The following is a 72,089-nucleotide window of genomic DNA, read 5'->3' as shown; positions in this document are numbered from 1 at the left end:
GTAAGTTAGCAAAAATTAGTAAAATTAGTGAGGAGTTAGTGTGAAATTAGAGCATGTAAACACACAATGGGCAAGATATGGTCACACATTAGGGAATTATGAACACAATGCTTCATGCACACACATTCAAAATCCACAAAAACATAAACACAAGTGAAATTAGTGAGGGAACGCGTTCTTTTATTCCACAATTACACTAGCATAGGCCACCATCCCCGGCATCCACGCCAAATGTTGGGGGTCCCATCGATGCAATAGCTCCAATGACCAACAAAATTGTCAATACGGAGGAATGAGCTACCCGGCTAGGGCATGGAAACACTCACACGGTTAGTGAGCTAATCGTGGCAACACAAATGGTTAACTCTACGAGGTGAGCTTCTTGGCCTATGGAGGAGATAAGCCGCAATGGAGGGAAATCTTCATATCCACTTCTTTTCACCTCTAATCAACCCAATCACACACACTACGATTGCAAGACGTACACAACACTAATCCTATCATGCAACACACTAATCGCAAGCACACACACATGGATCTATCGAGCACCACACTCCAATCAAACCTACATGCACACACAAGCAAAAGAGGGCAACCACACAAGATTAGAAAGGGATTAACCACTAATTAGTTAAGATCTAGTTAATCTAAGCATCATAGGCAATCATAAGAAGTAAGAGAGAGGCATAGTGAAAGAGAGTGAATCATTGATTAGTGTTAATTAAGTCTCGTGAGCAAGGACAAGCTCAAGGACTCCATAGCCACACACCTCAAGAGATCTCACCAAAGAGTGCTCTCAACAAATGACTTGAGAACCCTAATTTCTTTTACACACTTCCTTATATACCTAGGTTAAAAGTATGCAATGTCCGGCGGCCCAAGGTCTTTAGGGCTCACCACTTACTGAATGTGCAACCTAGGCACAGTAAGTGACCTATTCTTTACAAGTTGGAACTCCCATTGAGCCCGTAACACATTAAAATATTACAATGGCTTGAAATAATTCGGGAATTTACAATACGTGACCATTTTGGGAAAACGTGGAAAATGTGTAACTCCAATCTTTACTGCTTCTTCACTTTGATCTTCGATGTGCATTCGTATGTCTTCGGTCTTTAGCAGCTTCTGTTAACTGACGTTGACTCAGTTAACAGGTGTTGAAGACATGAATGAGGCCATTCAAGAGAAAGCTAGCGATGCTTCGACCTGCTGTTTAGTGCATTTAGTTGAAATTTGGGCTGCAATTATTTTTCAATTGTGTGTAACAGGGGTGTTGAGTACATGAATGAGTCCATTCAAGAGAAAGCTAGTGATGATTTGACCTTTGAACGGCTTAAGCAGCTCTTTGAGTAAGCCAAGGTAATCAGCTTCCTTAATGATCAACATGTCATGGGAGTAGTGATATTAGTAATTGATGTTGACTCCAATCAGAGACATTGTGTGCGTTGGGTTTATTGACAAATGCCCTAGTTTTTTTAGTGACACTTATGGACATGGTTCTATGACCCTGTTTGGGTAAGTTTGTTGTTATCTTCTTAGATGAAATTTTCATATATAGTGACTCAAAAGAGGAACACTTATAGCATATCAAGAAAGTTTTTGATGTTCTTAGGCAAATAAAAAATGCATCATATCTCAAGAAAGTTTTTGATTTGCATACGATGCATTTTTCTTCGGCAAAATGCATCATATGTCAAAAAAGTAAGTGAGTTCCTTTTATGCCAATGGTAGTACACTTTCTCAGACATTTTATTTCTGTAGAGAGTCTTCAGTTGGATTAAAGTGAAATATAAGCTATTTTGAAGTTGCCAGTTCCCAAAAAGTTGGAGGAGCTTCCTACAAAGTTTGTTTGAGCTCTGATATTAGGCTTTTCTCTCTATCTTAGATAATTTCACTTTTTTCCCTCCTGTTTTAGTTTCTATTTGGTTTATCACTTTTGGTTCCACTATTGGGTCAAATAACACCCCATTTTCTTATCTTTGATGCAATCTTATGCTTCAACTAACATGATATATTGTTCTTTGCTCGCCTAAATTGGCATGTATCTTTTACGTGCTAGTCTCATTTCCTTTCTTCTCTTATGCCTCAGTTGTTGTTTTCTTTGTTGGTCACGGAAGTAGAAATATGTGCGCTCACCATTCCTAAACAATCTTGCATGTGATCTCTCCTTGTTCAAATAAAAATCATTTGTGGTCAGTTGATCACCTCGTAGGGTGAAGGTGCCTCCTCTTTGAGCTCTTAGTGGTCAATCACTTTTTTGATTTCTCTCTATAAGATATTGGCTTACTTGATTGGTGCTATTTTGATTCCTTAACTTCTGGATTTCATTCACTCTTCTCAAATAGGCTTTGTTCAAGATCGAAGTATTTTGGAAAATGTACTTACGTTTTATGAGGAAATAGAATTGGTGCGACAGTCTAATTAGCCTACAACGGTCATGCTTCTTGATTTTGAAAAATAGCATATGATCGAGTGGATTTGGAATTTTCTAGAGGGCACATTGCTTCATATGAGTTTCCCTATGTAGTGGATTCAGGGGATCTCTGCTCTATATAGATCAACTACAAAATATGTCGCGATAGGTGGACATGTTGGTAGATGGTTCACTCTCTCTCTATTTTAGTGTGAAAGGGTTGCCCTCTAATGCCATATCTATTTCTATTTTTTGAAAAAACCATGTCTTTGTTTCTCCAAGGTAGGACTCCATAGATTCAATGCTTACACATACCTCTTGAGGGATTGCAAGATTTTTTGAATTATGAGTATGTAGATGAGACTTTGTTATTTTTTCATTGTGCACCTGATACTTTAGACAACTTGTTGGATGCTCTTTCTACTTTTTGTTGTACTAGTGGAGCTCTTATCAAGTGGCACAAATCATTTGGCTTTTGTGGTTGGAGAAGAGGATCCCTATCAATGGGGAGAGTAGCTTGGTTTTACTTGGTTGGCTCAAGGCCAGACTTGTAGATATCTGGGCTTTTATGTTGATTTGGATGTCTCTTCTCAGTAGTACTTTGATCCGGTTTTGATATCGATTTGTAGGAAGCTTTGTCATTGGTCAACCATGCATTCATCATTAGCATGCAAAGCTTTAGTAGTGAATCAAGTTTTACTTGCTATAGCTTGGTTTACTACTTCTTGTTGGACCTTGTATCCTCAAGCCTTGTCTCACATTTGGCACTTGGTGTGCAATTTTTTGTAGGGAGTTTTAGAAAGTATGAGTGATACGAGGCCGCGTGTCGATTGGAGGACTATTTTTTTACCTCATCAAGAGGGTGGGCTACGTATCATTGATCATGAGCTCCAGATGCCGCTTTGCTTTCCAAGCTTGTAGTAGGGCTACAATGTCACTGGCGCACGACATGTTGTTAGTTATAGTTGGGTTGGAATTCACACTGGACGGACTCTCTTCTAGTTAGTGACACATGGCAGGATATGGGTGATGGTCTACTCGACACCATGACTAGATCACCACCACCATAGTTTGGAGATAGACTTGTTACCCGTTGTTGCCTCTTTATGATTGTAGATATTAGTAGTTGGTTCTAGTCATTATCCTAGCGTTCTAATTCTTGCGTCTTGAGTCCAACACCACACCTCTACACCCTCCCTGCACATTGGAGCCTTGACCCCCCCATTGTAGCCTAGAGTCTTGGACTTGGAGCCGAATGTGCTACCAGCCAGAGTCTGTGTGGTCCTATGAGTTTGTCAAGCTCCAATGGGTTTTGAGTTGTTGTTCCATTTTTGTGTGAATTTTTTTTTAAAATGTTGGAGTGAGTTTCCTTGCTTACTGCACTAAGGAGCACCCGCTATAGAGAGCACAATACACTTTCCTTGCTATAGGTGCTCTGTTTTTGGCATGCTTGGTGGGACCTCAACTAAAGTCTCACTCCACTCCATTGAGCCTACAGATTGAGGAGCTAGCTCGTTCAACTCCTCGCCTGGTCTAATCTACTTGTGTGGTCCTAGACCAGCTTTGCTCTTCTCCATCTTGGTCGAGTCCATCTTCTCCTCGTTTAGATGGTCTAGTCTCTCTCACCCCTATCTAGTAGGAGTGGTCTAGTTGAGTCTTGCCTGGTATAGTCGAGTCTGATCTAGTTGGTCTAGACTATCCAACAAGTTTGAGGATCTCGACACCCAGAGCTTGCATGGGTTTTTGCTACTGCATGACACATACAAGGCAGTATAAAGATTGGCAAAGCCCATTACTGAGCCCTCTAAAGTACTGCCATAGAAAGCGTCAACCTCTCATGCCAAGTAGAAGTCCACAAGCCTCGACACCCCTTCCTTCCCATGCAGCTACCTCCATTCCCTCAACTAGTTCTTCACCTCCCAGGTTACCTTCCCAATAAAATTCTCACCCACTATGTTATAGTTTGCTCTTGAGCAAAACACTCCTAAGCAAGCCTCCATGCAGGAGCTCACAAGCATCCTGACAAAGGTGAACATAAAGTTTTTGACTTTCAGAGGACTCTCCACAGAGGATGCAGATGACCATGCTAGCTCAACAGAGAAGATGCCTACCCAGTGCTCTTCCTGCCAACCTTGGATGGCTTAGAAGATAAATGGTACATCCAGCTTACTAAAACCACTTCACTACTTGGACAACACTAAGGTAGCAGTTTTGTGAAGCTTTCAGACCAGGTGACTTCAAAGAGAAGGTTAGGGATGAGTTGGAAAACCGAATGCTCCAGCCAAATGAGACTTTGTAGAACTCATGAACATAAAAAAGTCCCTTATCACCAAGCTTCCCCAACAACCATGAGAATTCAGTCAAGAAGTGGGCGGAAAGGCTCTTGCCAAGACTTCACAACAAAATCTTTGAGTTTGTCACTGTTGCTACCAAGATAGAAGAAGAGAGAATGCTATTCAGCAACTCTCCTCAAGTAGAGATTGCCTCAGTACTCTTGCAAAGTCTATCTGACACCTTGACTTCTTTACGCAGTGAACTAGAAGCCCTGAAGTTACAACGAGCTCTTCAAGAGGAGAGATCCTTCTCTCTTCAATAGGAGAAGCCTCCACATCAAGAGGTTTCTCTCTATTCTTTGTGTGTGCATGTAGATTTTATTGAAGCGTGGTTGCTTGCTAGATATATGTGTGTGCGCTTGTAATTAGTATGTAGCATGATAGGATTAGCAATGTTGTGCATCATTGGCATCGTTACTGTGTTTGAGTGAGTTGATTCAGGTGAGGAGAAGTGGAATTGGACATTTCCAATCTTGTGGCTTAGCTCCTCAATAGGTCAAGGTCACCTTATAGAGTTAACCATTTGTGTTGCATTAATTAGCTCACTAATCTTGTGTGAGTGTTTCCATGCCACCCTAACTGGGTAGCTCATCACTCTATATGTTGGTCATTGGAGCTATACTACAATGGACCCCCCAACATTGAGTGTATTGCTTATGTGCATATGTCGGATGAGGTAAGAAGTAAGCTTGATCCAAAAGCTAAGAAATGTGTGTTTATTGGCTATTTCCTTGAATAGAAAGGGTATAAGTGTTACAATCCTATCACAATAAAGTGAGGTTGAGCAAAGACGTTGTTGTTTATGAAATGGCAAGCTGGTATGATGATGTAAAGGATGCTTTAGGGGCTGATGTAAGAGAGAATGTGGCTACAAAAAATATATGTTTGCAGTCATAGGTTTTTCAGTGGACCACAACGGTCACCTAGTTCAGGTCATGGTGCGAAGGCATGGAGTGGCACATTGCATGAAGGAGTGATTCCTCCTAACTCTTCAAATGTATTGAGAAAAGAAAAGAAAAAAGTTGATCATGCCCCTGAGTTGCCAAATTTGAGTGTTGGTCATGATGATGGTGATAACAGTGGTTAGTTTAGATGAGGAGTTTGGTATACCCTCTACAAAAACTCCGGGTGCAAGAAGAATGAAGGCAAGAAATAAGGCACTTGGAAGTGACCTTAGACCATGCGAGTTTGAGAGAGTAAGAAATCATATGCAGAGATTGACTTATGATTTATGTGTCTCGTCATTGTGGATATATGGCAAAAATTACACAGGAAGTAGAACCCACTTGCTTTGAAGATGTTGCAAAAGATGAGAAATGGCAACAAGCTATGGATGAGGAGATGGTTGTCCTTGATGCAAATGAAACATGGGAATTGGTGCCATTACTAGAGCGAAATAAGGCAATTGTATGTAAGCCGGTTAACAAGATAAAGCACAATTTTGATGGTAGTGTGAGCAAGTACAAGGCAAGGTTTGTGGCCAAGGGTTATGCACAATCTTATGGGATTGATAATGAGGAAACATTCATCCCTGTAGCCAAGATGGCTACCATTCCTGTGTTTATTGCAATGACTATAGCTTTAGATTGGGTGTTGAAACAAATGGATGTAAAGAATGATTTCTTGAATAATGACTTGGATGAGATTTCCTTTATGGAGCAGCCACATGGTTATGTGATTAGGAGGCTACATGATCTTGTAATGTTGGTTATAGAAAGCATGATATGGGTTGAAGCATGATATAGAATGCCATTGGGCTTGCCTGATTCCTATTGGCCAGGAGGCAAAGGGGTCCAATGAGAGTTTAGTTGAATTAATTAATTACCTAAAGCTCTCACAAAAGGGGAAAGGGGGACACATGTCAGAAGGCTATCACTTATGCTGCTTAATTGCCATTGGCTAAGCCTCGGGAGGTCCAATAGGATGCTAGCAAGAGCAAATAGAAAGAGGGGTCAACCAAGAGAGAGAGGGGGCTGATTTTTCAAAGGCATTATCACCTACACACTCACACTAGCTCATGTGTGGAGTAAGAAGACTCTCTCTCTCTTCTCAAGCTTTAATGGAAAGCTTATCACCTACTCGAAGCTTGTGAGAAGAGAGGCCTACACCAACAAATCTTGACTTTGTGATGAAAATCCAACCAAGAGCCAAGCTTAAATGCATGCTCATCTCCTCTACCATGCTAATTACTAAGCTAAGCTATGCTAATATGAGTGATTATGTGAGGAGATGTACATCTTTATCGTAAGAATACTCCTTCTTACTCTCAATCTACTCTCATATCCCGCTAGGTCTCACCATTTTCGAAGGTGTGTGAGGTCTTGCATTAGGGAAAATTTGGACTCACAAAGGGGCTTTATAAGGAGTTTGACTTCCTCTCTCATGTCCAAAACGGGCGTGCGGTAAAATTTTTGCAAATCAACTGTAAACTTGGCGAAGATTTGGCAGTTAGAATCTACTCTTCAAGCTTTTTCTATTGATATATAGCATGCCACAAGATTCCTCATATTTTGAGAGATTCTATTTTTTATTCTCTAGATTCTAGACGGAGTTCACATCACAAGAGAATCAAAAATAGAATCTTTCAAAATATGAGGAATCTCATGGCGTGCTATATATCAATAGAAAGAGCTTGAAGAGTAGATTCTAACTGTCAAATCTCCGCCAAGTTTAGAGTTGATTTGTAAAAAAATATACCGCACGCCCGTTTTGGACATGAGAGAGGAACTCAAACTCCTTATAGGCCCCTTTGTGAGTCCAAATTTTGCCTAATGGGTCTGATACCGTGAGGGAATTGATGTGGTGTTTGATAAGTGTTTTGCTTAGTGCAGGAGGTTCCATCTTCATTGCACTAGCTAGTATTGAAGGAACACAAAGAATTGTATTGTAAAATGTCTCTCTTGATGGGAGAAACCATAATACAAAGCCTTCTAGAGCGGGGACCAGCTCCATGTAAATCCAGTCCTCAACTGTTGTCAATAGCTTAATTTCTCTCTCTTTTGAAGTATTGTTCATGCGATCTAACTAGGTGTTATGCTTTTTGTTGCTCTCTCCACCCAAGAACTCTTGTTATCCTCATTAAGAATCTATTATAATGAAATGCTCACTATGTTCATGCTAATTTCTGCTACACACAAGTAACTAGGCCATTAAATGTTACATTGGTATCAGAGCACAAGGTTTCTCTTTTCTTGCTCAAGAAGGGAGGTCCTCAAGCTAGCTATAAATGGTTGGTATTACTAATTGTATGTGAGTAAGTAGAATAGGGATTTTTTAGCCTTGTAGTGTGCCTGCCTTTGTGCAGTTAACGGGGCATCACCGTCGAGAGCTATGGTCTCAATAGTGGAGTCCTACGGGGCTTGCCTACGGCTTAACCACTATTGAGCTATTAGAATCTTGACAGGAGCCGATGTTGTTTTGGTGTTGAACGACCCTCTCTTCTATTCCTTGCAATTAATGGTATTCGAGCCACGGGTATAGTAGCTTGAGTTCTTTTTCTAAAGGGGTAAAGAGGAGTAGCAACTAGGGCTTGAAGTGCCAAAGTAGACCTAAAAATTTTACACCTAAAAGTTGTTAGAATGGCTGACAATAGTAAAGAGAGTAAAATTAATGTTGATAAATCTGATTTTGCTAATGAGAAAGCTACTAAATGATGCCCATCTTGTTTCTAGGCTTCAACAATCCATGGGCAATCCATCCATCCAAAGTGAAGTGAAACGATAGCTTCATGCACATGGGATTCTCTAAGCTCCCCACTATGACGAGCAAACACCTAGGAAGCCTCCTTGCGAGACTTCCAAAAGAGGTCTCTCTCTGATTCGGGAAGAAGAAGAGAATCCCTATGAAGGGATCAGAAATTTTCTCCTTGATGATGCATCTCCTTCTCAAAGGAGAACTCAAGAGCCTCTACCGAAGGAACGAGAAAGAAGTGAGTCTCCCGCCACCTCGGGGGAGATGGCTCAGCAAAGACGGCGGGCTAAACACTCTCCATTGCCTCCAAAACGGAGAATACCATCGCATACTTCTCCACACCATACTGCAAAGAGGGATGACAAAAAGCAAGAGAAGAAAAAGGCAAGAAAGAGGACACCCTCTTCTCCATCTTCTACATCCTCTTCCTCTTATGAAAGTGATAGTGAAGACAGCAAAGATCAAGCCAAGAAAAAGGCGAGAAAGAGGTCACCCTCTTCTCCATCTTCCTCAAATTCTTCATCTTCTGAAGAAAGTGATGGTGTAACCTTTGAACCTTAAAAAATAAGAGGCCATAGTAAATCCTATGCCGCATGGAAGAGGTCACCCAAGCTCAAGAAGTTCAAAGAGGGAGGGAAGAGCATCCCTTTCCTTACCTACAATGGCACCTTTGGTGCTACGGACAAAGTCTTCGCCTTTATCCAACAATTTGATGCGGCATTCGGAGATGAGGGCTTCACAGAGTCCTCTAAGCTATGCTATGTAGCTATGAACTTTCCACCAGACAATGGTGGTCTAGCCTACAAGCCAACAATGAAGCTCCACGAACATGGAAAGCTTTAACAGCTTCCATTATGAAGCAGTTTTTGGCAACCGATGCCAAAGACAAAGTACTCACCGAATGGCGAAGCTTGAATCTCTCTCCCTATGAATCCATCCACAAATATGTAGACAAGTTTTGGGACCTACAACTCAAAGCCACTGTCTTCAAAAAGTTGGATTTTGGAGAGCAAAAGCAGCAATTTTGTGCAGGCTTAACCAAAGAAATGGCGGAGTATGTCAACTCCCTAAGGCCACACACCATATCGGCGGTAATACACCATACTATGGTGGCCTCTCGAATCAATTTCCAAACAGGGGCTAAGAGGAATTCTAAGCCCTCGGAAAACAAGGGTTACAATGAGCCTAAGGGGAAGGACAATGTCCAAAAGTCTCCTAAGGGCAATTCCAACAAAGCTAAGGAGAAGGGAGTTTACAAAGGCAAAAACAAACTTTCTCTCGTGAAGAGCTTGAGCATTATCGCAAGGATAACCGGTGTTTCAAGTGCGGAGAACAAGGGCATGCGTACCGCGCTTGTTCCCAAAAGAACACCCACCATGATCCTCCTAGAGCTACCTTGGTCAAAATCCAAGAGGAGGAAACTCACCACAAAGGATCTCCTCTATGCCATGCTTGGGGAAAGGTAAGAGAACATGATGCTTTTATTCTCTTTGACCCTAGTTCTACTCATAATTTCATATCTACAAAGTTGGCCACCAAGTTAGGCATACAAGCCTATGAGATGGGAGATGTCCTACCCGTAGACGGTGCTTTCAAGGGGCAAGAAGCTTCAGCCACTCCCTTAATTGGGAAATTGAGGCTCCATGGTTTGATCGCCTGGCTGTCAATGTTCAATTCCCTGAAAGAAGAATCTAGTATAGGTTCAGGGAAAAAGATATGTATATAGATGCTAAGGAAATGGGTAACACCATACTCATTGTACATAAGCAAGCTTTCAATAAGTCAATAAAGAGATCTATTTCTGTGTACATGATTTTTGTTAAAGATTCTCAAAATGAATCTAATGCTTTAGCAAAAGAAAATACAAGCAACCACAAAGAATTAGAGTTACCCAATTTTCTCAAGGGGTTTCAAGATGTCTTTATTGACGACATCCCTTGTGAACTACCTCCTAAATGAGGCAATGATGACCATGCAATTGAACTTCTTCCAAGAAGTTCACCGCCTAACAAACCTCCTTATAGAGTTTCTCAAGATCAACAAGAGGAGATTATACAGCAAGTGCATGAGTTAGTTGAGAAGGACATGGTTAGGCCTAGCTCATCTCCATTTTGTTCTCCTATGCTACTAGTGCAAAAGAAAGACGGCACATATCGTATGTGTGTCGACTATAGAGCACTAAATAGGATCACTATCAAAAATAGGTTTTTCATTCCACAGGTAGAAGACCTATTTGATAAGCTACAAGGGTCCACCTACTTCAGTAGGATTGACCTAAAAAGTGGCTATCATCAAATAAGGATAGTTGATCAAGACATTGTAAAGACCACATTTCGCACTACGTTTGGTCTTTACAAACACATTGCCATGCCGTTTGGCTTGACCAATGCACCAGCCACATCAACCGCTTAATGGAGAATCTATTCAGGCCTCACCGAACCTTCACTGAAGTGTTCCTTGATGATATCATCATCTACTCTGATTCATTAGACAAACACAAGCAACACCTCCAGGTAATATTTCAAGTTTTAAGAGAGAATAAACTTTATGTTAATCGAAAGAAAAGTGAATTTTTCTTACAAGAGATTCAGTATTTAGGTCACATTATCTCTCAAGATGGCATCCAAATGGATCCATCAAATCTAGAGGTAATAAAAGGATGGCCTGAACCAAGGATTCTTCATGAGTTAAGAATCTTTATAGGTATGTGCGCATACTATAGACGCTTCATAGAAAAGTTATCACTAATAGCGGGACCATTACATGACCTAACAAAGAAAAACGTTAGGTACACATGGTCTGCCAAGGAGAACAATGCTTTCAAAAAGCTTAAAGAAAAGCTTATCTCTCAACCTGTGCTTACACTACCGGATCTCTCAAAGCCATTTGAGGTCCAATGTGATGCTTGTGGTGATTGCCTTGGAGCCGTTTTGCTTCAAGAAAGGCATGCTATAGGCTATGAAAGTCGAAGGCTCGACCCTGTTGAGCAAGCTCTAGGCATATATGAAAAGGAACTCCTTGCAGTTCTACATGCCTTAGACTCATGGAAGAACTATTTATTGGGGACTCCTTTCATTCTGCGAATGGATCACTCTATGTCGACTTCTTCCAAACCCCGCCATCCGCACGCATGATGACCATGTGGTGGATTTTCAACTCTCCATTGCAAACAAAAGCTACCAAACAACCATGGCAAGTTTTATTGTTAGTGAACGGATTCCTGGGGAGGATCACAAACAATTTTCTCATCGTGGTCACCCTTCGAGGGATCTTGCAATGTCATATGATTTGGATGAGGAGCTTCATCAAATCCCCGAGCTTAGTCACATGGTCGAGAGGTACTTTGTGGTTTGGGATGGTAATCACAAATTGGAGGCATGGATGTGGTGGATGAACGAGAATGACATCCCAATTGAGAAGGCACCAAAGGTGGAGTGCGTTCTAGTTGATTTTCAATCCCATGAGATAGTGGAGTTTCTATTGGTTTTGGGAATGATCACGTGATCACACAGTCACACAGTCACAAACAAATATTTTGTAGCAAATACTTTTTATTAAATATTTTGTATTTTTTAACATTAATTTTTCAAAATAATAAAATAATATTAATTTTAAATTTATAAGGGCTATATTATTAGACGTGAGTACATAAACAATTTGATAGTTTATACAATGTGATCTTGTGCTTAATTATTTGTTTAGCATATTATTATGGCTTGCTCTTTATTTTTCCTGGGTAAAGAGTTTTCTTATCCTTTTTACAATGGTAAATTTATAATATCTGAATCATTTCTTTTATACTTAATTTCTCCAATGCAATTTACAAATTTAGATGCAGTCATCGAAGCTGGTGATATTGAAATGAATTAGCCTCTTGAGAGGACGCTCTTAACAATTTGGGTGAATTCATCTATGTACTGGATGAACAGCTTTCACGTAAATACAAAGTCAATGTATCCCATCAAACACAATATGCAGGCTCACCTAGCATGACTCCCATTGCCATTGTGGATAGTCCGTCAAAGGCGCAATTCAGTCAAAAGGAGTTAATAGATCTATGTACCCCCCCCTCAAGTTTTGCTCTCAAATAGCTTCAAAAGGAGTACAAGACAAAAACTCTTACAGGCCGAAAAGAAGGGCACATTGACAAAGCTTTTAATGCAAATACAACAAGTGGAACAAGTTACAGAGATTCCAAGGTCTTACAATGGTGATGATCTAAGGTACATGGCGCACCTTAACAGCTTTGTGGCTTGCCTTTGACTCTCTCTAAAACAATTTGTTTGTAGCATGCAGGACCTTTTGACTATTGCAACTTGTGAAATGAAACAGGAAGACATGGAAACGCAATGTTTGTTTTGGGAGTGCCTCAATGATGTAATTATATCATGTGGGTGTGACAAAGCTAATTTCTTTGGCTTCATGCCGGATGAAGCTCAAGCAAATTGGAACGCAGTTCGAATTGTTTTCAATGGTGGTGACAAGACCAATACAATGAGCGACCGAGAGAATTCTTATCTTTTCCATTGGAAGCAACGCTTGAATCAAAGTATGTGGTGCAAGCTTCTCAACACACACACAAAGAAATGTGTGATAAGTGGAGGCAAGCACCAACAAAAGAGGCTGCAGAGGCTCGTCTGATACGCCAATGGTGGCGTAACAGTCATTGCATAGACCGTAACATTCCATACATGGATTCATGGCTTAGTTGGTGGGAAATTTGTATTGCACATTGGGGTGGCATTATGGCATGCATAGAAAGTAGTTCTGATGGACCAAACACTCCACGCACTAACCTTGCGGAGAGCAAGCATGGCAGCTGGCTAGCAGGGGAGGGTTTCCGTAAACACATTTCATTATATGATGCATGTACAACCGACCTTGCAAATTCCATCTTACAGAGCACAAAGGCCATTTCATACAGCCATGGAAAACACATTGGAAGGTCCATCAACACAAAAGCTTGCGGAACACCATGAAAAACGTCTGATTCAAGTGATAAGAGTAGTGAATGCGGCTACTGAGGGCACTCCAATGTATAAACAACCAACTCCATTGACAGGAGATAAGGAGACATCAAGGAAAAAGGCAAGCCAAATGAGGTTATCAACGTGGAAGATGATGCATCGCATAGGCCTGAGTACAACTCGGTCACCAAAGATCGCAAGAAGTGTGGAAGACCACGTAAGATCAACTTTGCAAAAGAAGGGATATCACAAACCCCAAAACGAAGTATAGGTTCTGGTGGGCAATATGTAGTTGAGCGCAAGGTCAATGAGGCAATGTGGGCCATACGCCGAACTCCACAAGGTAGTAGGGTCACATGTAGCGGCACGCCAAGACGAGGACGAAGGTGTGGATGCAGTATTGCAGGTTCTAGCCTTGGTATATCGGTCCCATCTTTTGAAGGATATCAAAAACATCCAAATGGTGTGGTGCGTCAATGGTTTTGGTTTTGTTCGGATCATGTATTGCATTGCCATATAGTAGAACAGAACATTGAGCCTCAGCCTCAGCATCCACCACACACTTGGCTCGTGCATGTGGGCACCAACCTATCAGAGGATAAGGTGCAAATATTGCATGAAGGGGGGTATCAAGTGGAGCTCAGCAAAGAAGGAATATCTAATGTAACGCCGGTTTCTCCTGCACAAAATATGACCAACTCTCCTTTCAAGTCAAAAGATACATCCACTCCTGAAGGCAGTGCAAGAGCCATAGTGCAAGATGGTGTGCGTGTACGGTATCAGACTTCCATTTTTGAGGATGTTGCTCGCAAGATCAGTTTAGCACTAGCCTTGAGAGCGAAGGTCGTAGAAGAGATATGTGCAGCAGATGGTGTTAATGAGGTCTTCAAAGTAGAGACCAAAAGTGAATATGGTCATGTCGGGATGTACAAAGTTTGTATTTGCAACCAGCCATCGTGCACATGTCCAAAATTCATGGAACGGGTGTCAAAGCAAAAACCATATCTTGCATGTAAACATTTGTATTTTATTTATCTGCGTGTGCTAGGGTTAAGCCAAAATGAGAACATGTTTATCCATCAACCAACCCTGGCAGATGCTGATATCTTTAGGGCACTGAGCCGAAGCCGCAAACCTATACAGGCATGGATGCATAGCATTTGTCAATTCTCACTTTTTCTTCGTATGCTTCACAAAATGGACAATTGTACTAGTTTCTAATTTTATCTTATGATGGCCACATTTTGGTACATTGATTTGCAGTTTTTTTCCAAATTTGGGAAATGGTTGTTTATTTGTCAAATCGTGAATAAAGTAATATAATATTTGCACAATGTCTATAAATTACCATTGCTTGAATCTATTTTTGTGAAGTAGCTTTCGTTGCCTCCTCTATTACTTTTTACGATGACCGACTATCGTGAGAATAAAATCAAGTCTGTGTGGGATGCCATGGAAGCCATTCCCAATGGAGAGGTGTTGTATGGAGCCGACTGGTTTAGGGAGGCTCTAAAGGCAACAATCAATGTGTATCGCCTCTATCAATGCCGCAAGGAACTCAATATGTGGAGCTTACTCAACTTGAACGAGAAGGGACAATTTGCTTTCTCTTGTTGGAAGAATATTGGGCTCATCACAAAGGAGGTCTATGTAATGCAAGTGCAGTAAAATGTAACTTTCTATTATTAATGGCTGTTCTTGTTTTAAGTACCCTTGTCTCTGTTGTTTTTTAAACAATTTGTTTAGCTCGCATATCTTTGTCTATGATCAACCTCCCTAATACCTCTCTCTCTCTCTCTCTCTCTCTCTCTCTCTCTCTCTCTCTCTCTCTCTCTCTCTCTCTCTCTCTCTCTCTCTCTCTCCCTCTCTCTCTCTCTCTCTCTCTCTCTCTCTCTCTCTCTCTCTTTGTGTGTGTGTGTGTGTGTCTGTGTGTGTGTGTGGGGGTGAGAGAGAGAGAGAGAGATATGAAAAAGACGAAAGAGTCGACAAGGAGGAAGAGAGAATCTTTTTAGGAATCTACTCACCTGATTCCTAAAAAGCGCTCACCAAAATATGCTCGCGTGGAAATATCCCCCTTTAATGGCAAAGATAACATTCTCCTTCAACATATCCAACACCTTGGGGGGGTCACTTAATAATTATGTGACTATCACGTGAGTGCATCAAAAGGGGTTCTTAAATTTTATTTTTTCTCACATTTTCACATACAGAAGGGTACCATAAAATGGAATCGGAAAAAAGGTGTATTTTATTTTCAAAATATTCATAAATAAGGAGTTTTAGAAATAGTCCTTGAACGCGATATAAATGATTTATATATAGAGACCCCCCACCCCACTGAGTCCAACACATGTGAAACATTAGAGAAGAGGATTGTGGTCTTACAGTCATTGCAGACACTGGTGAGGTTGTCAAGGACTTGTTAATACACTAGGAGATCCTAAAACAAAAATTTTGGTACTTGATTCTTTCCTAGATGGAGAGCTCAATCATGCTAGAAGGTAAATTCACCTCATTGGATCATTCATCCCATTAAAACCATTAGGCTATTGGATGCTCAGTTTTTTGTAGCTCCGGTCCTTTATAAGGATAAATTTATTGGAAGAGCAGGAGGGTTAATAGGGAAGTGAGCTAAAAGCACATCTAAAAAGTTCATTCCCTCATGCAACATTGCTTGCACAAGCTCAACAAAGATGTATTATGTATTTTCCATGCTCAATTCACTTTCTGACAGACAATGAAAAAGGTAAGTAGTTCTTAGCAAGAATGGTAAAGCTTTGGGCAAGATTTAAAATCTCTACAAAAGAGGAGAAAGCTTTGAGAATGAAGGGGACCATCATAGAGATAGTAGAAAAGAAATCGTTTCAAGGTACAAAATGTAAATCCGCTACAAAAGTGATTGAAAGTTCACAAAGTTCAAGAACAAGTTGACATAAAAAATAAATAAAGTGATCTGACTTCAAATGTGACAATATAAAGGTAGATACACTTTAAATGGGTTGGATACTCCTCAATCTAATCTCAAATATCACATTTGGAGCCATTTGGCCATCAAACCTTCACTAAATTAACAAATTAATCACTTTCTTGCACAACCCTTTTTTACTCATTCTTGGACCTAATGTTTACTACATAAGTAGGATAAAGAATGATGTTGAGAAATCTTGGCATGAGATATAGCAATTAGTTTGGGCTTTGGTATCTGCAACAAAAAGGATTAACTTTCCTTATTTGTGCAAGTTGTTGCATATGCTTATAAGTGTGCATTTACCCGATTGTTTGCACCTTTTTCCATTTTAGAATATTTTAATTACTTTTTCATTTAGTAATATTAAAGGTATCTAGTTATCTTTCAAACAATCACTTATACTTCCCAAGCATATCGAGATCCTCGTCCCAGGATTCGGATGCCTTGCCTCCTCCGCCGTGTGTTGAGGCAGCGCCTTTACACAATTTCCATTTATTATTTTTTCTTTATCTTATTTGGGAAAGGCTTCAAATATATATATATATATATATATATATATATATATATATATATATATATATATATATATATACTTCAGGTTCCTTTTAGAAAAATATTTGAGGAGCAAAGCACTATCCGATTGATGTTGACGTGTTGATTTCCAAACGCATCCGCAAGTACTCCACCCTACCATGGCTCACTCCCATCCAATCCCAATCCACGGCATTGAATGAAACTCGAGCTAAATAATAGACCAATGATTATCAGTCCTAGCCAAAAAGGACCATCCCCCGTTGCATCTCACAGGTAAACACCTACGCCAACCTTTTTGAAACAATTCAAACAAGTTTTCACACTTAAAACTTCTTGTTGTGCTAGAGATATCCATGTCAAATCTTTTTGGTAAATTTTTAAATCCTAGCTTAAGTTTAGACTAGGTTCTTTGAGTTATAATTCCTTAGTTTCTAGTTAATTTTAATCTTTACTCAAATAAGATCTTAAGAAAACAACAAGTCTCTTGGAAGTTTAAGAGTTTTGTTTCAACGTAAGTTTCTAGGATAGCCCCATGGTTGATCATATTCTCAATTTTCTTCTTGTTCTATTTGCCATCCATGGAAGTGGTGGGAGTTTTATGTTCAAAAAACATGGTCACTACTTTCGTTAAGCTATCCCTTTACTCCCCCTTCCTCATAGTTGCAAAGCAAACTTGAAAGTAGACAAACATTAAATGAATAATGCATATTCTCTTGACAATGAACTTTGTTCTAGTTAAATCATGAGTTGTGAATGCAAAACTTTAGAGTGAACTTAACTTGTAATCTTATGTTTCTTTGATTATGTGAGTGATATAATGCTTCCAACCTATCTACCATTCTTTTTTGTGAGAAGCAACCTGTCTAGGAATGAATGTTAAGTCTTTTGCAGATATGTAAAGTCTTAGGTTGTTGATAGCCTATCTTATCATTCAAGGAAACTGAGATGCATTTTCTTTGTGAATTGGTTAAAATTTAAGTTTTATGCAACCTATGATAAGACATAAAAAATTTAGGGTTATCTTGACTAGCTGGCTTTAAGCACTTACCTTCTCTTGGTATCCTTGATAAAATTGATTGTAGGGAAGGGAAGAGGTTCTTGGAAGAGGAGGGGCTCTTTCTTTGTCTTCACCTCTTCTTCTTCAAATAGACGTGATCCTCAAATGAATGGGTTGAAGTGGTTGAACAAGAGGTGAAGTGGTTGAGTAAGACTAAGAGAACTTAAGGAAAGGGGGAAAGATGGATGAGCATAACCTAGGAGGATGGGGAAAATGCTAGGTAAGCAAGAACCCTGGTAAGCAATAGGAAAAGGAGAAGGATAAAAGAAGAAGAGTGAGGTTAAGATTGGAGAGAAAGAGAGCTTCTTGCTAGAGAGAATAATGTTCAAAGGCAAGGGCAAGCTTTTCTCAAGATTAGGCAAAAGCTTTTACAAATCTAAGTGAAGTAGGAGACAAGGATTAAGGGGAGATGAAGCTCAAGATACCATAGCTAAGGCTATGTATGCATGCAAGGGAGGAGAGAACTAGGACTTAAATAAAGGAGAAGAATGAGTTTCTTGGAAGTCCATGGGGGTGGGGGGAATTTTATGGGTGAAGTGTAAGATATTTGTGTATTTTTTCAAAAGAGGATTCTTATATAGAAATGGACTCCAAAGCTCTTATAGATTTTAGTTTACTAGTTGAGCTAACAAATCCACTTAATTCTAATTTGAACTAGTTAAATATTTAATGTAACACATGCTTGTTCTTACACATCCTTACGATTCACATGATTTTTCTTACATCCCCTTACTCTTCACATGCTTTTTCTTACATCTCCTTACAATTCCTTACTCTATGACAAGTAGCATAATGTGGGTACTTTTGTAAGAAAGTAACATAATGGAGGTACTTTTGTAAGACAAGTAACATGATGGGGGTACTATTGTAAGAAAAGTATCATAATGGGGATACTTTTTGTAAGAAAAGCATTATAATGGGGGAACTTTTGTAAGAAAAGTATTTTCTTATATGAAAGAAGAAAAGAGTCAATCAAGTGAGAGGATTTTTTTATTATCAGAAAAAATTTAAAAGTGGACTCCTAATTTTGTATAGAATCCAATTTTGAGTTATGCCAAGTCCATAAGAGGCTTTTCCCATACTTCTCTTGTTAATAAAATCCGATTTTGAGTTGTGCCAAGTGATCCATAGGAGGATTTTCCCATACTTCTCTTGCAATATCTAAAACTACTAAATAAGTGTGGTGCTTCTGAATGCATCAAGATATAATCATTGATTTGGTAGTGTAAGAGAGTTCGAGAGGGACTTTACAGAAGGCTTACATTGTAAAGTCACATGTGATACAATATCTAAAACTACTAAATAAGTGTAGTGATTTTGAATGCATCAAGTTATAGTCATTGATTTGGTAGTGTAGGAGAGTTCGAGAGGGACTTTACATAAGGCTTACATTGTAAAGTCACATGTGATACAATAGAGAGCCATTTCTCTACAAATATTATAGTAAATGTAGTAAAAATGTTCATCAATGCTATACTAAACACAACACGGTTTCCAATAGCCTAACTAAACATCTTGACAATGTTTATCTACCTAGATGAAAAACATCGATGGTGCCACATGCCCTCAAAAGAGAAGCCTAGACTCCACATTCTCTGAAAATAATCCAAAGCTTTCTCACCCTCCAAGAGATTATGTTCATAACTTGTGCTTTCAAAAGTGAACCACAATTACTATACATGTTTTTTCTACCAAACATGACATTGTTTATCACCTAACTAAGTAGTGCACAAACCATTGCTTCATACCGATCTATAGCTTGCACCACTTCATTTGTAGAAAGATGATTCAGTTTTGGTTGCACCCATTGGGTATTGCAATGCGGATGATTTTTGCCTCTGCATACTCCTTTGCCTTACCAGAAATTAGAAGGCGGAGAAAAACTCATGTCCCTACAGCTCTATAAAATAAAATACAAAAAACAAAGACCTCATCGACAACTAAAAAATAAAAAGTGAGCAAGAAGAGCATAGTTACCTCTTTAATCAAATGATGTGTTATCTATGGATTGGATTTTAGTATCAAAAATAGATGGCTCATGCACATTATAATGTCTTGAAAGAGCTAGAGTGTGCACCTGGTCAAGGTTGTAGGAGGTAGCTCCATAAGTAGGTCAAGATCTTGACCTCTCACTGACATTGTCATTGCCAACCAGCTCCAAAGAGGCAGCCATGGTATGCTACCGTTGGTATGCTCTACGTGTTTGTCATGTACAAAAAAGAAAACAAGTTGAGAGAAAAGAAGATCAAGTGCATCTGCCATCCTCTTATTCCTTGCATTTACTAATGTGGTTGTGATGCCTTTACTCCTTGGATCTTTCTAACATTGACATGGATACCTTTTGAGGCATCACCATATGCTACAGTTGGTATGCTCTATGCTCCATGTCTCTTGTCTTTCTTGTCACACCCATTCGATACATAGGAGCAAAGTCTAAGTTGGCTCCCATGTCATCACCATTTTGCTTATGTTGGTGGGCAACCCCCTAAGCCGCCCTTCCCTCATCCATATGAAGAAAATAGGGCATGATTGGTTGAGGGTGTTGCACATGACCTGATGGATACCACCCTCTTTGATATCATTGATCGAAAATGCGTCGAGCAATGAAAAAATTTTGGCCCACTAATAAGCTCACACTTGTTTGTTGGACGTGTGTGAAGCTGCCCTAAGTCTCAAAAACATCAAAAGAAAAATTTTGAAATCCGATGAGAAGCAATATGCACCCAAAATAAGAGCTACGTTTTCTTGATATTCTCTCTCTCTCTCTCTCTCTCTCTCTCTCTCTCTCCTCAAAACTTCCTAGTTCTTGAATCTTCTTGATCTTGCATGACCCGTGTTTTTGTTGCCAAGCACTCATGGAATCTGTTGCTTCTCCTACTCGCACAGATGTTCCTATAATTTTGTTTGTCAATTCTCCTTTAGCATCGTGCATCACAGCTTTGGAAGAACTTCCAAGCACATACACTTGAGAGGCCATTACATTTTGAGTTTAGGAGTACGGAAGTTGAGCCCTTTCATCAGGAGTGGCTCGGTGAGTTCTTGAAAAGTGAGGTAAAGGTCCAAGCCAAAAGACCTTGCTTGCCTCCAAAGTTCGTGCTCGAAGAAGGATCTCCACTGAAGTGGCTCGACGAGTTCTTGAAAAGTGAGGTAAAGGTCCAAGCCAAAAGACCTTACCTGGCTCCAAAGTTTGTGCTCGAAGAAGTTTCTCCACAGAAGCTGCAGCTAAAAGACATAAGGGGAACAAGGAGCTTAGGGAGTTGATAAGGGGGCAGAGTGAACAAGGAGCTTAGGGATTTGAAGGATCTTGTCTGTGAGATTCTTTCCTTAAAGGGATTATTGCTATCAATGCAGGCAGCAAACCCCACCCTCTACATTCCTCTTGCTCTCAACTGGGAGTTGGCGGTGGTCAACATGATACATTCATATGTCCAAACCTTGGATGGCCTTGTGAGCCATTTAGTAAGCACAAAGTCGGATCATTTGCAGCTCGTCTCGTCGGCAATCACGGCCTTTGGCCGAGGAAGAAGTTGTATGGGCATTACTTATACAAATCTATGGTGGGTGCTCTATAACCAAGTAAGTACTGTATAAACATGATTTTCTGATTCAAGTGTTTTTTCACTGAAGCTAGGGGTGGAGATCCCCCCTCCAAACCCCTCTAGTCTACATTACACAATTGTCAAGGCGAGTTCCTTCAAAGTTAGTCAATAACATTGATGTCCCTAACTTGATGCTTCATACAGAATTGAAAGTCGTCCCTTGTATGAAACCAACACAGGTATTTGACCTTAGGATGATGCTTGCGTGTTATCTTTCTATTTTCAAAGATCTTTGTATTGAGACTTTTTTGAGCGTCTCGTGAAGTTTGAGAGAGGTGGGAGATGGATAAATGACCTAAACCTCATCAAGGAGGCCTTCCTTCTTGACGATTCCCTCTCTATCAAGCAATTACAACTAATGAGAGATATATTGGTGGACATTCTTGAGCATCTGGACAATCTTGGGCCTATGCGCCCTTTGAGGCCGCTTGTGGAAGGGTTTTGCGACTACTTATTTTGGGGTAGTCGATAGGGATATGAATAAGCCAATAGGGTGGAAGATTGATGAGGACACAGGAAACACCGACCTTTTGGGTCGATCCCCAAGGAATTTTCTATTATAGTCGAGTGGATGGGCACCTATACACATCCACCCCCGAGGGTGCATTGGTTCGATACGATCCACTGTTGCCTTTGAGTCTCTTGATATGTGATAGATTTTCTTGCTTCTCATAGTAGTTAAAAGTTTAGGTCTAGCTTTAACCAAACTCTAAGGGTGTTTCTCTTAGCTTTCATCAAACTCTAGGGTTGTTTTTCATATCAGATCAGTGTTCGATTTTCTTCCTAACATTAATGACACTATTTTTTGGTTCCAAATATTTGATGTATCATGTGAAACAAATTGCTATCTATCTTATTGATAAGAATCAGTTTCTGACTTTGTCATTATCCTTGATGAGCACCTTTGTTGGCAACTTTAAGTCTTCCTATTTTGGTTTTTTGAGAAATGTTGATGTGAAATTTTGCAATATTAATTGGCAGCTATAGTAATGTCAATTTTTACAACAATACTCTAGAAAGTTTGTCAGTTATGCAATATAATAGATTTGACCAAAAACAGGGTGATAGTATGGCCTTCAATCACCAAATAGAAGAAATAGACATGTTGAGGAATGGCTTTTCTTGATTTTGAAGGCCCCACCAAAAGCCTTTAAATGAAATTCATGCAAATTTTTTGTTCCATTTATGATTGGTGGGATAGATGGCATTTTATGATCTTGTTTCCTCCTAGAAGTGGCTCTCTATGATGTTCTTACGATTATTTATCGTGCCATTTGGACATGACAATGAGTAGGTCACTTTTAACTCCCGTCGTCTTTAGTTTCTTATGAAGGTGTTCAAAAGTGAGCTTTGGTTGGTGTTGTTTTCAACAAGTCCAAAGAGGTCAAAAAGATCAATAAACATCCTATAAAATCTCCACTTATATCTGCTTAGTTGATGCAACCCAAAGATTCTTTGGGATCAACTAATTATTGCACCTTTCTTGTTTGGGTTATCTTTCAGATATTGTGTACAAATTGAAGTTTTCTCCGGTCTCATTTTTTGAGGTCTAACTCTTGACTAGCAAACAATAAAAGAAATGGGCTAGCGAGATTCCACCAATCAGTGATTGTCACATAATCAACTGTTAATGGGATTCATAAGCCACTGCAAGCACAAATCTCATATTCAAGCCTATTATAGATACACACATACCATATGTCTATTTTAGCTTCATACACATTCCACGTTACAAAGAGGTCCTTCGGAAGCAGCAAACTGGAACATAATACACCATCATATCTGAACTGAGAAAGAAAGTATCTTTATAGCCATCTCATGGCAGTGCTCTCCATGGATGGAACAAGAAACAAACAGGGTGGGTCGTGAGGTAAAAAGACAAATAAAATGTATTTAATGAAGCGGCCATTGTAATAAGTAGCAGACTTGTAGTCCATGTCTGATGGACATGGCGCCTATCTGATCATTTCATAAGTCTATTTTTTTAATCCATTTAGATATGGGCATCATCATATGTGAACTGACGTACATCATTGGACGTGACCACCATGACCATTACAACCGCATATACTCATATAAGTTGTACACACACACATTGTACTGATGAACCTAGAGATTTGATGAGAGCCACATCCAGCAAAAAATCTATAATAGACAAACCTAGCTACTTGCAAGCAAACCTTTGCAATCCAAAAAGACACTAAGATGCACCCTCTCGAACACTAAGTACACCAGTTCGAGTGTTTTTCATGGTGGACCCCTTCTTCTTGCATTGCATCAAATCATTCAAAAGTTTCTATGTCGTTCTTGCATTGCATATGGCTTATTCAAGAGTCGATAAAAGATACCCCACGAGATGATAGAAGACTGAAAATTTATTGTAAACTTGCGGTCAATAGTTGACGCACTCAAATGAAATCTAGTCAAGGATATCTCCACCTTGATTTGGTATGGCCAATTAAATGAAGTGCCATTGTTATGTATGCCATGCTTTATATCCCATATGGGCTCGATGTGTTACTCAAGGGTAGAATAACACCTAAAAATACGATACATTATACATGTGACATGCGTCATGTCATTTTTAAAGACATGCTCTTCTACTATATACTAAACAAGGATGAGCCTCCATTTTTTGGCTAGGAGCTCACCATTTGCCACGTGGGACTCATAGAAAAAATCAATGCAACCCGAGAGTTAGGTCGTGTGAGAGAGAGAGAGAGAGAGAGAGAGAGAGAGAGAGAGAGAGCTACAATCCAGATGTAGACTACTATGATGTGAGCTACTTATACGCTTGACACAGCTACAACCCCTTGGTTCCAAGTAATTCTAATAGCTTATTGCCTAATTTCTTTGCACCGCCCCCATTGGCCCTTGCACCTCTGCTACCTTAGGCATCTCTGGTGTGATCATGGTTGAGAAGGGTTCACACCATAGTTACAGGGAATGGCCATTTTCATGTCCTTGTAAATTCGGACTCCTAAGTAAAAAAGCATTTAAAAACACTCCTATCCCTAGCTGCCATTGACATTATGGCACATACTTGCTCTTGCATCTCCGCGAGCTCGAGCATCTACGAAGACCGTGAATGTATGAAAGTGTTAGACTCCGCTCGAACACGGACCTCTGGGGTGACGGTGGGACATGACCACCCGATCTTGGCAAACCACGGCTCGATGCCACGGGGCGTGCAATGGACCCGGTTTGGGGACGACGGATGGATGATGGGACATAGTCCTGACCTTCATTTTCTCCTCGACTCACCGTTTGGCTCCTATGGACGCGTGAGTGGGTTTGAGAGCACCCAGTAACGGGAGTGTCCCCCTCCACTTCACAACACGGAGGTATCGAGGGAGTCCGCCTCGCATGGGGACTCCATGACCCAGTTTCAGGACTGTCGGCTCTTCGTCGGCGGGTCTCATCGGCAAGCGTCGGCTCGATGCTACGCGCGGACGGGTTGTCCGTTTTGGACGTTTAGGTACTCCACGCAGAGGCCTTGACTTCCTCTTCGAGATCATCCATGCACATTCACGAACGCGCTCCTGAGGGGCTCCTTGTTTGCGACCGACTGCTGTCGGAAGATTCGGCCTGATCCGGGGCATTTTCGGTTATTTTTCAAATTAGACCAAACTGGCCTGAGAGAGTTCCAGAGGGATCTCTTAGACATGCGCTCAAGGCTCGAATAGCCTCGTTCACTCAACATTGATCCTAAAGACTCTTCCTCACTCAATCAAACTTCATGAACGTGCGGTGCCACGAAGGCTCCCGCACGCATCGAGCTATACGTGATCTCGGGCCCATCAACGAGCCGCCAAAGGGGACTCAAGTCAGCTAGACGCGAGCCTCCCAGCCCGCGTGCTCTAAGTTGTGGACCCTCGGCCTCTTGGTGAAGGTGTCACCTTGAGTGTCCCTGGCACACCCGTAACACTTGGTATCAGAACTAAACCCACGTTCGCCAACCACGGGACATCATAAGCAAAGTACACAATATCTACTACCATGATGAATCACGAAATGTGCAAGCTAGCGATGCAAATGCACTAGATCACCAGGAATGTGGGGTTGCAAATTGATGTGACTCCAATGGAACGTGGAAAGCCCAACGGTAGAAGCTTAGCCGTGGCTCAAGGTATACATAGAAGACATGCCCAACAGGGGTATTCGAGTTGTCAGGAGACGTCGGCTCCAATTTTCTTCGGCGAGGGCTCTAGGTGAAGAGTCCCTCCATGTTCAGCAAGCATCCATCAAGAAGCAAATCAGCGGCCACAGTCGCGGGGGCACAACGCTAAGTGTCCCCCTCATCAATCACCTTCAAACGGGCGAAGTAGTTGGATCGGCCCTCAGATATGTAATTTCTCATCAGTCAGGCTCGTCAGGAGTTTTCAAGCACCTTGTGAAGAGGTAAGCGGACCCGGAGTCAAACGTGACCATCATCCATTGAGCTTCAACTTGGTATTGGTATGGCTTGGTAGAGCGGTCCAAGGTAAGGGGCCGACTCAATCAGATATAGCCTCCGCTCTCAACAAGGACGGTGAGGTGAATTTAGCATTGGCACTTCAAGCCTGTAGCACATGCTACTAGTCACAGTGGCAGTGGCTTATCATTAGAATGTAAAGCATATGCATATAGACCCTGTGTGGCAGGGTCACGGAGCATGACAGGATGTCCCTCGATTAGAATATGCAATCACAAAATGTATAATCATCACCGAGCGCATCGAAACCGCGAGTTCTAAAGCACCCGGGATGGGACGGGGTCGCCCATCCTTCTAAGTATCTCTGGATTGGGATGGGACAGTTCGGAGACGCGGTGTCTTGAAGCAAGACACCATCAACACCCAGCTGCCAGCCAGCGTTTATCCTAAGATGATTGAGGCCTGCTTCGAGGTAGCACAAGGCAAAGGAGTAAGATCCAAGCTTCTTCACCGTCAGGGGACATTGAGATGTCACCCAGCATGCAGGTAGTCCAGACGGACTCGTTGAGGTCAGGATAAACAGCCCCCTCATTCAGCACCAGCAACAACAAGAGCAACAATGAGGTAGGTGCCAAGGATGGCCCTCCTCATCATAGGCAAAGACAAGCCGGCAAGGAAAAGGCCGCGCTAGATCAACGTGAGGTCGAGAGTATCTCTTGAGGAGAACTCAATCGGGCAGGTGAAGGCTGTTACAGGTCCCCTTTTTGGAGCACACTTCCGGACCCTCCACCACTTCTCGGCCTCTCGATGCTAGCTCACTTTGGTGTTCCGAGGCCTCGAGGGCTCCTAGCCGACGAGAGGCCTCCAGCGTGTGAAAGCTCCCTTGCAGAAAGAGGCCTAGTAAATGACTCCCGAGGCACAGTGGTCCACTGGCGGCATTATAGGGCGGCTAGTGCGCCTGGGAAATCGAGAGCATGAAGGGATTAACCAGGAACGGGCATGCACGGCAGTCATTAACTACGGGAGCTGCTCGCTCAGGAAACTCAGAGCACGCAGGTTTTCCAGCCTCAGCGTCGCGGGTGCGCGCGCTGGGAGCTACAGGCCACCCGAGGGGGCTGGTTATTCGCGCGCAGCTGTGAGTTGTGCAGGCCACGAGCTATCCCTCAAAGGGGGCCGCCTGCAGTTACCATACCAGGGGGCTACGGGCCTTATTATTCACAGTGCGACAAAGGAACATCCAGGGATTGTTCCCGATTATCATTGACGCCCGCATTGAGCCTATCGTAGGGTTCCTTGGCGATTACAGGTCTCGAGGCAGCAGACAGCAAGGTCGCGCCCCTCTATCTACAGGCCTCTTGCTTGCGTGTGTAGGCTGCTGGCCATTCCCATTGTGGGGGCCGTGAACAGGTGGAACATCAGGGTCGTGAGCTGACCTGGATTGTAGCAATGGTTCTGCGGGGTAGTCATATGGGTCGCGAGTTCTTCACTCCAGGTGGGGGGCTAAGTGTTGTACGCCAGGCAGTTCTACAGGTTCGATTGTTGATAGCGGGCGCAAGGCCCCTTTCCATAGCGGCTGGTCCCTCGAGTGGGACTCGAGCCCACATTTTTGTACACCAGTGGAAGGGTGAGCCGTGGTGCTCCGAATCCCTATTTTCTGTTTTGTAGAGCCGTGTTGGCCCACCGAGTCGAGGAGAGTTACCCCTCACTCGTAGATTGTTTATCACCTTCGGCTTTACTGGTGTTTCCGGCCACTATAGACCCGGCCTTGGTTTGCTCTTGGGCTCTTGTTAGTCTGTGTTTGGAGTATTGTGCCCCCTTATGCTATGTATGCACCTGGGCCGTAACATTTGGTATCAGAGCTTTTGAATATGGCCTCGTTAAAGGCATGGTTTAATGTGGAGGTTGCTTTCCTATGCTATGAAAGAGCAATGCAGCGATTGTTGGAACGTTATGACGGATGAAGCAGAGAAGAATCAGGTTATGATTGGGATGCGGTGCAAGATGCCATGCAGTTTTTGACTCAGACGCACTCCAAGATTATGGAGAGCTACCATCGGGATACGGGTGCGATCACTAAACAAAAAAAGGTGTCATCGACGCAGATATCGACGCACTGCATCGCTATTTGCGTCAATATCTGTCCCTGTAAAACTATCGCTATTTGCGACGCAGATAGCGACGTATATAGCGACGATCATAACAGAAAAAAAAAATATTGGACAGAGGGCAGGTAGCCTGGCCTGTGCCCAGTTAAAAGATGGACACAACTACAGCCAGACTTCCCGCCCTCTGCCAAAATCAACCATGCTCCCGCGCGCAAAAATTTCAGCAGAGTTCCCTTTGTTTTTACATAAACTTTTTTAAAAAAAACCATATCATGTATACGTCTCCTACATGCTATTCACATAGGATTTCACATGAGATTTAAAGCCAATGAAAGAAATGAAATGAACTTTGTGCAAAACCATAATCGTACCAACTTAAAAGCATAACCATAACTTAAAACCATAACCGATCATAACCACTTTGATCAAAACCATAAACAAAATTAACAATAACCATAAGCATAACCAGAAAGTTAAACATAACCATAAACAAAACCTGAACCATAACTATGTCTATACAAAAATAGGAGAAATAACCATGTCTATACAATGACAATGACAATAACCATAACCATAAGGAAAACAATAATTGTCTGAACAATAACCATAACCATATACATATGTCTATACAAAAAAGAGACACAGAATCATATCTGTGTCTCACAAAGCATATATATGAAATCCGGTCCACTGATGACTAAGCATCGCAACCTGCACATAGGACAACTCACAAAATTAGTATTGATATTACTTCACATATACTTACTTAATTAAATCAACTCACATACACTACAAGAGGTTGTGTGCTCTTGTGACGCTGTTAGCGACGAAAATACACTGGGTTTTTATAACCCCCGGCGTCGCTAAAACCGTCGCTAATAGCGTCGCTATAACCGTCGCTATGACCGTCGCTATAAGCGTCGCTATATAGAGACGCTCATAGCGACGCTCATAGTGACTGTCATAGCGACGGTTATAGCGACGTTTACACAGAAGTCTATAGCGACGCTCATAGCGACGCTACAGAGCCATAAATAGCGACGTTTATAGCGACGCCTGAGAGATTTTTTTTTTGGTGACAGGGCATTGAATGCCCTGCCACCCATCAACCATATTGTACTTGATTCACTTTTAAAAAAAAGTGCAAGGGTAGATAATAGACCCAAAATAGTCACCCACAAGACGCATTGTTTGCAAAATTGACGAGCGTAAAATTGACAATTGTACACATCATAGGCAAAATGAATTGAATGGCAAATGTAATAATGACAATTGTACAACATCATAGGCATAAAGAATTGAGTGGCAAAATGAACTGCGGTGACAAATGTAATAATATACATGGTTTAAAAAGACGTATAAAATCCGTCTCATGATACATAAGCTATGAGAAACCCTAAACTAATGCTATCTAGCTACGGCTAAACTGACGTCGTCTAGTCAGACGTCTCATCGCGTCCAAGCGGCGTATCTATCAGATTCTACAAAAAAAGACAATAAGACAGCTTTCAGTAAGTATAAACATATAACGACATTTATAAAACAATACAAAAAATAGAAAAGAGTAAACCCTAATACTAACCATGCCACCGCGAGAACTGAGAATGTCCATCAGGGCGTTTAAGCCCTTCCTGCCTGCGTACTCGCGCTCGTACGGTGTGGGATCACGTCCTGTCATCGACCACTGTCAAAACATACAAAGAATTCATTATGTTAGAATTAAAAAACTCATAAACCCTAAACTATCGAGCATAAAGAGCAATGCGAAAACACTTACAAAATCGGCCTCAAATGATGCCCATCCACCGCTCCCCAAGTGGTGCGAGCTCCCTGCCTCTACTCGCGCTCTGGCTGCATCCTTTTGTTGCTTCCACTTGTCGGGATTCTCGCGCGCTGATTTCTTCGCATTCTTCCAATCTTCTTTGGCCAGCCAATCTGGCCTGTTCCACCCATGCTTGATTGCTTTTTGCACTTCGGAACGCTTGTGTTTGCAGTATTCGCGCATTCAAATCTTCATCAGGTCTTCATTGAAGCGCTGATCCCGTGTTGGAACGGGAAACTCATCATGAAGTATGCTGATGACTCTGTTTTTTAAATCACTTGGTACTTCACTCCATTTGTTTAGTATGTAGTGTCTAAACAGCTGAGAGCAAATACCACGCATGCGCGAGATCACCTTCTTGCCGTCATCATCCATGATGATGCCGCCGCTGAAGTCGACGAAGTAAGGCAAGCCCTCTGGCCGGTGACGCGTGAACCTAGGTGTCCCGGCAGGGGTCTCTAGCGGCGTGTCGATGGGGGTACGGACGTCAGGTGTCTCCATCGGCGTCTGGGCCCCGAAGCGAGGAGTGTCGAGTGGAGTGGCTCCTAGCGGAGTAGGTAGAGGTGTGTAGCTGCTAGGAACAGTCAGCCGTCCAAAACCTGGTGTAGATGGCGATGCTGTGGCTGGTGTGGGGGCGGGCAAAGAAGGGGAGGGTAAAGAGCCTCGTCGAACACGAGGCGGTGTGGAGGCATCGGTGGCGGAATCCCCACAACAACCGCCACCGCCACCACTAGAGCGCCGGTGTCTAGACGAGTGTGAAGCTCGTCTCGTCCACGCCGAAGCTTCGGAGCGCGCCGAATGCTCCGAAAGAGAGGGAGATGCGGATGGAGTAGGAACGCGCGATGATGTGCCAGAGCGATGACGCTCCACGTACCACTGTCTCTGCTGCGGTGACAAAGAAGAAAGAAACTCCTCATCATCCATACCTGCATTAAACACACTAATATTTAAACTTAATATTGAATGAATAGAGTAGACAATGACGCAAAGACCATTAAATACAATGACGTAATGACGCATATAAATACAATGACGCAATGAATTGAGTGATAGAAGAGGCAAGTCAAAAACTCAGAATTTTCAATCAAAAGATGTGAGCGCGAGTAGAAAAGAGCGTTATACACCATGGAAGGTACTTAGAGAGCCAGAGCTTTTACAACACGAAGCAAAATTGTTCAAATACAATATTTGTGGCTTTAAGAGATCTCTCTCTCATCCTCGCATAACTCAGTATAACTTCCTATATCTATATATAGCTCTCCGTTTAAACACATATCCTCTGTTTGATTTTGTAGCTCCTCTGCATGCACCCCATATAGAGTAGTAGCATCTTGATGCTCGTCTGGCACCATCGCAGCGGCTTCTGATTGAGCATCTTCTCTGATCTCCTCCATTGATGCCGTTGTGATTGGCACATGGTAGCCTTCATACGTCCTTGCACTACGAGGGGCTACCTCTATGACGTACCACCAGTTTGATGTAGACTTTGTAGGATGAAATATTACCTGCCAGAGCCACATAACTTACATGAGAGCTTTCAAGCACATAACTTGTAAAAGGGGGATGTTAACTATTTACATACTTACTTGTTCACAATGCTCTGGTAGTACGAAAGTGTCTCTTAGGTCAGTCCATTTCTTAGTAGAATCCACCTCAAGAAAACCAGACTCTCCTCTACGCACAGTAGCGTTGCGACCCTCCATGATTATCTTGAACCATTGCACGTCGAACAAGTCGACAAAAAATCCTCTGTAATCGATCCTCAAAATCTCTTGCAGCGTGCCGAAGTAAGTGAGTTCCGCCACCACAAGATCTGCATCAGAGGAACGTCGTCGACTAGACTGTTCAAATTTTGCCATAATTCCACAATCTTGAGTAAAACGCTTTTTGTCGATTCGTTCCATCCTAAAATGTCGACCTTTACACCATGCTGCTGTGTATGACTTATACTACAACGAACAAAGATTATGAGTGGCCGTTCAAACGTTTAGAAATAAAGTCACTAGCTAGTCGTACATTGCAAACTTACCTTGGTCGCGCAACCCCGAGAGTACTCCCACTCTTCCTCAGTCACTTCGTCACCACATTGTTGTGCGCTTTTCAATTGGTTGTGCAACCATCTTAAGCTCATGAAGGTTGGTAGGCTCTCCAGAACCGTCGGATAGTGCATCGGTGGTCGTCTTCCCCGTCTCCACTCAATTCGTGCCCTTTGTCGCTCTTGCTTTGCATCCTCATATTGTGAAATCCACTTTTGCATCACTGGATTGTGAAGCATGCAAAATCGGTTGATTTTAGCCTCTAGATCTTCCGTCATCTTCTTCTCAACACCGAGATTGCACATGACAATCCCAGATATGCGCTCATCATCTATGGTTCGCCATAGCGTGTCCCGGGCTTTATCAAATCCGTCTAGCCACTCTCCAATGTACACTAGGGACTCTGATACCAACCAACCTTCTGCCATGCTACCCTCCGGACGTGCCTTTTGACGCACATATCCCTTAAGCGTTTTCATGAAACATTCTAAGAAGAACATCCATCTGGAATGAACTGTGCCAGCTATTTCCACCTCATCAACTATGTGAACAAGAAGATGCACCTGAATGGTTAGCATGGTAGTACGAAAATGTTTCTCAACCATGCACACAAGCTCCGCAGCATTTAGTTTGGCGAATGGTATGGAGTCTACGTTGATCTCCTTTTGTGAGATCCATTGCACCAGCTTTGCAAGTTTGTAGATTGTTTTACGGATGTCGAGAGACAAACATCCCTCAATGGCAACCGGTAAAATAAACTATAAAGTATGTGCAGCAATGATATTAAAGTCCACATTTTATGCAATGATATTAAAGTCCACTATGAACGTACCTGACACATTTTATGCCAATCGTGTGACTTCAAATCGGTAAGCTTTCCTTCTTTAGTAAAACACGTTCGGAGCGAGTGCATTACGCCAGTGGGGGTCCGCAAAGATCGAATGGTCTCTTTTACTTTGCGTTCTTGGGCTCCTGTGAAAATCCATGGTGCTTTAGGGAGTTTTATCGATCCATCAGACGCTGTTTGCGGCCAATATTGCTCCATACGATCCACATTTCTAAGGTCAACTCTAGCTCCCAAAGTATCTTTCTTGCCGGTCAGATGGTCCCATAGTAGATTACCCACATTCTTGAATATGTGCATTGGATCGAGCAGTGATTGATCATGAGTCGGGGCCAGTATGGTAACTCGTACCATAGAGATAGTCTCTTCATCCCTGGAGGCAATCCGTCATCGCACATCTCCTTCTGCTCTAACCATGCTTGTGCAGACATCCTTGGTGGCTCTCTTCCCAAAAAGCCGTCGCGTAACACATGATTCTCTGGAAGATACGCTTGATGACCTTCGTAGATTTGCTTCTTCAGTGAGGGCGCCCTACGTGCATTCAGTCTAGGTCCACATGTGACACATGCTCTGTATCCGCTTGTTTGAAGCCCTGCATGTATACACATGATAATAGATCAACTATGGGAAAAAACAAGATTTACAGTGTCTGAGTGAGGAGTGTCAATAGATCACCTGAGCATTCTGTTAGCCCGAGATAGTCATGCATGGTCCACATTAGAATGCCTCTTATCAAAGCATTCGGTCGTCCTGTGTGTCGGCTCATATCCACCACCTCTATGCCAATCCACAATTGTTGTAGCTCTTCCAATAGTGGACAAAGATACACATCCATATTCCCCACTTTATATCGCCCTGGCACAATCAAGCTTAGCCATAGGTGCCCCTTCTTCGTAGTCAACCACGGGGGAATGTTGTAGTTGACGATGATAACGGGCCATACACTGTAAGATGTTGATCTTTGACCAAATGGATTTACGCCATCCATAGCCAAGCCTAAGCGCAAATTTCGAGCTTCCCTGGCAAAATCCGACAATGTTCCATCTATATGTTTCCAGGCTGCGCAATCTGCAGGAATTCGTAGCACACCATCCGAAGATTTATTCTCCTCATGCCATGATGCTAGGGCGGCCATGGACTTACATTCGAAGAAATGCTTGATGCGAGGAAGCAGAGGAAAATGTCGCAAAACCTTTTGTGGAATTTTTGTCCCGTGGAGATCTACTCGATATCTTTCGGAATCACATTTCGGACACTTCTCCATGTCTATGTATTCCCCTCTGAAAAGAATGCAGTCATTAGGACAAGCGTGGATAGAATTGTAATCCATCCCCAAGTTTCGCAAAATCTTTCTTGCTTCATCTCGGGAATCTGGCATCACATTGTCAGCTGGTAGTATGTGCTCTTTAAGCAATCTACACAACATAAAAATACGATACAGTCGTGTAAAAATCTATCAGATCATTATACATTTAGAGTTTTATTAAAGTAAACTAATTGTAATAGATCACCTGAAAAGCGTTGTGACGCTAGTGTCACTCCATCCAAACTTTGCCTGCATGTTGAGAAGAACCAGGAGTGCTTTCAATCTAGACATACGTGCTCCATTATACAATGGCGTATCGGCTTCACTTTTCATATCATCATAGATAAGCCTTTCTGAATCCATGATCGTCTCGATCATTTCATCAATCTCGGGCTCAAACATTGCCTCGTTGGGAATGTGCTCTGCATGATCATCCCCCAAGCTGTCAGAGGCTACATCTTGTGGCCTCACATATGCTGCTTGACCAAAGCGCCTGCGAACACGTCTATTGGGTTGCAAGATTGCTGCTTGTTGGCCAGCGTCAGAGTCCGACGAGTTATAATTGGCAACAACTCGATCTATAATAGATGGATCGAACTCGCCAAATTCGCGAACGTGCTGCAAAGAAACACGTCTTGTCCGTCGCACAACATGCTTGCATTGATTACAAGGACATAAACCCTCGTTGAGAGATAGGTGTTTCGGTTGGACGGTACCATATCCTCGTCACTACTCATAATGAGGATAAAAATCTTATAACCTGGACAAAAAATTTAATATTCTATTGGCATTCTTCGTCTTATCTCTCTCTCTCTCTCTCTCTCTCTCTCTCTCTCTCTCTCTCTCTCTCTCTACCTCACATTCTCTAGTCATGTCCAATCCCCGCACACCTCGGTCTAGAGGTGCACGGAGATCAGAACCACCGGGTTATAATCTCGTCTTTATTGGTCAATACCTATATTTGTGGGTACAAGAAATCTACAGACCCACGTCTACATGATATTGCATGTAGTGAACAAAACCCCTTTGCCTCTTCTCTAGCTGTAGCACTTCACAGCATCTTAACATCTTTTCACAGTAGATCTTTTCACTGTTCGTCTAACTCTAAACCCTAAACCGTAAGTAATTCTTGCGTGGACTCGATCTAACATAAATAAGCGTAAATCTAAATAAACGTAAATCTAACTAAAAATAAACCTAAATCTAATTTAACGTAAGTCTACATCTAACCTAATCTTTAACGTCTTTTGGGATAGTTTCCTACGACGTTAAAACTCTCTTCTTCTTGTGTGTGTGTGTATGTGTGTGTGTGGGTAAACCTAAATAAACCTAAGTCTAATCTAATATAACATAAATCTAAATCTAACGTAAATTATGTTATATTAAAAACAAAGAACTAAACTAACAGGGATTATAAGAACCTTAAAACTGATTTAACACATAATTTTTCACATAACTCGGCAAGAGTTGGCATTCTCATCACTAAAGATGTGAGAGTTAACTTCCGGCGATGACGCTGCCTCATCTCCATCCACATCTAACGACAGCAATTGGCCCTTTAGACCGTTCTTGCTCTTGTTACTAACTTTGAAGTTGTTGTTGAATGACTAGAGGTTGTCTAGATGGTCATTGTGTCGAGGATGTAGTGACTCTTGCCGCCCTGAAGATCCACCTTCTTCCCTATCTTCTGAAGACATTTCACCAGTACTTTTGGATCGACGGAGCCCACCATGAGTGAAGGCAGCAATACCCTATATTCCATTGAGGGCTTTCTTCACCCGCTTCATGTAGGCATCGCAGTCTATGAGACCTAAATCTAATCTAATATAACGTAAATCTAAATCTAGCGTAAATAAACGTAAATCTAATTAAAAATAAACCTAAATCTAATCTAATTTAACTTAAATAAACCTAAATCTAATTTAACGTAAGTCTACATCTAACCTAATCTTTAACGTCTTTTAGGATAGTTTCCTACGACGTTATAACTCTCTTCTTCTTGTGTGTGTGCACGTGTGTGGATGTGTGTGCCAATAAAAAGAGATAAATGGTATAACCTTTCTATCACCCATGCCAAGTATGATAGATTGGTTATGCCATTTCCCTCTTGAATAATAGGTCTTGAGTTCAACTCCTCGTCGGCTAGATCTTTAGGTCTTTTAATTTTAATTAGTTTCCTACGACGTTTAATTAGTTTCTCTCTCTTTCTCTCTCAATGTGTGTGCGTTTTTTTGTTTATGCATGTTTTCTCTCTCTTTTCCTCTCTCAATGTGTGCGTTTTTTGTTTATGCATGTTCTCTCTCTCTTTTCCTCTCTCAATGTGTGCGTTTTTTGTTTATGCATGCTCTCTCTCTCTTTTCCTCTCTCAATGTGTGTGTGCATTCTTTGTTTATGTATGTGTGTGTGCGTTTTTGTTTATGTTTGTACTCTCTCTCTCTCTCTCTCTCTCTCTCTCTCTCTCTCTCTCTCTCTCTATGTGTGTGTGTGTGTGTGTGTGTGTGTGAGAGAGAGAGAGAGAGAGGGAGAGAGAAAGAGGGGAAGGGAACATGAGAGTGAGGAGAGGGAAGGAGCATACCTGGCTCTCCTTCCTCTCCTCGTGTGTGTGTGTGTGTGTGTGTGTGTGTGTGTGTGTGTGGAGAAGAAAGAGAGAGAGAGAGAGAGAGAGAGAGGGAGAGCGTTACCTGCTCCTTGCTTGAGGACGCCGAAAAACTCAAATCTGAGATCTGAGTTTTTGGGCGCTCTCTGTTATTTTTTTAGCCCAGTCGACGTCGCTATGAGCGTCACTATGAGCGTCGCAAATATACTTGTAAATTTGCGACGCTCATAGCGACGCCGGGAATTTTTCTTTTGAGGGTCGCTGTGTGAGCGTCGCTAATATGAGTAGCCTCTTGTAGTGATATTAACGTCTCACCTCAAGCGATCAGCGAGACTGTAAGGCCTCCCAGTCTACAGGCTCTCCTGAAGCATCAAGCTCATTCAATACTTCATAGATACCTTTGCGATATCCATCTGACTCCTCCTGGCATGTCAGAGCTCGATGCATCGCAAGATTCTGCGTTTATACAAAAATCAAAGTAATAAGAATACATGATTCATCGCGTTTTAAAAAACGCCATAGTTAAGATTGGATTAGAAACTCACAAACTCATAGCGAAAGGTGTCGAAGCCTCCGCTGTCAAGATGAGATGTCCCCCTGGTCCTCTGTCGTATTTGCGTGGCCTCACGCTGCTGTCTAAACCACGTGTCCGTTGTCCGCTCATTCTCCCTGATCTGCAGCCACGTCTCGTGTGGGATGCCCGAAGGCTTCGGCGAGCCGGTCCTGAAAGCCTTCCGAGCTGCATCTCATCGATGTTTCAGGGTGTCCCGTGCAACACCCTTGATCCACCTCCTCGGAACAACGTTTGAACCCGGAGCAGGCTGGTACTCTCTCAGGATGGTCTCCACTATGTAATTGACTTTGTCCTTTTCGTACTCACCCCAAGACGTCAGAAGGCTGTTCGAAAATTGCAGCTCCATGAGCTGGCGAATCTGCTGTCTCATCTCAGTCCCGACTCTATCCATGTCAACAGAACCATCTGCCCGTACAGTATAGAGCTTGGAGGCACTAGGATCGTGTGCCCCCCAAGGTGTCCGAGGTGTGCCAAGAGGTGTGTCGAGAGGTATTCCTGGGTAGGACGGGGGTCGTGAGCGAGGAGGGGTCGAAGCATCTGTGGACCCTCCTCCACAGTGTTGGGATTAAAGCCCAAGTGGCCTCTTATGCGGATATGGCCGGCCGCCCGCCTAACTCACTTACCTCTAACTCTTTGTATATACTAACATATTCTTTGTGAATACTAAGGAATTGGGAGATAACCCTCTAACAGATCTCTGTGTACTGTGTACTGTGTAAGCTGTGTGTGTGTGTGAGAGAGAGAGTCGACCCACGCTCCGCTCCGCGACTTCAATTGGTATCAGAGCCTTGGTTCAGTGCGGATTTGCGCAATCGCGCGCGCGCGCACTTTTCCGGCAGATTCTGGATCCGGAGTTCGAAGATTCACACTCGGCGTTCCGGGAGCATTTCCATCAGGTGACCTGGAGTTTTACCCCCCTTTCGAAGCCGTTTATGCCCTCAGAATTTCGTTCTGAGCACTACAGCAGAAGATAGATTTCAGCCGCAAAGAAATCCGTCTTGTGTAGATTGGCAAGCAGGAGGTGGTCGACATCAATATCGACATCGACATACATCACTTATTCGTCTTCAGAGCATCATCTATAGACCAGGTACACATATATATCATCAGATATATATATTGCAGTCTGCATTGCTACTTCTTGTGCTTGCCAGGTTCCAGGGGAGGTGTGGCCATACGACGGCTTGACACCACTGGCATGTATTGCAGATTGATGTACTGTGATTGTGGGTCTGCTAGTTGTGAGTCACGCTAGCAGACAGACCGCCGCAGCGGTCATAGGACAGTGATTGGTCTATTATAGGAAGTATGCTAGTTCTGGGCAGTTTGCTGAGCCATCTGAGAGGGTCGTGTGTGAGGTTTTTTGAAGCCAAGCACTCGGGGCTGGGTTACCCAGTGTGAGGTGGATTAGGTTGCTGGAGTTCCCCTCTACACGCATCTTCTTCGGCGACTTTTATCCCTTAGGATGTATGACTTTGTGTAGACACTGGATTGCATCTTATGCGTCAGGCCGTTGAGGCATTGTTCAGAGTTCAGTCTTGAGATAGATACAGGTTCTGTCATCGCCCAGAGAGGAGACAGTGTATGCTTACAGGATTCGTCATTGGTCAGCTATTTATGATTGTTTTTTGAGCTATCTTTTGGTTCCCAGAGCTCAGTTTACAGGGGAGACTCTGTCAAAAATTTTCAAAATACTGACAGTTCCTGAGGAGAGGTGTTCAGCTTGTTGATTACAGCTTGTTTACTGTGTACAGAGGCCAGTTTACAGGGGAAACTCTGCCGGATTTTTCTCAGGAGTAAACAGTTTGGCAGATATGGCATCTTCTCACAGTGAGACTCTTTACAACATAAAGAAGCTGGATGGCACAAACTTTCCATTCTGGAAGAAGCAGATTTGGCAGGTTTTGGTGCAGAAAAAACAAGTGAAGCCACTGAAGCTCAAAGGGGAGAGACCAGAATTTATGGCTCAAGATGAGTGGGAAGAGCTTGACGAGTTAGCTTGTTCCACAATCATGCTGACACTGGCAGAAAATGTTTACTTCAACGTAGCAGAAGAGACTACAGCGTATGGCGTATGGCAAAAGCTATGTGATATGTACGAGAAACAAAGTGCTGCTTCTCAGATTTACTGGCTCAAGAAATTGGTGGATTTGAAGATGAAGGAAGGGACAGCCATGTCAAATCATCTGAATGAATTTCACTCAATTTTCAGCCAGTTAACAGCACAAGAGATAGTCTTTCCAGATTCAGTGAAGGCTATGTTTCTCTTAATCACTTTGCCAGACAGTTGGGATACTTTTCGTACAGCGTTAAGTAATTCTGTCGCGCCAGAAGGTCTTACAAGTGCCAATGTAGAAGGCAGCTTGCTCACAGAGGAAGTGAACAGGAAGAACATTGACAAAGGCAAAGGCAATAGCGCTTTGGTTGTTCGAGGGAGACAACAGTTTAAAGAGAAGAAGGGTAAGAAGGCACAAAACCGAAGTAAGTCTCGTGATTCGAAGTCAAAGGATGACATAGAATGCTACCATTGTGGCAAGAAGGGTCACATGAAGCGAGACTGTACGAAGTGGAAACAAGAAAAAGGCAAAACAAAGAGTTTTGAGCAAGATGAAAAGAAGAGTTCAGTGAAGATTGAAGAGGTGAATGTCACAGGATCTGGTTCAGACAGTGATTCTGGTATAGCAGCTGGTGACATCTTCCTTACAAGCAATCTTGATTCTGTTTTCTTGACTGCAGAGGATGGACATGCTATGAGTGATTGGATTATCGACTCAGGGGCATCTTTACATGTTTCTCCGCACAAAGAGTGGTTTACATCATATGTGGCTACTAAAGACTATGTCAGACTTGGCAATGAGCAGGTTTGTGACATACTTGGAGTGGGAGATGTGCAGTTGAAGTTTCAGAATGGCTCTTCTTTATGGCTCAAGAGTGTCAGACATGTTCCAGCAATCCGAAAGAGCTTGATTAGTACAGGGAAGTTGGATGATGCGGGTTATGTGACAGTTTTTGGGAACAGCGCTTGGAAGATCTCCAAAGGTTCGATGACTGTAGCACATGGCAGCAAGTCAGGAACTCTGTACACTTTACATGTTTCAGAGGTTAAAAACCATGTAATTAATGTGATTGAGCAGCCAAGTGTGTCACTGTGGCATCGTAGGTTGGGACATATGTCAAAAAGAGGAATGGAAATACTTTCTCATTATGGTTATTTGCCTGGATTTTCATTTCAAGATTTCGAGTTTTGTGAGCATTGTGTTTATGGTAAGCAAACACAGGAACCGCACAGATCAAAGAGGAATCGTAGGGACGAACAGTTAGCTCTTGTACACAGTGACCTATGCGGACCAATGCCTAGTTTGTCACTAGGGGGAGCAGCGTACTTTTGTACATTCATAGATGACTATTCTCGCAAAGTATGGGTTTACTTCTTGAAGCACAAGGATGAGGTGCTCAAGGTCTTTAAGACATTCTTGCAGCTGGTGGAGAATCAGAGTGGTCAGAAGCTGAAGTGCTTGAGAACTGACAATGGTGGAGAGTACGTTTCCAAAGCTTTTCAAGACTTTTGTGAAGCAAAAGGGATTAAGCGGGAACTTACTGCACCATATAATCCTTCACAGAATGGGGTTGCAGAACGTATGAATAGGACCATACAAGAGAAGGTCAGAAGCATGTTGTCAAATGCTGAGTTGCCTGATGGATTTTGGGCGGAAGCAGTGGCTACAGCAGTCCATTTGATCAACAGGTCTCCTAGTAGGGTTCTGGATAAGAGTGCAGTGGCCGAGATGCTATGGACAGGCAAGGCACCTTCGTATAAGCATCTCAGAGTCTTTGGTTGTGAAGCTTATAGCCATATTCCTAAGGAGTTCAGAAATAAGTTAGAACCAAAGAGCAAGGAGTGTATATTTCTTGGCTACGGAGAATCGGGCGAGATGGGTTACCGGCTTTGGGATCCTGAGTCCAGAAAGCTTATTCGTAGCAATGATGTGCATTTCAATGAAGCCAAGTTTCACGCTAAGCCAGAGAAGACAGAGGAGATCAGAAGAGTTGTCTTCAGGGAAGATGGACCTAGTGCTAGCACATCAAGACAGCATGGTCAGGCTCAGGAACAGCCTATAGTGGCTAGAGAGGCAGAATCAGTTGTGGTGAGACGTTCTGAGCGTGTCTCCAAACCACCTGATCGTTATATGCCATCTCTAAATTATGTCATGCTCACAGATTGCGGAGAACCATCTTGTTACAAGGAAGCATTACAAGTGGTTGACTCGAAAAAATGGCAGTTGGCCATGCAGTCAGAGATGACAGCTCTGCATAAAAACCAGACATGGAAGTTGGTTAAATTACCACAGGGCAAAAAGGCTCTACCTTGTAAATGGGTTTACAGGTATAAGATCACCGCTCATGATAATCAGCCAAAGTACAAAGCAAGGCTTGTTGCCAAGGGCTTTAAGCAAGAACAAGGCATTGACTTTGATGAAGTCTTCTCTCCAGTGGTCAAGATGACTACATTGAGATGCTTTCTTGCATTGGTTGCTATATTGGATTTGGTGTTGCACCAAATGGATGTCAAGACAGCGTTCTTGCATGGTGATTTAGATGTGGAAATTTACATGCAGCAGCCAGAAGGGTTTGTTGAGAAAGGCATGGAACATTTGGTATGCCAGTTGTTAAAGAGTCTTTATGGCTTAAAACAATCACCGAGGGCATGGTACCATAAGTTCCATCAGTTTATGCTTTCTCAAGGCTACAAACGTAGTGAGTTCGATCACTGTCTATATACAAAGAAGGCTAAGGATGGCAGTTGGCTGATCCTTATTTTGTATGTGGATGACATGTTGATTGCTGGCAAACACTTGGAAGAAATTTCAGCTTTGAAGTCAAAGATGGCAAAATCGTTTGACATGAAAGACATGGGTGAGGCAAGTCATATACTTGGTATGCGCATTGAGAGAGACAGATCAAAGAAGTTGATTTGGTTATCTCAAACAGAGTATATTGACAAGGTTTTGCAACGTTTCAATATGGCGAAGGGAAAGGCATTGAGTGTTCCATTGCCACCATATGTGAAACTTAGCAAACAAGATTGTCCTGTGTCTGAGGAAGAAAAGGCTGAAATGGATAAGATTCCATATGCGTCTGCAGTGGGTAGTTTGATGTATGCAATGATTGCTACACGTCCGGATATTGCATTTGCAGTGGGAGTGGTTAGCAGATATATGTCAAATCCCGGCAAGAAACATTGGGAGGCAGTGAAAGGTATCATGAGATACTTAAAACATACAAAGAGTATGCGCATATGCTATGGTAGTCAGGATTTGAGTGTCAGAGGATACACTGACTCAGATTATGCAGGAGACTTGGATAAGAGGAGATCTACATCAGGCTATGTCTTTACATTGGCTGGAGGTGCCATATCATGGTGATCTCGATTACAAGATTGTGTTACGCAGTCTACTACAGAAGCTGAGTATGTTGCAGCAAATGAGGCATGCAAAGAAGCTATTTGGCTTGGTAGATTGGTTGCAGACTTGGGAATCAATGCAGATATGCCAGAGTTATATTGTGATAGTCAAAGTGCTATACAATTGGCAAAGAATCCAGTGTTCCATTCGAAGACTAAGCATATTGATGTGAAGTATCACTTCATTAGGGAAGTACTTGAAGACAAGCAGATACAACTGCTGAAGATCCACACCAAGGACAATCTTGCTGATCTACTCACAAAGGGACTTCCAGGAGAGGGCTTTGTGCATTGTCGTGAGTTATTGGGCATTGGATAGATGGCAGCCATGTAAATCTTTGTACATTTATGTTCATAGATTTACAGTTACTTAAAGTGCCACATTGGACTTTAAGTGGGAGGTTGTTGGGATTAAAGCCCAAGTGGCCTCTTATGCGGATATGGCCGCCCGCCCGCCTAACTCACTTACCTCTAACTCTTTGTATATACTAACATATTCTTTGTGAATACTAAGGAATTGGGAGATAACCCTCTAATAGATCTCTGTGTACTGTGTACTGTGTAAGCTGTGTGTGTGTGTGAGAGAGAGAGTCGACCCACGCTCCGCTCCGCGACTTCACACAGCAACCACCACCTCCACCTGACGATCGCCGAGATCGGCGAGTGCGCCTGTGCTGCAGAGATGAGGACGTACCCGCCTCTGCCCCACCCCTAGGTGTCAAAGCGACCGTGATGGGATAACCATGCGTCGTACCCATAGGCGTCCTCCCCCCCATAGGTGTCCCCCCCCCTAGGCGTCGGACCCTCGGGTGTGAAGCCCAGAGGCGTAGTACCCGTGCCTCTGGCTACCCAGTACTGAGAAGCCTCTGCCATCTGAGCAGGCATCATCTGTGTAACGAAGCCCATGAATGCATCTGCACTCATAGAAGCGGGATCTGGAATCTGGTCTGCCATACTAAAGTCCTGCACAAAGAAAGTAAAATAAAGCGTCAGAATACAGTTGTTTAAATTAACTTTAAGCTTAATTTTAAATCAACGTCTTCACATAAACACTTACAGGCCTAGACCTCGACGAGTGAGGCATCATCGATAAGATCTTGCACCGTATCATCGTCTATCTCTAATTGCAAACATAACTCTGCCCCAACTCGTTCTCGCAGATTGTCTTTATCCATTGCATCTTCATCTACAAGTGTCAATTCTGGCTCGTCTGCATCATCCCTCGTATATCTGTCAGCTTCCTCTGCCATACCATCGTCCATCTCATCTAATGTCACAGTAGTATGGACGTCGTCTGACTGACTTTCCTCCATGAGATCTTGCCCTTCAAATACTTGTTTATTTCTTGGAGCAACCTGAACCACAAACCACCATTGTCGCTCTCGAGGGTCCGGTACAAAGACCACTTGCTCACAATGTTCGGGGAGAGAAATGTGTCGTTCGCATCTGTCCAAACCTTTGTAGAATCTATTTGCACAAGTTTGTTTCCATCTTTGCGTACCGTTGCATTGCGACCAGAAGTAATCACCTTGAACCACTTCACATCCAACAAAACATCTCAAACCGCATGAAGCTTACTTTCAGGATATCTGACACCAGACCACAGTAATCCAGGTTGCTAGTGCTCTCATTCGTGTATCTAGCATTGGCCCTGCTCTTTTGCATCAAACTAACCATAACCCACTATCAAACGTGTTTCTTCTGCTATCAATTTGTTCTGTTCTGAAATGCTTTCGATGCGACCACAACGCCATGTATATATGATACTTCCAGTCACATCCAATAGCCAGCTCTTCCTCTTCTAGACATATGGGTTCTCCGATCTGTCGAGCTTCTCTCACTGTCTTGTCCAACCATGCCATTGTAGGGAATTCAGGTAGAGGAGCGAGATAGTCTGGCAAGGGTAAGCCTCTAGTCGTTCGGCTTCGCCTGAAATCCTATCGCTCCCTATTGCGTCTCTCTTTCTCTTCTTCGTACCTTTCAAGCCATTTTTACATAGGCGCTGAATTTAGTATACAGAACTTCATGATCTTTTCTCGCATGGCCAGGTTCATTTCCTTCGGCACCCCTTGCCCTTGCGGCTCCTCTCCCACCAGTCTTGCATCCTCCTCATTGCTCCACAGTCGAGGCATTTTTGGGTCAGAAACGGATAGAAATTCGGTCGTCAATACAAGAGACTCTTGCACCAGCCATCCTTCTACCATGCTCCCCTCTGGACGCACTTTTTGGCGAACAAAACCCTTAAGTGTTTTCATGAACCGCTTTAGAAAGACCATCCAACGGTTGTGGACTGTACCTGCCACTACAACCTCATCTACTACATGGACGAGCAAGTGCATTTGGGTAGTTAGTCAGCTCATGGGTAGATACTTCTCAATCATGCAAACTGCCTCGATGGAGCTAGCCCTTGCGATTGCAATAGATTCCTCCCGTATCTAGGCTTGGAAGAGATCCACCGCACTAGCTCTAAAATCTTGTATATGCAGGTCCGCACTTCCTCCGTTAAACACCCCTTGATCGCAATTGGAAGAATGAATTGCAAGAACTTATGCCAGTCGTGCGATTTCAATCCTTACAGTTGATCGTCACGGGTGAATGCTGTCTTGAGACATCGCATATATCCTGTTGGCGTTCTGAACTCTGAAATCACCCTTTTAACTTGTCGCTCTTCGTTTTTTAGCAATACCCATGGCGCTCTTGGAAGTTTTGTTTGGCCAGCTGCATTAGTGAAAGGCCACAGCTCTGGCATCTTTCCAACTGACTGCAAATCATCTCGTGAAGCTCGATTGTCTTTCATTCCATGATTGTCTTCCAGAGGAGCTCTCCCACATTCTTGAATATATGCATTGGATCCAGCAAATGGTTAATTAGTAGATCACCCCAGTATGGCAACGTATGGAGAATGGACAAACGTTTCATTCCTGGAACAGGTTGCCCCTAATGTTGCTCCCATCGGCGACGCCACTCTTGTACATGCATAGGACGACATTCGACACGACCAAGCTGACCTTCGCACAAGTGATGGACATCTGGAAGATAATGGTGGTGGCCTTGATAAATTGTCTTTCGAAGAGAGGCAGAATAGCGCACATCCAAAGACTGCCCACAAATTGGACATGCGTTGTATCTCGAAGTTGTTAGCCCTGCATATATTAAATCATGAATCAGGCCAAGGCAAAGTGCATTGTGAATAGCGAGAATTTTGTAAATCAAGAACCATTACCAGAAGCTTCTCCGTATCCTGGCCAATCATGCATAGTCCACATAAGAAGTCCATAGATCCTTGCATGTTGTTGTCCTACTGGTTCAACGGCATCTGTTATGTCGATCCCATGCCATAACTCCTGGAGCTCGTCAACTAGTGGATCTAGATAAACATCCATGTTTTTTGCCTTGAACTTACCAGGTACAATCAAGCTTAATATCAAATGACCCTTCTTGATGGCAAGCCACAGTGGGAGGTTGTAATTGATAAGGCACAAAGGCCAAGTGCTCCATGATGAGCTTCTCAAGCCAAATGGATTGACTCCATCCATTGTCATGCCCAAACGCAAATTGTATGGTTCACTCTTAAAATGTGGCCAGGTATCTCAATGTGCCTCCAGGCCTTTGAATCAACAGGCACCCTAAATGTTGCGTCAGTGAATCTATTCGTAGAATTCCACCACATCAACTTTGCAATAGAACCACAACGAAACATGATTTTTATCCTAGGAATAATAGGGAAATGCCACACCACTTTAGCTAGCACTGTCCCGCCAACTGCATCTTGTTTGTACCGCATTGCTCGACACTTAGGACACGACAGACAATCTGCGAATTCATTGCAAAAAAGAATGCAATCATTTGGACATGCATGAATCTTGTTGTAGTCCAAGCCAACTGAGGTCAATAGTTGGTTGCGTCTGGCTTGGAGGGGGGCATTTCATTGCCAGCCGGGAGAAGTTGCTCCCGCAACAACCTGTTTAAGCCACATTAAATTAAAAAGATCTCCAAGCACGTCACTGTTGCAATCGGAAAATCTCTTTTGTAAATTACGTACCTAAACAAAGCAGTGACGCTTGCGTCTGACGACCCGTACACTGACTGAAGATTCAAAAACGCCAGACAAGTACAAAGCGTCGATATTTTGGCACCTTCATAAATTGGTTGATGTGCCAACTTCCTCAACATGTCTTCAGGAGATAGGCGCACGGCTTCTGGTGCTGCTTCGTTAGCGTCCTCCTCGCTTGTCTGGAAGAAGGCATCCAGCATCTCCTCCATGCCGTCGTCTTCTGTCTGTAAGTCCTTTTCTGCTTCCATCCTTGGCTCTATATTGGTCGGACCTTCATGCATAATCCTTTTTCTCTCTCTCTCAGATGTAGGTGCTATGTCGCGAAAATCAATGCCCGTTCTGTAGGAGTCGTATCGTAGATTCTATACGGTCTCTTTCGCAAACTCTTCGTACTTGTGCACATGCTCATTACATATCCTGCGCTTGCGCAGGATTTGATACTTGCAGAGCGTGCACGAGCATGCAATCTTTTCCTCCATGTTAGTTGATGACGTATTCTCTAGTCTTGCTCAATCTCCGTACACCTCGGTCTAGAGGTGTACGAAGATCAGGACCATCGGGTCAAAATCTCGTCTTTATTGGTCAAATCCTATATGGGTAGACACATACGTGCACTCCCAGGTGTACATGGCAATGCATGTAGCGGGCAAATCCCCTTTTCCTCTTTTAGTTCCATAGTTTCTTCTAGAGGGAGAGAGAGAGAGAGAGAGATAGAGAGAGAGTTTCTGTCCTTTTCACACATGCAATTGGTCAGCCAACCTAACTCTTTCTCTCTCTCTCTCTATCTACTATCTATCTCTCTCTCTCTATCTGTGTAGCTATCTCTAGTTAATTCTCTCTCTCTCTATATATATATATATATATATATATATATCACTCTCTATCTCTTTATTTCTCTCTCTCTCTCTCTCTCTCTCTCTCTCTCTCTCTCTCTCTCTCTCTCTCTCTCTCTCTCTCTCTCTCTCTCTCTCTCTCTCTCTCTCTCTCTCTCTCTCTCTCTACGTACCCTATCTCTCATTCTTTCTCTCTCGATCTCGCTCTCGCTATCTCCCTTTCTCTCTCTCTCGATCTCGCTCTCGCTATCTCTCTTTCTCTCTCTATTTTCCTATTTCCCTATCTCTATCTCATCTCTCTCTCTCTCTCTCTCTCTCTCTCTCTCTCTCTCTCTCTCTCTCTCTCTCTCTCTCTCTCTCTCTCTCTCTCTCGGGAAAAACTTGCTCTTTATATTACAATAATTTACAATCTGCTCTCACACTAGCAGCTTTTGTATGATCCATACTACTTTGTCTCTGAAGGCTTGATCTATTAAAGAAAGAGCATCTTCCATCATCCTATCTCTAATGACAAACATGGGAACTGTATGATTGACACTCTGGCCCCGATCAAATGTACATTGATTTCTCATATTCCATACAAACCATAAGAACCATACTCTGAAGGACTGTAGTGCAAACTCAAGTGCTCGATCTTCTGGAATTTGGAGCTTGAAAAAGGTCATCTGATACCTAGATATGGAGATCCCCCAAGCATCATACCACATCCATTTTTCCCACTTCCACCATTCCATAACAGGCTTGCATGACCAGAATATATGTCTAGTGGTTTCAGGACAAGAGCATCTGATGCATTTGCCAGAGGTAATACCCTTTTTCTTTAGATTCATGGCAGTGGCTAATACACCTGTGAGAGCTCTCCACAAAAAAAGCCTGAGTTTAAACTGGTTAGGAATCAACCATACATCTGCAAGAGTTTTTTGCCACCAATATGCATCCTGATGAAGGGACCATTGTGAATTACATCTCAAAAAAATATTTGGTATGGGTAACAGCAAAGCATAAAAGATAGAGGTGTTAGCGGTCCACCAATTAACTGCCTGATTAAGAATGTTCCAATCCCGATGTCGTTCTTCCAGATTGAGAGCATCTCTAAGAGGCAAGTAGTGAATCTGAGCACAAAGTTGGTGCCAAGGTATTCTGAAACCAAACCCTAGTCTATATTGTCGTTTGGAAACCAAGAAGAGTTTCAAGTCGAGGTTAGAATCAACCATCTGCTGAATTTGATTGAGACCTTTTCTGTGCATCGACAGTGCAACCTTACCCAAAAACCTAGCTGGTGGGGTTTTAAAAACAAAGCTCCAGAACAAGCTCTCCCCCCCCCAATGAGTTCCCTGTATACCTCGCCCTACCTTGCCATACCAAAGCAGAGCATATCCTCTTCAAAGAAGATATTAGCATACTTGACACGTCATATCTTATTTTAAGAGGAGCAGCTGAGAAAAATTTATCCCAGGCTGACATATTCCAGATTCCATGGAAGTAAACAACTGACTTGTCAACCAGCTTCCACAAGCATAAAGCCCAGACGGTATCCGAAGCTAGCATATGCTTGATAAGGGAGGCCCTCCTGGCCTGAGCATGGATCTGTAGATTCAATATGTTTAAGCCTCCCTGAGAGTATGGTACTGCAATTTTGCTCCAAGCAACCAAATCATTGGAAGATCGAGAGGAGTTCCACAAAAACTTAGCCAAGACTGAGATGCATTTCTGAAGCATTTTATCAGACCAGTTGATCAAGGGCAAGTAAAATAGCAAATAAGGCATGAGAATACTCTGAACAATTCTGAGCCTGACATGTAAAGGCCATTCATCACAGTGCCAAGAAGCAATTTTAACCAACACTCTCTCCAGAACCCACTGTTGCAAGTGTTTCTGAGAGACCATGACCCCAATTGGGTATCCAAGGTGTGTAAAAGCATGACCCTTAGGAATTCTTTTCCCGGACCAAATGAGAGAGTCAAATTCCCTTGCAGATATGTCATTCAAAGAATATTTACATAGATTCAGTGTAAGACCAGCCGCAAGAGCATACATATCTAGGGTTTTCATACATCTGTGAATATTCATGTTGTGGGCCTTCAAAAATAGAAAGGTGTCATCTGCAAACCCTTTGCCCAGGATATCTTTACCTCCTAATTTGAGGGTTTGCAAATAGCCATGTTGTGCTAATTGATCCAGGTATGCATACAGGGAGTGGGAGGCCACAACAAAAAAAAGGGGGCTAACAAGACATCCTTATCTTACCGATCTGGAAATGTATATTTTGTCCGAGAGTCTACCATTAATGCTCAATCTAGAGTAAGCATGTTCACCAAGCAGAGCGATACACCTGCTGATCCGAGGGCCAAACCCCATACCTTGCATGGTTTGTTGCACAAAGTCCCACTGCACTGTGTCAAATGCCTTGGCAAAATCTATCTGAAACATTACCATGTCTTGTTGTGAAGATAAGGCATGCTCTATGCCTAGCTAAACCGTCTTAATGTTATTAAATATTGACCTCCCTCCAATGAAACCTGTTTGAGCTGGGTGAATGTGTTTTTTGAGTTCGGGACCAATCTTGAGAGCAATGGATTTTGCGAGTATTTTATACAGTATCCTCATCATGGTGATAGGTCGCCAGTCCGTTAGGGTTTTAGTGAAGGTTGTTTTGGGGATGAGTTTGATGATGCCCTGTTTGAGTGCAGGATCCATGTTTTGGGAGATCCACACAGCATTAATAAGTGGAACCACAATCGCCTTCAATACATCCCAATATGCCATCATAAATTTCTTGGACAATCCACATAATCCAAGGGTTTTATCATTAGGAAGCTTTTTCAAAGCAAAAAACAATTCTGACTCCTCAAAGGGTTGTTCTAGTCTAGCTGCTGTAGATCTCTCCACACATGGTTTGACTACATTGAGTAGAGTTTCGGTAGCTAAGTTTCTGTCAGGAGATTAGAGAGGCGGAACATTCAGCAATTCATTAAAGTGGCGTGTGGCTATATCAAAAATTTATTTTATCTTGGTTAGTGGAGGCCCATCCCCATGGTGGAGTACTGTGATCTGTTGTCTGGCTTTATTATGCTTTAATTTCTTGTAGAATCCCTTGGATGAATCTGTACAATCTGCCAAAACCCATTGCCTGCACAAGATCCTAGGCCTGGCTTTTCTTGCCTGATTCTATTCCTCAGCAAATATTACATCTCTGGCTGTCCTTAGTGCATCCAAATCGGCTGGACACAATGCGGTTATGCCATCTTTATGCAACAACCATTTAGCTGATGCTTGAGCGCCAATCACCGCCTGTTTGGATTGTCTGGCTACTTGTTTACCCACAGTCCAAATACATGATTGCAATCGAGCCACCACATGAAGCCATATTAACAGAGGGTTATCATGCAACTGGTGAGCATTGGCAACAGTAACGTGAACTTGTGCTTTAAAGTTTGGATGATTCAGTATTGAGTTGTTGATCATTAAAGGTTTGGAGTACCCAAACTCATTTGAAGGAGACTGCTCCAGATTGGAGAGGGTAAGAACTAGGGGAGAATGATCCGAAAGTGTTGTTGCAACATCCACAAACATGTCATCATTATTAGGTAGCCAATCAACCCCAATGTAGTAAATTCTGTCCAGTCTTGACCAAGAGGCATCATGAGAAAGAGAGTGAAAGGTAAAACCAGTAGAAAATCGAGAAGCCGATGTCCAAGCATCCTTAAGATGAGCTTGGGCTTGAAGGTGTGTCCAGGAAGGTGTCTCTGATATCGGCATGATAGAGCCCAAGGAGGTAGTGTGGGAACTTTGTTGTACCATATTAAAGTCCCCCCCAATAATGCATTGAGTCCAAGTGAGATCTCCTAGCCATTGCCAGAGAGGGATCCTTTTATTGGAAAGATTATCTGCATAACTATTGACCAGCTGTATGTGACCAAATTCTGAGTGTATATGGAAAATCGAGCATCTGCCTAATTCATGGTCAAGGATCCATTGGGGCTTGAGAGAATATCGAATGTAAGTAAGGGTACCCGAGTACTGGCCTTTTTTACCACCATAAAACACTGTATATCCTTTATAGTGCATACAGTCTCCAGCTCTATGGTGCAGCTTATGTTCTTGCACCATACAAACATCCAACTTTGAGCTAAGCAGCCAATTTTGAAAAGAAAACAGCCTTGTGGGATGGCTTAATCCCTTAACATTAAAGGACGCTATCTTCATGAGGGAAGAGGGATACTGAGAACTAGCTAGGTATCTTCATCACTTTCGTCAGTCATGTGCACCTCCAGATTAATAGGCGGGGATTCTTTGGGTTTGGGTATGGAGTGTTGCGCTATCACCAAGTCGATAGCAGCTAGGGTGTCTGGGGATGGAACATCTTGCAACACATCAAAAACATTGGGGGAGGTGTACCCGGTGATACCTGGCTTAGCCCTGAAAGTTCGTTTGGAGAGTTGAAATCCATCAGCATCTACTGGTCTTTTCCCCTTGTCGATAGGGCGGGGGTTTTTAGAAGAGCTGGCCAAGTTCCCTACATGCGATTTTGTGGAGAAGATTGTTGAGCGGCTTTGGGATGTCCCGGTGGAGCAGATTTCAGAGCTGTTTTGTAGTGTCCAGGGGGGCAAGCATAGATAGGGGTGTCAGGTGGGGAGGAGGAAGGAGCCTGCGCCTTATCCCCTATTTGATAGCTCATTTTGCCAAATATTTGCTCCATGGGAACCATATGTTTACTACCTGTGTAAGAAGGAATCAGTTCTGCTGAGCCTTTGGCCAATGTAGGACAGTTTTTTGAGAAGTGTCCCAAAAGACCGCAATGGAAACATGATCTAGCTAAGTTCCCCCATTTTAGGTAGATAACCAATCTGCCAATAGATTCCAATTCGATTTCCAATGTCTGGGGCATGCTCTGGTTCGTTTGCCACATCACACATGCTCGATTTCTATTAGGATAGTTGATAGTGGGAGCAAACAGTACTTTGCCTAAAGATGCAGCCAAATTATTGATAGTAGGCCATAAAAATGCCAGCAAATTCAACCCAAACCGGGCATTTGGAAAGCAAATCCTCCTTAAGCTGTTTCACTGGTTGCCAAGGAAAGACATGTACCACTTGGCCACATAAGATGATGGTCGAGCTGTTTCTGAAGGATTGTTGATCTTCTACCTTGAAGAAAAGGACTTCGTATAGCCCTGAGCCATTGTAAAATACCTTGTCCACATCAACCCTCCTAAACCCTTGATCCAAGTGACCAGCTATCTCATTCAAAGCAGGTAATTTCCCCGTGAAGTACAAGACGATAGCCCGAGTTGAGAAGACAGACACCTGGCTGAGCACTACATTTGCAGGCAAGCTTACTTTGTGTTGACCCTGTACTTCAGGATCCGTTGTAAGGGTATCCTGGATGCTAAGGGTAAGAGTTTCTTTGTCTAGAATCGTTTCTGACACAGCAGAGGATGTTGCTACTTCACGAGGGTTAAGTAAGAATGCTGAAGGAAGTGCCATGGATGCTCTCCTTGTCACTCTCTCTATCTCTGTGCTGTCGTTTTTGACTGCGCTATTGTATTTGACTGCCTCGCAAGCTCTGTGGAGATTCATTAGTCTCAGGAGACCATCGCGTGCCTGTTGTATTGGACTCCGCTCCTGAGCTGGCTCTAATTGCTTCAAAGATGCCAATGCCTACATGGCTAGCACACAGAGCTGTAGCAGAACCCGCTTTCTTCTTCTTCTTCTTCTTCTCTCTCTCTCTCTCTCTCTCTCTCTCTCTCTCTCTCTCTCTCTCTCTCTCTCTCTATCTCTCTCTCTCTCTCTCTCTCTCACACACACACACACACACAGAGTCAGAACCGGGCAGAACCCTAGCTTTTTCCCTCTCTCTTCCCCCCCCCCCCCCCCCCCCCCCCTCCCCCCCAGCCCCCCCCCCCCCCCGGGTGAGGGGCTGCCCTGTGGGGGGCATTAAGCTTTAGCTTACCCCCCACCCGACTCAAGGCCTGGTTTGCTGCACGACTCTTGACACCCATGCCCTGCTCGATTCCGCTTGGCCCTGTTCGACTTGGCGGCTCCTGCACGGCCTGGTTGCTGCACGGTTCTGCACGCCCATGCTCTGTTCTCGATCCAGCTTGGCCCTGCTCGATTCGGCGGCTCCTGCACGGCCTGCATCTCCCGTCGGCCCTGCCCCCAGAAATCAACCCGATTCCACCCTGCAGAATCCTCAAAAAAGAGATTGTCCTTACTAAGGTATCCACTTCCTCAAAGAATCAACCTTACTCTGGTTTTCCAATAGGTCTGTGTTTTCGAATCAACAAGAAGGTGAACCTCTTTCAAGCTTTCAAGAGCCCTGAGGTAGGTGACTCTACTGTCAAGAACGTGATTCCTCTGATTTCAATCAAATTTGTTCGGCCTGTCGACCTGAGCTAAGACCTCAAGAATTAGCATTTGAGTTTTTGGGCTTTTGAAGAACATGTTCTCACCAAAGCCTTCAGCAAGCGAGAAGATAGCGACCAACAGTCCCAAAACCTCGGGGAGAGCACGAGGTAGCTTTGCCGCCGTCCTTGCAGCTACGAGCAAGACAGACCGCATCGGAGAATTGCAAGCTGCCCTAGACATGGTCATGGAAGAAAACCACGACCTCAAAGCACGCCTTAACACGCTCAAGGCACGATTTGACTCCATGATCGGTCTCACAACAGACAAGGTGAAGGAAGTCGAAGAAAAGGTCACTCAAGTTCACACGATCGCACTCGCCAAAGTGGAAACTTGTGTGAAGACAGAACTGCGGGAACGCCAGCTCCAAGAAGAGAATGCCCTCAAGCTTCACACTGGAGGGCTACCCCAAGCATGGAATGAGTGCCAACAATATTTCTGCAAGTTAATCGACCTCCTCAACGAAACTCTTAAACCGGTCCATATCAACTACGATCCGGTGGAATGTATCGTCAACAAGTTCAACACCAAGCGCACACCTAGTGGACATGCCATTCTTGAGTTCAAAGACAAAGAGTAGCGGCTCCGATTACTCCATCAATCGCGTCTCCTTAGAGACACCGGATTTTGGATCGCCGAAGAACTCACCCCGACACAAATCAAGCACAAAGGTGAAGAGCTGAAAAAAGTGTGTAAAGCACAAGCCAAAGGCAAGTGGGCAGTATACCGCGGAGGGAAGGCCATCATCTAGGAGTTTCGAACTCCTAAACCGGCCTCTACCCCATAGGAGCCCTCTTAGGCTTTTCTTTTTCTTTTGATGGACCCTCAGTCCCTAACTGATATGTATTGATTGCCCGCACTTAGAAGAAGTGGTTGTAATGCTTTGTTTTTGGTCCCATGGGTCATATCTGACCTCCGTGGACGATAATTCAATCTCTCTCTCTCTCTCTCTCTCTCTCTCTCTCTCTCTCTCTCTCTCTCTCTCTCTCTCTCTCTCTCTCTCTCTCTCTCTCTCTCTCTCTCTCTCTCTCTACTTCCCTATCTCTCTACGTATTGATCGAACACGCGATTGAGCTAGGGAGATCCAGACGCCCATGACTGCGGAGGCCAGACTACACAACATCGATAGAGGCTGCATCAGACGATCCAGGTCACTTTGGCTCAACATGCACAACGCCCGAGCAAACTACTGACCATGGAGGAGATTGATGAGGTCCGCCAGCGACAAATGTTGGATCTCCTATGATCTACCTATCCCAGCTAGCTGTTTTAGCTGCTTACACCACACCCAGCAGTTTAGGATTCCATAATATTTTATTTTGTCATTTTTGTCATCTTGTTATTTTGACTTTGTATCAGTCTACCACATTGTAACTTTCTGGTCTCATAGGTCACTTTGGCCTTTTGAAGAGTTAATATAACATTTCATTTCATTTCTTTCTTTAATTTTAATTTTTTACGCAAACCATATCTCTCTCTCTCTCTCTCTCTCTCTCTCTCTCTCTCTCTCTCTCTCTCTCTCTCTAGTTTTAATTTTCTACACGCACACACACTTCTCTCTCTCTCTCTCTCTCTCTCTCTCTCTCTCTCTCTCTCTCTCTCTCTCTCTCCCTCCTTCCTTAATTTCCTACACGCGCACACACTTCTCTCTTTCCCTCTCTCTCTCTTTAATTTTCTACACGCACACACACTTCTCTCTCTCTCTCTCTCTCTCTCTCTCTCTCTCTCTCTCTCTCTCTCTCTCTCTCTCCTACACAAACACACACACACACCTCTCTCTCTCTCCTACATACACACACACACACAACGCTCTCTCTCTCTCTCTCTCTCTCTCTCTCTCTCTCTCTCTCTCTCTCTCTCTCTCTCTCTCTCTCTCTCTCTCTTTCCTACACACACGATGTGGAGAGAGAGAGAGAGAGGTTGGGAAGGGGGGGGGGGGAAGGGGGCCATAATACCTGCTACGCAGGTTTTGGCCAAGATCTGAGAACGCGCGCGTTCAGGGCGAAAATGGCCCCTGCACGCGGGTTCGCCTTTTTTTCCCCCAAATTTTTAGCGTCGATATGTCCGTCGATAAGCGCGTCGATATACGCGTAGAAAATTTTATCTTTCTACGTGTATTTTCACGTGCATATCGACGCAATTATCGACGTGCATATCGATGGCACGTAAGAACGTCGATATGGACGTGAAAAGGTACGGGCGTCGATATACCGGGCGTCGATATCTTTGGGTTATGTTGTAGTGGATGATGATGGAAAGTAAAAGAACGAAGAAGGTACTCGAAGAAGTGGGGACCCAGGTCAAGTCACTTGACCCTGATCAAAGCAAGGAGCAATTGGAACCGGTAGACAAGATGCTTGACAGTTATGGTACTCAGGATGCACTAGGAGAAATATGGACTTTGCATGGGCTTTGTAAGGAATCCTAATTTTAAGGGATTAAGGCTAATGTTGTGTAGGGTTAAGGGGACAAGGGCATTCAAGAAGCTAGTTTTGAGTAGACTTTTCTAGCCTTTTTTTTAGACACATGTAGGATGTGGACCTAAGAGGTCACTTTCTCTCTCTAGCTTTTGGAAAGTGAAGGGAGTAAAGGGGTGTGGCCACATCAGCAAAAACGTGGGTCACTAAGAGCCAAAATTTGACTTTTTTCAAAAAAGTTATTTTTACTTATTTTTGACTTAAAACTCCCTCCCAACATATATACACATCAAAAAATCATTTTTTGACATTTTCTTAAACCTACAAACACTAAAAATCAAAGGGTGGCCACAAGGGCCCACATATGGCCCATCCAGCAGTTTTGGATGGCTCACTACGCGCCCTTGTGGCCACCCCTTTTTTTGCATTATATGGCCTTGTCTGCACCCCAGGATACCAATTTTTTTTTAGATTAAGTGAAAGCAAATCTTTATGCAACATGACAGTACAAATTCCACTTCTTTTCACTCATATGTAATTAGAGCTCCCCCCTCCCCCCCCCTTTCTTTGTGTTCAAAGGTCCGGAGCATTCACTATGTAAAATTTTCCTATATCACGTGCGTTCACTAGAATGGATTAAAAGTACCCTTATAGGCCTTATCTACACATGTTTCTGCAACTTTACAAGAATATAAAATCCCTTCTGTTGAACACATGTGCTATGTTACATATACTTTAGTGAACTCCCCATGTCAACGGCCTCACAAATCCTGTGCACTAAACATTAAACACTAGAAATCGACCAAACAAGGAGCCAATTTTTACTTCCCTGTGTCCACCTAGTGTTCTTTTGAAACATTGCTAATTATATATATTCAACATCCCCAAATGAGGACATCTTCACAAAGTTTATGATCCACTTTAATAAGAATAACCATTAATGATTAAACTGAAATCAAAATATTGCTTCAATTTCTTCAAGGTGGAGTGATTAAGACTTGCGACTTGAATCATCATACAGGCAAATCAAAATATCCATAAAAGTAAACAATATTTCTCAGATCTGTATGAAACTTCAGTAATCTAAATTAAATACTCTCACTCAATGCGACACCATTTAACAAAAAAAACATATTTATATTGCATTTATAGAGGAATCCAGTCTCATGAAAAATAATTACAAATGGAGACAATGTTGTTGCTGTTAGGTTTATCTTACAAGTATTTGTCTTCCTCATCTAGAGATTCATATACACTTGAGTATTTGTGTGTCTATGACACTAGGGAAGATAGTAGTACTATATGGATGGCTTCTATGAGAGCTCCTAGAGAGTCCCTATTGATTCAAGATTCTAAAAAACACCTACTATTCTTATCAAAATCTTTTAACATGGTAGTGAAAGGTTCCTCAAGGAACAAAAATAGAGTGATTTCCATCTCTGCACATGGTTGCTTGCTCATGTCCTCTTAAAACAAGTTGAATCTGTAAGTAAACAAAAGATTATGTGAGCACAAAGTTATAAAGTACAAAATGATATCATTCCAATTATCTAATGACAATTATACGAAGAATAAATTACAAGAAAAATCTTTGACGACTCTCCATAGATAACACAACTTACTTACATTGTGAGACTCAAATCACATGCTACACAACTATAGATGGCGCACCAAAGCCATCAACAAAATAGCACCACCCAGTGTTATGAGGTGTGAAGCCTAAACACCAAAATCCATAAAGAGGTTAATTATCTCCAGCATGATAAACTTAAAGATGGAGATGATGTTAAGCTCTGAATGTAAGCTACAAGGTTAGTTTTCTTACCATTCTATCTTTATGTTGGAGATGAACCCTTGCAATGCCCACGCGATATTCACACCTCCTATTGTTGTGGTATGCAACTCATGTGAGCTCATACTTTTGCCACCTTCGGAAGTAGAGGTTTCCATGTAGTGTAAGTGAATCACTACAAGAGGCTATTCATATTAGCGACGCTCACACAGCGACGCTCAAAAAAAAAATCCCGATGTCGCTATGAGTGTCGCTATGAGCGTCGCAAATTTCTTTGTAAATTTTCGACGCTCATAGCGACGCTTATAGCGACGCCAACTGGGCTAAAAAAATAACAGAGAGCGCCCAAAAACTCAGATCTCAGATCTAAGTTTTTCGACGCCCTCAAGCAAGGAGCAGGTAACGCTCTCCCTCTCTCTCTCTCTCTCTCTCTCTCTCTCTCTCTCTTCTCCACACACACACACACACACACGAGGAGAGGAAGGAGAGCCAGGTATGCTCCTTCCCTCTCCTCACTCTCATGTTCCCTTCCCCTCTTTCTCTCTCCCTCTCTCTCTCTCTCTCTCTCTCTCTCTCTCTCTCACACACACATAGAGAGAGAGAGAGTACAAACATAAACAAAAACGCACACACACATACATAAACAAAGAATGCACACACACATTGAGAGAGGAAAAGAGAGAGAGAGCATGCATAAACAAAAAACACACACATTGAGAGAGGAAAAGAGAGAGAGAACATGCATAAACAAAAAACGCACACATTGAGAGAGGAAAAGAGAGAGAAAACATGCATAAACAAAAAAACGCACACACATTGAGAGAGAAGAGAGAGAAACTAATTTAACGTCGTAGGAAACTAATTAAAATTAAAAGACCTAAAGATCTAGCCGACGAGGAGTTGAACTCAAGACCTATTATTCAAGAGGGAAATGGCATAACCAATCTATCATACTTGGCATGGGTGATAGAAAGGTTATACCATTTATCTCTTTTTACTAGCACACACATCCACACACGCGCACACACACAAGAAGAAGAGAGTTATAACGTCGTAGGAAACTATCCTAAAAGACCTTAAAGATTAGGTTAGATGTAGACTTACGTTAAATTAGATTTAGGTTTATTTTTAATTAGATTTACGTTTATTTACGCTCGATTTAGATTTACGTTATATTAGATTAGATTTAGGTCTCCATAGACTGCGATGCGTGCATGAAGCGGGTGAAGAAAGCCCTCAATGGAATATAGGGTATTGTTGCCTTCACTCATGGTGGGCTCCGTCGATCCAAAAGTACTGGTGAAATGTCTTCAGAAGATAGGGAAGAAGGTGGATCTTCAGGGCGGCAAGAGTCACTACATCCTCGACACAATGACCATCTAGACAACCTCTAGTCATTCAACAGCAACTTCAAAGTTAGTAACAAGAGCAAGAACGGTCTAAAGGGCCAATTGATGTCGTCAGATGTGGATGGAGATGAGGCAGCGTCACCACCGGAAGTTAACTCTCACATCTTTAGTGATGAGAATGCCAACTCTTGCCGAGTTATGTGAAAAATTATGTGTTAAATCAGTTTTAAGGTTCTTATAATCCCTGTTAGTTTAGTTCTTTGTTTTTAATATAACATAATTTACGTTAGATTTAGATTTATGTTATATTAGATTAGACTTAGGTTTATTTAGGTTTACCCACACACACACATACACACACACACAAGAAGAAGAGAGTTTTAACGTCGTAGGAAACTATCCCAAAAGACGTTAAAGATTAGGTTAGATGTAGACTTACGTTAAATTAGATTTAGGTTTATTTTTAGTTAGATTTACGTTTATTTAGATTTACGCTTATTTACGTTAGATCGAGTCCACGCAAGAATTACTTACGGTTTAGGGTTTAGAGTTAGACGAACAGTGAAAAGATCTACTGTGAAAAGATGTTAAGATGCTGTGAAGTGCTACAGCTAGAGAAGAGGCAAAGGGGTTTTGTCCACTACATGCAGTATCATGTAGACGTGGGTCTGTAGATTTCTTGTACCCACAAATATAGGTATTGACCAATAAAGACGAGATTATAACCCGGTGGTTCTGATCTCCGTGCACCTCTAGACCGAGGTGTGCGGGGATTGGACATGACTAGAGAATGTGAAGTAAAGAGAGAGAGAGAGAGAGAGAGAGAGAGAGAGAGAGAGAGAGATAAGACGAAGAATGCCAATAGAATATTAAATTTGTTGTCCAGGTTATAAGATTTTTATCCTCATTATGAGTAGTGACGAGGATATGGTACCGTCCAACCGAAACACCTATCTCTCAACGAGGGTCTTATGTCCTTGTAATCAATGCAAGCATGTTGTGCCACTGACAAGACGTGTTTCTTTGCAGCACGTTCGCGAATTTGGCGAGTTCGATCCATCTATTATAGATCGAGTTGTTGCCAATTATAACTCGTCGGACTCTGACGCTGGCCAACAAGCAGCAATCTTGCAACCCAATAGACGTGTTCGTAGGCGCTTTGGTCAAGCAGCATATGTGAGGCCACAAGATGTAGCCTCTGACAGCTCAGGGGATGATCATGCAGAGCACATTCCCAACGAGGCAATGTTTGAGCCCGAGATTGCTGAAATGATCGAGACGATCATGGATTCAGAAAGGCTTATCTATGATGATATGAAAAGTGAAGCCGATACGCCATTGTATAATGGAGCATGTATGTCTAGATTGAAAGCACTCCTGGTTCTTCTCAACATGCTGGCAAAGTTTGGATGGAGTGACACTAGCGTCACAGCGCTTTTCAGGTGATCTATTACAATTAGTTTACTTTAATAAAACTCTAAATGTATAATGATCTGATAGATTTTTACACAACTGTATCGTATTTTTATGTTGTGTAGATTGCTTAAAGAGCACATACTACCAGCTGACAATGTGATGCCAGATTCCCGAGATGAAGCAAGAAAGATTTTGTGAAACTTGGGGATGGATTACAATTCTATCCACGCTTGTCCTAATGACTGCATTCTTTTCAGAGGGGAATATATAGACATGGAGAAGTGTCCGAAATGTGATTCCGAAAGATATCGAGTAGATCTCCACGGGACAAAAATTCCACAAAAGGTTTTGCGACATTTTCCTCTGCTTCCTCGCATCAAGCATTTCTTCGAATGTAAGTCCATGGCCGCCCTAGCATCATGGCATGAGGAGAATAAATCTTCGGATGGTGTGCTACGAATTCCTGCAGATTGCGCAGCCTGGAAACATATAGATGGAACATGGTCGGATTTTGCCAGGGAAGCTCGAAATTTGCGCTTAGGCCTGGCTATGGATGGCGTAAATCCATTTGGTCAAAGATCAACATCTTACAGTGTATGGCCCGTTATCATCGTCAACTACAACATTCCCCCGTGGTTGACTACGAAGAAGGGGCACCTATGGCTAAGCTTGATTGTGCCAGGGCGATATAAAGTGGGGAATATGGATGTGTATCTTCGTCCACTATTGGAAGAGCTACAACAATTGTGGATTGGCATAGAGGTGGTGGATATGAGCCGACACACAGGACGACCGAATGCTTTGATCAGAGGCATTCTAATGTGGACCATGCATGACTATCCCGGGCTAACAGAATGCTCAGGTGATTTATTGACACTCCTGACTCAGACACTGTAAATCTTGTTTTTTCCCATAGTTGATCTATTATCATGTGTATACATGCAGGGCTTCAAACAAGCGGATACAGAGCATGTGTCACATGTGGACCTAGACTGAATGCACGTAGGGCGCCCTCACTGAAGAAGCAAATCTACGAAGGTCATCAAGCGTATCTTCCAGAGAATCATGTGTTACGCGACGGCTTTTTGGGAAGAGAGCCACCAAGGATGTCTGCACAAGCATGGTTAGAGCAGAAGGAGATGTGCGATGACGGATAGCCTCCAGGGATGAAGAGACTATCTCTATGGTACGAGTTACCATACTGGCCCCGACTCATGATCAATCACTTGCTCGATCCAATGCACATATTCAAGAATGTGGGTAATCTACTATGGGACCATCTGACTGGCAAGAAAGATACTTTGGGAGCCAGAGTTGACCTTAGAAATGTGGATCGTATGGAGCAATATTGGCCGCAAACAGCGTCTGATGGATCGATAAAACTCCCTAAAGCACCATGGATTTTCACAGGAGCCCAAGAACGCAAAGTAAAAGAGACCATTCGATCTTTGCGGACCCCCACTGGCGTAATGCACTTGCTCCGAACGTGTTTTACTAAAGAAGGAAAGCTTACCGATTTGAAGTCACACGATTGGCATAAAATGTGTCAGGTACGTTCATAGTGGACTTTAATATCATTGCATAAAATGTTGACTTTAATATCATTGCTGCACATACTTTATAGTTTATTTTACCGGTTGCCATTGAGGGATGTTTGTCTCTCGACATCCGTAAAACAATCTACAAACTTGCAAAGCTGGTGCAATGGATCTCACAAAAGGAGATCAACGTAGACTCCATACCATTCGCCAAACTAAATGCTGCGAAGCTTGTGTGCATGTTTGAGAAACATTTTCGTACTACCATGCTAACCATTCAGGTGCATCTTCTTGTTCACATAGTTGATGAGGTGGAAATAGCTGGCACAGTTCATTCCAGATGGATGTTCTTCTTAGAACGTTTCATGAAAACGCTTAAGGGATATGTGCGTCAAAAGGCACGTCCGGAGGGTAGCATGGCAGAAGGTTGGTTGGTATCAGAGTCCGTAGTGTACATTGGAGAGTGGCTAGACGGATTTGATAAAGCCCGGGACACGCTATGGCGAACCATAGATGATGAGCGCATATCTGGGATTGTCATGTGCAATCTCGGTGTTGAGAAGAAGATAACGGAAGATCTAGAGGCTAAAATAAACCGATTTTGCATGCTTCACAATCCAGTGATGCAAAAGTGGATTTCACAATATGAGGATGCAAACCAAGAGCGACAAAGGGCACGAATCGAGTGGAGACGGGGAAGACGACCACCGATGCACTATCTGACGGTTCTGGAGAGCCTACCAACCTTCATGAGCTTAAGATGGTTTCACAACCAATTGAAAAGCGCACAACAATGCGGTGACGAAGTGACTGAGGAAGAGTGGGAGTACTCTCGGGGTTGCGCGACCAAGGTAAGTTTGCAATGTACGACTAGCTAGTGACTTTATTTCTAAACGTTTGAACGGCCACTCATAATCTTTGTTCGTTGTAGTATAAGTCATACACAGCAGCATGGTGTAAAAGTCGACATTTTAGGGTGGAACGAATCGACAAAAAGCGTTTTACTCAAGATTGTGGAATCATGGCAAAATTTGAACAGTCTAGTCGACGACGTTCCTCTGATGCAGGTCCTATGGTGGCGGAACTCACTTACTTTGGCACGCTGCAAGAGATTTTGAGGATCGATTACAGAGGATTTTTTGTCGACTTGTTCGACGTGCAATGGTTCAAGATAATCATGGAGGGTCGCAACGCTACTGTGCGTAGAGGAGAGTCTGGTTTTCTTGAGGTGGATTCTACTAAGAAATGGACTGACCTAAGAGACACTTTCGTACTACCAGAGCATTGTGAACAAGTAAGTATGTAAATAGTTAACATCCCCCTTTTACAAGTTATGTGCTTGAAAGCTCTCATGTAAGTTATGTGGCTCTGGCAGGTAATATTTCATCCTACAAAGTCTACATCAAACTGGTGGTACGTCATAGAGGTAGCCCCTCGTAGTGCAAGGACGTATGAAGGCTACCATGTGCCAATCACAACGGCATCAATGGAGGAGATCAGAGAAGATGCTCAATCAGAAGCCGCTGCGGTGGTGCCAGACGAGCATCAAGATGCTACTACTCTATATGGGGTGCATGCAGAGGAGCTACAAAATGAAACAGAGGATATGTGTTTAAACGGAGAGCTCTATATAGATATAGGAAGTTATGCTGAGTTATGCGAGGATGAGATCTCTTAAAGCCACAAATATTGTATTTGAACAATTTTGCTCCGTGTTGTAAAAGCTCTGGCTCTCTAAGAACCTTCCATGGTGTATAACGCTCTTTTCTACTCGCGCTCACATCTTTTGATTGAAAATTATGAGTTTTCGACTTGCCTCTTCTATCACTCAATTCATTGCGTCATTGTATTTATATGCGTCATTACGTCATTGTATTTAATGGTCTTTGCGTCATTGTCTACTCTATTCATTCAATATTAAGTTTAAATATTCGTGTGTTTAATGCAGGTATGGATGATGAGGAGTTTCTTTCTTCTTTGTCACCGCAGCAGAGACAGTGGTACGTGGAGCGTCATCGCTCTGGCGCATCATCGCGCGTTCCTACTCCATCCGCATCTCCCTCTATTTCGGAGCATTCGGCGTGCTCCGAAGCTTTGTCGTCGACGAGACGAGCTTCACACTCGTCTAGACACCGGCGCTCTAGTGGTGGCGGTGGCAGTTGTTGTGGGGATTCCGCCACCGATGCCTCCACACCGCCTCGTGTTCGACGAGGCTCTTTACCCTCCCCTTCTTTGCCCGCCCCCACACCAGCCACAGCATCGCCATCTACGCCACCTTTTGCACGGCTGACTGTTCCTAGCAGCTACACACCTCTACCTACTCCGCCAGGGGCCACCCCACTCGACACTCCTCGCTTCGGGGCCCAGACGCCGGTGGAGACACCTGACGTCCGTACCCCCATCGACACGCCGATAGAGACCCCTGCCGGGACACCCAGGTTCACGCGTCACCGGCCAGAGGGCTTGCCTTACTCCGTCAACTTCAGCGGCGGCATCATCATGGATGATGACGGCAAGAAGGTGATCTCGCGCATGCGTGGTCTTTGCTCTCAGCTGTTTAGACACTACATACTAAACAAATGGAGTGAAGTACCAAGTGATTTAAAAAACAGAGTCATCAGCATACTTCATGATGAGTTTTCCGTTCCAACACGAGATCAGCGCTTCAATGAAGACCTGATGAAGATTCGAATGCGCGAATACTGCAAACACAAGCGTTCCGAAGTGCAAAAAGCAATCAAGCATGGGTGGAACAGGCCAGATTGGCTGGCCAAAGAAGATTGGAAGAATGCGAAGAAAGCAGCGCGCGAGAATCCCGACAAGTGGAAGCAACAAAAGGATGCAGCCAGAGCGCGAGTAAAGGCAGGGAGCTCGCACCACTTGGGGAGCGGTGGATGGGCATCATTTCAGGCCGATTTTGTAAGTGTTTTCGCATTGCTCTTTATGTTCGATAGTTTAGGGTTTATGAGTTTTTTAATTCTAACATAATGAATTCTTTGTATGTTTTGACAGTGGTCGATGACAGGACGTGATCCCACACCGTACGAGCGCGAGTACGCAGGCAAGAAGGGCTTAAACGCCCTGATGGACATTCTCAGTTCTCGCGGCGGCATGGTTAGTATTAGGGTTTACTCTTTTCTATTTTTTGTATTGTTTAATAAATGTCATTATATGTTTATACTTACTGAAAGCTGTCTTATTGTCTTTTTTTGCAGAATCTGACAGATACGCCGCTTGGACGCGATGAGACGTCTAACTAGACGACGTCAGTTTAGCCGTAGCTAGATAGCATTAGTTTAGGGTTTCTCATAGCTTATTTATCATGAGACGGATTTTATACGTCTTTTTGAACCATGTATATTATTACATTTGTCACCGCAGTTCATTTTGCCAATCAATTCTTTATGCCTATGATGTTGTACAATTGTCATTATTACATTTGCCAATCAATTCATTTTGCCTATGATGTGTACAATTGTCAATTTTACGCTTGTCAATTTTGCAAACAATGCGTCTTCTGGGTGACTATTTTGGGTCTATTATCTACCCTTGCACTTTTTTAAAAAAGTGAATCAAGTACAATATGGTTGATGGGTGCCAGGGCATTCAATGTGCTGTCACCAAAAAAAAAATTCTCTCGGGCGTCGCTATAACCGTCGCTATTTATGGCTCTATAGCGTCGCTATGAGCGTCGCTATAGACTTCTGTGTAAACGTCGCTATAACCGTCGCTATGACCGTCGCTATGAGCGTCTCTATATAGCGACGCTTATAGCGACGGTTATAGCGACAGTTATAGCGACGCTCTCGTAGCGACGCTATTAGCGACGGTTTTAGCAACGCCGGGGGTTATAAAAACCCAGTGTATTTCCGTCGCTAACAGCGTCACAAGAGCACACAACCTCTTGTAGTGAATGAAAGTAGGAGTAGAATCTTGTTTCATGTTGTAATGGAAAGGAGAGAAGGGAGAGGAGCTAGCTTGGTGTGAAACTATGTGGTGGGCAAGGGGAAGAGATGGAGGAGGAGCTTGCTTGGTGCTACAATGAAGGTGGGAGAAAGCTAGCAGAGAGATAATGATGGACTATAGGGGGTGCATGTGGTTATTGCAGCAATGGAGAGCTTGGAAAAGGGTCTGTAGAGAGAGAAAAACACTTTTTAGCTATAGAATAGGTTTGGAAAGACTTTGGAGGGTGAAAATGATGTTTTGATTTGTTTTTTTAAAAAATCAATTTTTTGGATTTTTTAGTGCACGTTTTTAACTTTTGAAGGTCAAAAATACTTTTTTGACCATGACATAGGTTTGGGGACCTTTTAAGGAGGGAAAACTTAAAATTTGAATTTTTTTGAAAATTTGAATTTTTTTAGTGTATTTTTAAATCCGGGCCAAAAAGTGGGGGAAAAGAGGTCAAAGTGGTCCCCCCCCCCTTCTTTCCCCTAGCCACCTCCCTTACCTTCTCACTAGGTAAGAGGCAATTAAGAGGTGTAAGGCTACCTTGTCCCCCTACTTTTTTGAGGGTATAGAGTGTGTCCACCACCCTCTTCCTATTGGCTGACCTCTAATTAACCTTAATCCCAAAGGGCCCCTAGAGGGTTCATATTTTTCCGAATGGAGCATGAGGTTGAGCATGAGTCTGAGCCCTCTTCAGCCCTAGAGTCGATAAAGGAGCAGCGGGGGAACTGCGAAATTGGGATGTACTCCATGGGGGGGATCAACCAGTTTATGGTCGTTGAAATGGGACTACACATACCCGAAGAGGCATTTCGGGCAATGTATTACGAAAGGGGGCCGTTTGGTGCTGTCCGTCGAGCCAGGAGATGCTCGTTTCAGGAAACGTTGGGAGTTCAGTTTGAGGTAAAGCACGACCAGATAGAATATATGTGGGTTTGGCAAACGCGGTATGAAAGGTATCAATGCGAGTGGTCACAAATGGGATTGAGATAGCGGAGTATATCTGGCGATGTGGCCAATCAAATATTTATATTGAGTTTGATGGAACCTACCAAAATCAGGATCTCGCGAAGATCCGTTTGATGGAGTTGGTGCGGAAACCAGTGTTGGAATGCACTTATGTAGCTAGCAACAGTTGGTCCTTAGTGGAGGGACACATAAGTAGCTTGGGGTTAGCTCTTCGGGGAGACCGTTCTGGCCAATGGGCAATTGAAATGATCTGTGTAGAGGTGTGGTTATGTGGGTTCTGGGGAATAGAGCCCGGAGGCCTGAGGAGCCTTGTGCCACCGCATTGGAACCGGGTGTGTTGGGGAAGCATGCTGAAGGATGAAGCTGAGATGTGTGGTGGCAGACCTACATTGCTGGTTATGGTAAAGGGGCTAGAGCCCCTCTCCGAGTCTCGACTAAAATACCCATGGTAGATAGCCAGAGTGAGTGCTCTTGGGCTGGTGGATCCGTGCTGGTGGCTGAAACCACCGGACGGGCGAGTGGTGGGGCTGAGACAGCCCCGTTAAGGATGGGTGTAAGCGAAATTGTACTGACGCCTAATAAAGGAAGTCTCGGGGTTGGAACGGTAACTCCTCGAGGACGGTTATGCGGCAAAGACCAAGGGCAAAGTGATCTCATAGGGGACCCAGCCGAAGGTACCCAATGTTGGGATGTGTTTGATTATGGAATGATCCGCATGTGCGGAAGTGCAGGGATAACAGCACAGTGGAGCTCGCTTGGTCGATGCAAGGTGAAGCCAGCGGGATTAGAGGAGTGTTCGGGTCTCAATAGACGCATTGCACGAAGACGTAGGTTACACCTAATGGATCAGTAGGGGATGATCCGAATGCAGATCTCGGATGGACGTTGGATTCCCCCACGATGGAGTGAAGTACAAGAGGATGCGAGATGGGATAAGGGAGGGTCAACTATGTACCGCCAGGGGGATTTTTCGGGCTGAGACGAGAAGCCAACGAGGACCTGAGATGTGTGGAGAGATATGTGGGCATGAGTGGGGCAGCATGTCGAAACAGGTAAAGGATGGTCGAGGAATTCCCCCTAAGAAAAAACACGTTGGTCGAACAAGGGATGAGCAGGATAGACCTGAGTCGATGGGCCCACAATTGGTCACATGTACTGGTGTGTATCAACTGGCAGGGACAGCCAGGCAGCAGGTGATGCTGAACCGGAATGAGGTTAAATAGAGGACAGCTAGTAGGCGGTCTGATGTGGGGATACTCATGGATGATCGAGGTGATCAATCGAGGAAGGAAAGGCAACTGGAACTGAGGTCAACTGCGGATAAGAGGTACCTCCCTGATGAAACAAATCAAGGGGTATCTCGTTATGTGAAATGGGCACACTAACGGTGTTAATGGTTTTGGTATGGTGGATGCTCGAAGGGCTTGTGAGTGATGATACACATACTTCTGCTCACGAGGTGGTGTTGGCTATGATGGAGTCACTGGACTCATGGCAGCGAGGCAGCGGATGAACGGTACACTTATTGCAGCCAAGTTTGGACGAAAGTCATGGCAGGAGAGGATGCTAGGTATATGCTTACGTGGGGTGCGGGACACTATACACCAAGCTCTAAGGATCAGGTTCACTGCTTTTCGGATGATATCGGTGCACTCGATGAGGACATCGAGCTTCTTTGGGGGAGGGGTGAGTGTTATGGGTCCCCTTTTTGGAGCACACTTCCCGACCCTCCACCACTTCTCGGCCTCTCGATGCTAGCTCACTTTGGTGTTCCGAGGCCTGGAGGGTTCCTAGCCGACGAGAGGCCTCTAGCGTGTGAAAGCTCCCTTGCGGGAAGAGGCCTAGTAAATGAGTCCCGAGGCACAGCATGGGAATGGTCCACTGACGCGCCTGGGAAATCGAGATCATGAAGGGATTAACCAGGTACGGGCATGCAGGGCAGGAATGGACCTACGGGTTCGACGCTCAACAGGGAACTGCTCGCTCAGGAAACTCAGAGCACGCAGGTTTTCCAGCCTCAGCGTTGCGGGTGCGTGCGCTGGGAGCTACAGGCCGCCCGAGGGGCCCTGGTTATTCGCGCGCAGCTGTGAGCTGTGCAGGCCACGAGCTATCCCTCAAAGGGGGCCGTGCGCTACGCTGTTACAGCAGAAACAGGCCGCCTGCAGTTACCATACCAGGGGGCTACGGGACTTATTGTTCACAGTGCGACAGAGGAACAGCCAGGGACTGTTCCCGATTATCATTGACGCCCGCATTGAGCCTATCGTAGGGTTTCTTGGCGATTACAGGTCTCGGGGCAGCAGACAGCAAGGTCGCGCCCCTCTATCTACAGGCCTCTTGCTTGCGTGTGCAGGCTGCTGGCCATTCCCATTGTGGGGGGCCGTGAACAGGTGGAACATCAGGGCCGCGAGCTGACCCTGCAGGGGCCGCGTGCATCGGTATTTCCATTACAGGAGCAACATCGGGAGTAGACCCTGCTGGGCTGCGTCTCTGGATTGTAGCAGTGGTTCTGCGGGGTAGTCATCTGGGTCGCGAGTTCTTCACTCCAGGTGGGGGGCTACGTGTTGTACGCCAGGCAGTTGTACAGGTTCGATTGTTGACAGCGGGCGCAAGGCCACTCCATTGCAGGTGCCCACAACGGGCTGATACTGTTAGTGTACCCTCACAGGAGTGGGACTCTAGCCCACAATTTTGTACACCAGTGGAAGGGAGAGCCGTGGTGCTCCGAACCCCTATTTTCTGTTTTGTAGAACCGTGTTGGCCCACCAAGTCGAGGAGAGTTACCCCTCACTCGTAAACTGTTTATCACCTTCGGTTTTACTGGTGTTGCCGGCCACTATAGACCCGGCCTTGGTTTGCTCTTGGGCTCTTGAGAGCCTGTGTTCGGAGTATTGTGCCCCCTCATGCTATGTATGCACCTAAGGCGTAACAAAGGCAAGGCGTCTGGATCCTAGCCCCAAATCATAAGTGGGCGAGCCAAGCAAGGCAACAATCCCCCAACTCAACCAAGACGCATTCAGCAGCAACCAAGCCCCAGATCATTAAAAGCAGGTCCGAGTGCCTGCGGAATATTAGGCTACATCCAAAGCCTCAAAGCAGCGAGAACAGAACTTCAGAAGCAAGACCGAGTGCGTGCCAAATATCATGCTACATCAAGAGCCCAAAACATTCACAAGATCTTCATAAGCAGGACAGTGTGTCTGCAGACCATCAGGCTACGTAAGAGCCAAGTTTATCATCGGCAAGGTGGGGACCGAGACGATTCGGGTGGACCGTGCACCAAGACAGCATCGAAGCCGGGTACCCAAATTGACTTGTGTGGGCCGTGCAAAAAACACAACGAAGCTGGGTACCTACGAGCGGGTGAACCGTGCAACCAATCCAAGTCGGATGACCCAGAAGTGGTGGACCGAGTAACACAAAGACAAGCTTAAAGCAGATAGCAAGGACAAAAGCGGATCGGCCATCTTCTTCTCTACGAGTTACCTACTTAAAGTCTTACCCTCAAGTTTGCAAGACTAAGATCTGAACATTCACATTCAACTGAGTCCTGAAGTATGTCAAAGCTTTAAGGTATCAATGGGATTGACTCTCCAGCAGTCTCAGGAAAACCTTGGTTTGTATATCAAGGAAGGAATTAGATAAGCTTCATCTTTTTGGTCAAGGGATGGACCGGTGCTCAGTAAGCCTAAAAGGTATTTTTTGCAACGTACCTTACTTCAACGAGCAAGTAAGCTTAGATCAAGACTTAGACTTCCAGGTCTACTTGAGCACTCAGTAAGTGCTTCAAGAAGGAAAATCCAAAGGCCAAATCTTCAGGAGGTAGCTTACAACCTCGGCAATCAAGCATGAGGATCCAATTTGGCAGAGTATCTTACTCTCCATGGAACGCAAAGCGAGCAAATTTATTTTGTGCACACTACTCCTACACCCATGCAATAAACTCAGTTTAACACGTAGTGGACTTTTGTCGCCATTCAAGAGGGAACAAGCACGAAGACATACAAATCGGCTTACAAAAAAGCAGTGGGAATCAACGTGATTTGGTTTACACACTTAAGACGAGTGTTGCATCATCACTGCAACATCAGGTATGATATCTGGAAAAGACAGGTTCCTCAACATGGATCAACGCAGCAACGTGGTCTATGCCACTCAATGTAAATTCTTACACGCAAGCCTCATCAAAAGTGCCAAGCGGACTTGGTATCCACAACTTTCTGCCTTTCAAACAACACAGTTGTTTGAGATAGACATTGCCTTCTCGGTAAGTCCGCTCATGTAGCCTATTTTGGATTTAGTGGATGCATTACGTTCTACACCCTCCAAAGCATTAACCAATGAGTTTCCTTCCCTACCGATGCTACTCTTGGGACGAGAGTTTTCTAGGGGGGGGTTGTATGTTCGACTCTGCTCGAATGGAGGTCTTTAGAGTGACGGTGGGATGTGACCACCCGATCTTGGCAAGACAAGGTTCATACTATCCTTAAGTCGTATTCCTTGCATCCATCTAGCATCTTCAAAAGGATAATTTTTGAACTTAATAAGATACCGTCGGATAATCTTACCATGTCGTAGTACCTTGTCTTCATACCGAAGGATAGCTTTGGGTTGTAGCACCTCTTCTTGGTCTTCAACTTCGGGAGAGTC

General features: G+C 43.5%; 2 protein-coding genes and 1 pseudogene across 3 annotated transcripts; 1 reads left to right on the top strand and 2 right to left on the bottom strand.

Moving 5' to 3' along the window:
• Window positions 1-20,594: 20,594 nt before the first annotated feature.
• Window positions 20,595-65,931, top strand: LOC147435130 (uncharacterized). 2 transcript variants are annotated; one of them, XM_086487894.1, is made up of 4 exons: window positions 20,595-21,519; window positions 64,471-65,441; window positions 65,535-65,636; window positions 65,738-65,931. In XM_086487894.1, the coding sequence occupies exons 2-4, from the start codon at window positions 64,473-64,475 to the stop codon at window positions 65,780-65,782; spliced, it is 1,116 nt and encodes a 371-aa protein (XP_086344020.1). In that variant the 5' UTR covers window positions 20,595-21,519; window positions 64,471-64,472; the 3' UTR covers window positions 65,783-65,931. The 2 variants fall into 2 exon arrangements, with proteins under 2 accessions (XP_086344020.1, XP_086344019.1); XM_086487893.1 differs by having other exon boundaries at window positions 20,598-21,538.
• On the bottom strand, window positions 47,842-53,419 carry LOC147435131 (uncharacterized; annotated as a pseudogene).
• On the bottom strand, window positions 49,820-52,115 carry LOC147435132 (uncharacterized). The gene has a single exon (XM_086487892.1). The coding sequence runs from the start codon at window positions 51,810-51,812 to the stop codon at window positions 50,775-50,777; it is 1,038 nt and encodes a 345-aa protein (XP_086344018.1). The 5' UTR covers window positions 51,813-52,115; the 3' UTR covers window positions 49,820-50,774.
• Window positions 65,932-72,089: the final 6,158 nt, after the last annotated feature.

The sequence above is a fragment of the Adiantum capillus-veneris genome, chromosome 18 (genome assembly GCF_014529385.1).
Source record: "Adiantum capillus-veneris isolate H3 chromosome 18, ASM1452938v2, whole genome shotgun sequence".
NCBI classification, from domain to species: domain Eukaryota; kingdom Viridiplantae; phylum Streptophyta; class Polypodiopsida; order Polypodiales; family Pteridaceae; genus Adiantum; species Adiantum capillus-veneris.
This window is presented reverse-complemented; position numbering and strand designations above follow the sequence as displayed.

Bases quoted from the DNA above. Each gene is read 5' to 3' on its own strand.
- LOC147435132 (XM_086487892.1), bottom strand. From the start codon at position 51,812: ATGAAGATAGCGTCCTTTAATGTTAAGGGATTAAGCCATCCCACAAGG.
- LOC147435130 (XM_086487894.1), top strand. From the start codon at position 64,473: ATGGATGATGAGGAGTTTCTTTCTTCTTTGTCACCGCAGCAGAGACAG. The intron at 65,442-65,534 runs GTAAGTGTTTTC...ATGTTTTGACAG, and splicing joins CATCATTTCAGGCCGATTTT to TGGTCGATGACAGGACGTGA. The intron at 65,637-65,737 runs GTTAGTATTAGG...CTTTTTTTGCAG, and splicing joins TCAGTTCTCGCGGCGGCATG to AATCTGACAGATACGCCGCT.